Source organism: Acomys minous, assembly GCF_964271855.1.
Source record: "Acomys minous genome assembly, chromosome: 5".
In the NCBI taxonomy this organism is placed as follows: Eukaryota; Metazoa; Chordata; class Mammalia; order Rodentia; family Muridae; genus Acomys; species Acomys minous.
In genome coordinates this window covers 121,057,536-121,128,856 of record NC_140494.1, presented here as the reverse complement: position 1 = coordinate 121,128,856, position 71,321 = coordinate 121,057,536, and the positions used below count along the sequence as shown (strand labels likewise).

Sequence of the window (71,321 nt, the reverse complement as noted above, 5' to 3'; positions counted from 1 at the left end):
TGAAGGTAGCAGTGGTAAAGAGATGGATTGAGGAAAACTCAGATTGAGGAGATGCTAGCATTGGGCAAGTGTTAAGGATTTAGTTGGTGATGCTGCTGTGATAAAACACTGGGCAAAAACAGCCTGGGAAGCATAGGGCTTATTCAGCTTACAGCTGTAGTCCATCATGAAGGGAAGCCAAGGCAGGAACCTGGAGGCAGGAACTGAGGCAGAGACCATGGAGGAGTGCTGCTTACTGGCTTACTCTCCATATCTTGCTCAGCCTGCTTTCTTATCCACCCCAGGACCATTGCCCAGGGTGGCACCACCCACATTGGGCTGGGCCCTCCCATATCAAGCATCAATCAAGAAAATTCGCCTATGGGCCAATCTGATGGAGGCCATTCACCAGCTGAGTCTTGCTTCCCAGGTATTTCCAGGTTTGTGTCAAGTGGACAAAAACTGCCTGTGACCGTAGGCATGGGCTCTCGTCCATTCTATGGCTCCTGTTGGGTCCCTGTCACCTCCATTTCAAACCGTTTCACATATTTATTTCAGAGCGTGTGTGCTTGAGGCTATTAGAGCCCAGGAGTTGGAGCTACATGTAGGTTGTAAACCACCTCATGTGGGAACTGAACTCTGTGCAGGAGCTGCCTGGAGTCTCAGCTGCTCTCTGGCCAGCCTCCGGGTGGGGAGGAGATGGTGGAGGAGGATTTATGTTCCACTCTCCGCTTGTCAGAGCACTGACTTACGCTCTTACTGCACGCTCCATTAGCATTCAGCTCACAGCTCTAACTGCTAGGCACCGTTGCGAGCCCCAGTTTATGGATCAGGAATTCGAGGCACCCAGCACCCTCAGCCCCTAATGTGCTGGCCTGTGGATGTCCCCAGGGCACTGCTGTCTCAGTCTTTCATTTTTGCAGAGAAAAACAGCCCCAAGAGAGAAGGGCCCTTCGGAGGCACACAGTGGTCTTGCTACGTTAGGGCCAGGCCCGGGGTTCCGCCTGCTCTCAGGCCATGCTGCTCTCCCAGCAGCAGTGCTTCTGGGCTACAATGGCCACAGGGCTCATTACAGATGCTACAAATTGAAAGAAATAGCTGCTCAGTTACAAATTAATAACAGATTTGTTTGTCATTAAGGCAGCACTATTTAATAAAATTAGTTCAGTGGAGCATAATTACTTTCATATAAAATTCCCCCTTAAAAATTACTTTGATAAATCCAAGCCTATTAGGCGGGTGTAGAGGCTGTGGAGTGTGGGGTGGCTCTGAGCTTTGGTTGGGTCCCTGCTGGGACATCCCTAGGTCAGGACTCCAGCTCCTGAAGCATTTGATTTACCGACTTGACCACTGGAAGGCCCCGTGGGTAGCAGGGAGCCCAGTTTCTACAGACTCAGAATCAGTTCACCCTGCAGAGGCTGGCCCAGCCTGACACGCGCACACTCACGCAGCAGGGTTCCCGGTTCATCCCTTTGCTTAGAGACATGTGTGTGTGTCGTGCACGTGTGCATGCATGCACATGCTTGTGTGTGTAGGTGTATGTGCCCATGCATGTTGGATGCAGAAGTTGACACTTATGTCTTTTGTTGACAGTTCTCCACCTTACTTTATGAGAGTCTGTCATTGAGCCAGGATCTCACCAGTTCAGTGAGGCTGCTGGCTGACGAACTCCAGGGGTCTTCCTGTCTCTGCCTCCCCAGTCCTGGGATCACAGGCAAGCACCACTATGACTGACAGTTTTTTGTTTTTTTTTTTCGAGACAGGCTTTCTCTGTGTAGCCTTGGCTGTCCTGGACTCACTCTGTAGACCAGGCTGGCCTCGAACTCACAGCGATCCACCTACCTCTGCCTCCCAAGTGCTGGGATTAAAAGTGTGCGCCACCACGCCCCTGCCATGACTAACTTTTTATGTCGTTGGTTTCTGGGGATCTGAGCTCAGGCCTTCATGTTCTTGCAGCAATAACTTTGATGACTGAGCCACCGTCCCAGGCCCTGCTTCTCTGAGACAGAGTCTTGCTAGGTGGCCCAGTTGGCTTTGACAGCATGATCTTCCTGCTTCACCTCTTGAATGCAGGAATTACAAGCATGTCCCACCACGCCCGGCCCTGTAGGGCTAATCTTCATCTCAATCAAAGTCCTGCAGCTCTAGCCTGTGGCAACTTAGTGAAAACAGTTATCAAATGGGAGAGGTGGTCAAGAGACTGGGGTGTTCGGCAGATAGTGGGTGCTAGGTAGCCTCAGACCAACCACTTTATGTTCCTGCTTTCCAGTGGTTTCCTCACACAGTGGGAAACATTTCCTCTCAGATGGGAGCAAGGCTTCGAGGTCATTGTAGGCCACTGCAAGTGCCGTGGACAACCTGCTTCTGCAGTGTCTGACTCTGCCTCAGTCTTGGCTGTGCTGCTGGGACCCAGCCCTGGCTGAAATCTCCTTGCTCCTCTCTGCTCAGGGACTTGCTTTTAGGATCCATCCGCTTTCCCTCTTCTGAATCAGCCTCCCACAATGCAGTCCCTCTGTGTCTCTATAAGGCAGGATCTCAGGACTGTATCCTCAACCGAGGTGGGTGGAGTCATACCTTATGTGGCTAACTTATAAGCCTTTCTCCTGTATTTATTTACTTATTATTTTTTTAATTTTGTAATTATATTTATGTACAGAAAACTTAACAGTGTACATTTAACCCAGTTGAGTGGTGAGGTCTTTAGCTTTTTCCAGCTTGGCGATGTGAGCCACAGATTTAGGTGCCAGGATGTTGCCTCCCCAATGGTGGTGCATCTTACCATATCTGTCATTGAAATTGGTCCTAAGAGCTTCCACCAGCTTAGCCAGAGCACCCTTGTCTTCTGAGTTAACCTGGGTGAAGGCAGCAGTGATGCAAATGTTCCTGTGGACCAGCTGCCCCAGCCTGGCCTTTCCCTTCCTTGATGATGCAGTAGGAAGTCCCCCATCTTTCCACACAGGGCAGGTAGAAAGACCACCAGCTCAATGGTGTTTATGTCATGGGCAATCACCACCAGCTGAGCCTTCTTATTCTCCACCAAGGTGGTGACTGTACTGACCCCTGCTCTATGGACAGGTGGTCTTTTAGTTGGGACGTCTCTTTGCCCAGCAGCTTTCTTCTCAGCATGTGCCATTAGCCTTAGCTGCTGTTTCTTCTGCTTTGTCTCTGGCCTGCACTGTGGGCAAGCTTAAGCAACTGGGTAGCTGTTTGCTGGTCCAGGGCCTGGGTGAGCTGGTTAATGGCAGGAGGGACTTTGAGCCGCTTACAGAGGATGGCCCTTTGCCACTGCAGCCTGATGTAGCCTAATGATGCAGGGCCATTTAATGAAGTGAGTGAGGTCTCTTTTGGGCTGGATATCCTGCCTGATGTCGAAGTTCTTGGGCCTCTTCTCTAACAAAGGACTGACCACCTTTTTGGCTTCCTGTTTCTTCATGATGGCGGAGGCCAGGGCTACCTTCCTCCCCTTGGCCTTCTTTCCCGTGGGCATCTTGGTGGGCTAGAGAAGAGACTGTTTTGATTTTTAAAAAGTTCGTGTGTGTGTGTGTGTGTGTGTGTGTGTGTGTGTGTGTGTGTTCAAGGAGGTCAGAGGACCACTTCTGGGAGTTGGCAGTCACTTATACCAGCCATCTCACTAGCCTATTTTTCTTTTTTACATTGGCTTCTGGCTTTGAGATATTGCTTCTTTCCACAACTCTTCTGTGCAAAGCCTTCCTAGAAATGAAAGCTGTCTTCGTGGACTGGAACCTCAGAGATCAGCAGCCTCAGGCTCCTCATTTGCAGATAGGAACATGGGGACAGGAAATTGCTGAGTTGGCCACCTCAGGGCTGGCTTCTCCCTCTCTTCACCTCCAGGCTGGAGACTGCCCTGCCCCCAGCTCCCAGCCTATGCTTGTCCATGTTTCTGCCTTGCTGGTCTTCTGGCCTCCCAAGCCTGTCTGTCATTTCCTGAACAGCATTCTGTGTTACTAGGTTCCTGAATTTTGGCTCTGAGGACGTGGTTAAGGGGAGTTGTTGAAGTAGAAATGTGCAGGTTGGACACATAAATCTTTCCCACACAACTAGCAGGCACACGATCCCCAAATGGCCCCACAGGAAGCCAGTGGAAGCACAGTCTGCTGAGTTGGGTATAGTGCTGCAGGACTGCAGAGGCATCGCTCAGAAGCCACGTCATTGTGGGCACTGCACGGTGTACAGCCTGCACGGTGTACAGCCTGCACGGTGTACAGCCTGCACGGTGTACAGCCTGCACGGTGGACAGCCTGCACGGTGGACAGCCTGTGCAGTATATAGCCTGCACAGTGTATAGCCTGCACATCTGTGCATTGTGTCCTGTATGGGGTGTGGGAGTAAGCAGAAGTATAAGCAAAGGACCCAGCTTAAACTGCAGGAAGTTGTCTGAGCCACAGAAGGAGGCAAGGTAGTCATTCAGGCTTGTCACAAAGAACACTTAGGACCTGCAGGTGGTTCCTTGGACCTTTTCCCCCATTTTTAAAGTTGTGAAAGCAACCTGGCTTTCACCGGGCTGAGTGAGAAGAAAACACAGAGACAGGCATCCACAAAACAAGTGCCTCTGAAAGCTAGCAGTAACTGCAGCACTCAAGCAGACATCAAAGCTTGGGGTGGGGGTGGGGGTGGGATAAGGGGCCTGAGGCCAGCACCCCCTGATCCACTTCAACATGAAGCCTTTGGCTGGCAAGAAAAACCCTTAGCCTGCTAGGAACAGATCCCCTTTCTAGATGTTATGCCAATGACTGCTAAGGAGCCAGAGTTCCAAGTTCTGTGGTGGGCATGTGGCTCCTCCCATCCTGCAGAGGAGGGAAAATAGTCATTTTGGCCCTCAGTTTCTTCCTATCTTCTCATTCCCAGACTACCAGGGTGGCCTTCCTGGAGGCCTCCTGGTCACCCAGACAGAGGGCCCAGGAAGGGGGCTGGCACAGCAGTGCCCCTGCCCCCTTCAGGTCCTCTGGTTTCTTCTAAGGCCCCTTCTGAAGGGGACCTCAGAGCTCTAATGAGTTGAGGGCCTTTAGAGCAGCCCAGGCAAACCAATTAGGTTTGCTTAAAAATATTGTATTCATTAGCATGAAAATAAAGCTGAACTTTTTAGAGATAATTGCATCTTTTAAAATGCGGTAGTCTTTGTCTGGGCTTGTCTCATAAATATGCATGCTGCATAATTCTTTTGGAACCGTGGTCGCAATCATGAGTGACACACAAATGCACCCAGGGTGTTAATATTCTGACAAGAGCGGAGCCTCTTGGGCAGGCAGCTCCACTGGTGGGGCCTCTGGAGGCGTCCCTGTAGTCCCCAGCTGCAGCCTGCGCCATTCGCGGGAACAGAGCCCAGTCCAAGGTCCCCATACCAGGCATCAGCTCTGCTTCTCAATGGCGCTCTTTTGTGCTACTGCTCCCATGGAAAATTTTAGGGCCCTTCTCAAAAGGCAGGCAAGAGGGGAGTCGGACCGAGCTTAATTTACAGCCCAAGAAACTGAAGCCCAGGGATGCAAGCAGCGGAGGTTGCCAGGGTCACCTAGCAGGAATGGGACCCTGTGTGCCTAGGACCCCCATTTTCGTATAGTGGGAAAGGGGTACTTTCCAAGTTGATTAGTCTGCGGGCCCTGGGGGAGGGGCCCGCATGACTTGCCACATTCACCCCAGTGCTCCCCAGTGGCCCTCGAAACTGGTCCAAATCCCTACGTCAGCTCCTTATGCTTCTTAGAAACACCTCAGCTGCCATGGCTTCCCGTTCTGCTGGGCGTTTGCTTCTTTTGTGGGCTGGAGAGGCCTGTGCGCACTGCACAGCATGGGCCGGGAGGTCAGAGGGCAACCCGCAGGACCGGGTTCCCTCCTCCCATCAAGTGGGTTCTCACGTTGAACTCCAGTACCTGTACCCAGTGGGCTTCCCATTCCCGTGTCTCCGCTTCCTCCAGGCTCGACACTGCCCTGCGATCAATATGGGTCTCTCAGCCCAGCTTCCAGGCGAACCGCGAGGGCAGGGAAGTTTCTCCAAGCCCTTACTGCAGGGCCCCATCCTCCCTGGCAGTATGCCCGGAGAGGGGCTGGTCCTGTGAGGTCAGAAGGAAGTCTGGTGTTCTTCCTTTGGGACACACTGCCCACTGGAGTGGATGAGCTGGTTACAGAGACGCAACACGAGGAAGAGGTTTGTGTGGGGTCAAGGAGCTGCCTCCCAGCTTCTGTGTGTGGGAGGGGACAGCTTTTGTCAGAGAGACCTGGAGGTGGGGCCACAGTATAGCCTATCCTGCCCTAGATGACCCCTGAGGGCATCTGGCTTTTGCTTGCGCATGTAGACAGCTGGAAGTTGACTCTCCACCTGTTTGTTCACAGCTACTTTCCCCTGCTAATAGAAGATGCATGGCTGCCTGCCCCACGTCTCTCATAGGCAGATGCACATCTGGCCTCTTTGGCCCAATCCGTCTATCCAGCTGATGGGTCTTCTTCCAGGATTAGCAACTTTAATGAATTGATGATGATTATGAACATACATTGATATTGAGCAGAGTGAATTTTAAAGCTTTTTGTTCTAGCTTCCTCCTCCTCCTCTTCCTCCTCTTCCTCCTCCTCCTCCTCCTCCTCCTCTTCTTCTTCTTCTTCTTCTTCTTCTTCTTCTTCTCCTTCTTTGTTACTGTGATAAAACCGTGACTCAAACAAAACCAACTCGGGAAGGAAAGGGTTTCTTTGGTTTAAAGGTCACAGTCCATTATTGAAGGAAGCCAAGGCAGAAATTCAAGGCAGGAACCTGGAGGCAGGAACTGAAGCAGAGGCCATGGAGGGTGCTGTTCACTGGCTTGCTCATCATGACTTGCTCAGCCTGCTTCTTTATAGAACCCAGGACCAGCCCAGGGGTGGTACCACCCACAGTAGGCTGGGCCAGCCCATATCAACCATCAATCAAGAAAATGCCTCACAGATTTTCCCAAGGGCAATCTGATGGAGGCCATTCACCAACTGAGGTTCTTTCTTTCTGGAGACTCTAGGTTGTGTCAAGTTGACAAAAACCTAACCAGCGTACTTTCTCATTTCTCCCAGGAATTCACGTTTCAAAGTTAGACAGCCCATAAGTTAGAGATTTTTAAAGTTTCATAAGAAGATCCTATAAGAATCTGGATTGTTTTTTGTCTTATGTTCTTTTCCTTTTCTGTAACAAAACACCATGACCAAGGCAACTTACAGAAGAAAGCATTTATTTGGGAGTTTCTGGTTCCAGTGGGTTAGAGGCCATGAGCATCATGGTGGGAGGCATGGTAACAGGCAGGCAGGCATGGTGCTGAAGCAGTAGCTGAGCGCTTACATTTAACCCACAAGCAGGAGGCAGGGGGAGGGAGGGAGACACAGAGAGACAGACATAGCATAAGCTAACTGAGAAGGCAATGGGGTTTGACCCCTCAAAGCTCACCCACAGTGACATATCCCCTCCAACAAGGCTATATACACTTCCTATCCCTTCCTAAATAGTTCTGCCAAATGTGGACCAAAAAGCATCCAAATACAGGAACGTGTGAGGGTGTTCTCATGCAAACCCCCACAGAATTACACAAACCAAACAAAACTGTAGGAGTTTCTGTCTTTACATAGCAAATCTCCTCCTTACTTCCCATATGCAATCATCATTCAGTGCTCTCCCTCTTGTCCTGAGAGAGGGTTTCTTGTAGCCCAGGATAGCCTCAAACTTACAATGTAGACAAGGATGACCCTGAACTTCTGATCCTCTTGCCTCTACCTCCTGAGTGATGGGATTACAGGCAGGGGCCCCCATGCCCGACTTCTATGATGCTGCAGATGGAACCCAGGCCCTTGTGCATGCTAGGCAAGAACTCTATCAACATGAGCTGAGCCATATTCCTTAGCCCCGTATTCTACCCTCACTATGCCTTTAAGAAGAGTGTGTCCTGAACTCCTCCTACACGCACACAAGTACTTGTCTAGCCTTACGGATAGCACTGTGCAATGCAATACACACTACTCAGACATTTCAGTCAGACAAGGGCTAGACAGGAGCATCAGGATGGTCCTCAGGGAGGGGCAGAAGGTGGGCGGAGCGCAAAGATAGCAGGTGCTGAAGATGCTTCTTAGTGTGAAGAGAAGGCACCAGGTTGCAGGTAGAGAGTTTCGCCTGCTGCAAGTGCATGGCCTAGGGCAGTGTGATAGGAGAAGTGAGCCGGAGAGGATGCTGGGAGCTAGAGTGCTCAATTGAACCCAGAACCTGAACCATGCATGGCCAGCACTCTGTCGCTGAGCCTCACCCCTACTCCTGTGTGGCTGTCTGGAGTCTGGCCACTATTCCCAGAAGGACTGCTAAAGGGTCCCAGTAGAGGCCGTTCACATGGCCATGGTGTCACCTACATTTGGGGCACGGTCTGTCAAGCTAAGCAGGAAAGGGAGAGACCTTACAATTATTTTGTATAGACACTTAAGTTTAGACAACAAGCCAGTCCCAAAGTGATCAGATTTAACGGTGAAGGAAAACGGGACAGGGGCTGGGGAGGGGACTTAGTCCAAGAAAGTGTCTGCCATGAAGGTGAGAACTTCAGGTCAGGTCTGTGGCGCCCTTGGAAAAGCTGGGTGTAGGAGTGTGTGCTCCTAGGGAGATCCCTAGGGCTCCCTGGCCACACAGCCCAGATATCCAATGAGCTCCAAGTTGAGTGTGAGACCTTGCCTCAAAAAATCAGGCATCCAGTGATAAAGACATCCAACACTGAACTTTGCCTTTCACATGCATGTGTGCATATGTGTACACACCTGAAAATGGACATAGGACATGCAAGAGAAAAAAAATACAGAGTAGAAATAATTGACCTAGCATGTGCTGGGGCTCTTAAAAATACTCAAGTCATTGTATGGTTAGATGTTTTATAGTTCATAAGCCTTATGGGGCACACGTGGTTCCAACCCACAGGTGAGAGGACACCATTCAGGGCTTAGGTGACATGCCCCACCCCTACCTGGGCCTTTTAGCTGCAGGAGCTGGGACTGCACAGTAACCCTTGGTTTCCAAGTCTGAGCATCCTTCTACCCCTCTGCAGCTGCGCATCTTTATAAAAAACGAGCTCGATCCCAGCCTGGGAGGAGAGGGAAGGCTTGTTCTTGGCCAAGTTTCATTTAATTTTCCATCAGTAGGTGTCAACTGTGAAGTAGTCAGAAATGCTAAAATAACAGCTTAAAAACATAGGCACTGAAATGGAAATGTAATTTTAGCGCGCCTCGCCAGCCCCTCCTGAAGATAAGTGCAGCTTGCGGGGTATCTGTTACAGACGTGTAACACTTAAGGACGGAGCTCACAGGAGTAGCTGGCGATGTGCAATTTAGCAACTTGGGCTGTGAAAGAAGTGAGTGGGGAGGGAAAGAGCACCATGGGCAGAACACAGGAAACAAAAGGAGATGGTGGGGGAGAGAAGCCACGAGCATTCCTGCTTCTACTTGGAGCTTCCACTAATAGCTTGGAAAATGGCTTCTTAGATAAAAGAAGCTGGCCCGTGAGCGACATTATCTCAGAGATGCCTGCTTGAGGGGAAGAGAGGAGGGTTAGCCAGTCACACACGGAGCATCTGCTTTGAAACCTTAGCAAGGCCCAGAGTGGAGCTGGTCCTGTGAGTCAGGGGAGAGTGAAGTCTCTGCTGTCCCTCAATTGGGACCTGGTGGATTAGCCGGTTGCAGAAACGCAATACAAGAAACAGGGCTGTGTGGGGTCGAGGCACTTCCTTGGCTCTTGTGGGATGCTGAGGGGAGAGACTCGGAGATGAGCCATGGGGGCCACAGCTGAGGGGTGAAGACATGGGCTCTGGGCCTGTGTGGATTGTGTACTGTGTGATTCATTTCATCTTTCTCCGTCTCAAAGGCCATACACAGCAATTAGTGAAAATTTATTTATTTATCTGTGTGCATAATTTTGTGTGTACAGGTACACTGTGTGTGTGTGTATACCTATATTTGTACACATGAGGAGATCAGAGGACAAGCTTAGCTGCCCTTTGCAACAAGGCTACTCTTTAAAAGAATAAATGTATCTCTTTGGTGTATTTTATGGTGACTGTGTGGATGTGAGAGGACAACCTACAGGAACTGATTCTCTTCTTCCATGTGGGTATTGGGGATCAAACTCAGGTCATCAGGCTTGGTTACAAGCGCCTTTACCTGTGGGATCATCTTGCTAGCCCCACAGGCTTCCTCACTGGGACCTGGAGCACTCTGATTTGGCTGGACTGGGCTGACCAGCAAGCCTCAGAGAGCCTCTGCCTCCTCTGTGCTGGAATTACAATCCAGCATACTGGACTAAGCAGCAGCAGCAGCAACAACAACAACAACAACAACAACAGCTTCAATTCAGGCCCTTGAGAGTGGTTGTAAGGCAAGCACTTTACTAATGAAATAAAAAAAATTTTTTTATATGTATGGATGTTTATCTGCATGGATGTCAAATGCATGGTGCCTATGAAGGCCAGAGGAGGGCATCAGAAGCCCTAGGACTGGAGTTGACATGTGTATCCTGGGAACTGAGCCTGGGTCCTACGGAGGAGCAGCGAGTGCTCTTAAGCACTGAGCCATCCTCCAGCCCTACTGAAGTTTTAATGGAAGGTTTCTGAGGTCCCTGCAAGCTCTGATACCTATGTATTCTGTAAGTTAGAGTTGCTATTAGAGTTCAGCTCTAGCTGGCTACTGGTTTGGGGAGGCAGAAGAGGCTCGGGTGTGGCTGGGCACAGAGGTTTGTACAGAGTTCTTCAGGGAACTTTCTCTTCTTCATCTACGGCTGGCTCTGCTCTCCTCCTCCTGTGCTGGGCTGTCTTTTGTGACAGGTCCAACAGACTGGCCTCTAGGGGCTCAGCCACACCAAACCACAAAGAACGAGACTCTTCCGAAAAGCGAAGCTTCAGGCAACATCTGAAGAGGATCAACGCAGGCAGTGCTGCGGCTGATTGTGGGGCCTTGAACGGATTTCAGATCAGATGGAGCAAGGAGAGGAGGGGTGGTACGTTCCATGGAGTGGGGGTGGGGGGTGGGGGGTCAAAGTGGTGCCACTTGCCTGGCCAGAACATCTGGGAGGCCCGGGGTAAAAGTGCAAACGGAGGCCACCGTACAGATGTCTAAACACACAAAAGCCAGACCCAATAGCAGTCTGACCTGAGAAACAGGTTTATCTGCTCATCTGGACACAGAACTAAGTAATCCAGAGGGCAGCCCTCAGCCGAGGGTTTTCACAGTGCTCGGTGTTGTGTGTCAGGATGCCATGGCCCTGTGGCCACTGCTACCCTTCCTACCCCAGCTCGGCTCCTCTCCCTGTGTAAACACTTCATTGAATATGCCCCGGTTCGAAACATAGACCCATGTGTGCAGCTGGCCTAGGTGTGCATATGACCTAGTTGCCTTTGGTAGACCTAGCTTGGGGATGGGGTGGGGGGAGGCTGACCGAGTCCCAGCTGAGCTTCCAGGTGTCTGGGTTCTGGAAGGTTCTGGAGAGAGTGTGGAAGAGGGGGGCTCTGGTGGGCACACTCCTTTGACCATGTGTATGAGCTGCATGCTACAAGAAGAGGGAGAGAAAGCATAGTTGGTCAAGTGTTGCTGAACAAGGGTGAGATTTGGGTTCACTCCCACACACAAGCACACGTATACCTGTGTGTGTGTGTGTGTGTGTGTGTGTGTGTGTGTGTGTGTGTGTATGTGTGTGTGTGTGTGTGTGTGTGTGTTTAGAGCCAAGGCACAGGGCAGGGCTACTGGCTTAGCTCTGGGCTGGACATGGGTGGAGGCATGAGGAGTTGGGGCCATGAGGTAAGGAAAGGTGAATTTGGAGGGAGACTGGGTGATTCAACTGAGAAAATATGCCTGGGCCCCAATGAAGACAGCTCTCAGGGACTGTCCCAATAGGCAAAGGAGAGCCTTAGGTGGCCTGGCTGGGCCCTGGCAGGATTCCACAGGTCCAGGGTGCTCTTTACTCTTGCCCTCCAGCACTTAGCAGACGTCTATCACTCTGCACTCATTGGATTTTAGTTTTGATGTGAGAACAGGTCTTTTGGCAACTGAGAACCATCCTTGGCTCAGTCTTGTCCTTTCTGGTCCTCCTGGGCTTCCTACATCCAACAGAACATTATGTGGTCTTGTTGTGGTTGGCTTGGCAGTGGGTCCTCAAGGCAAGTCTATTCCCTCATCATGGGGACTTCTATATGTTGGTAGGAAGACAGGATAGATACACGTGCCTTGGATGAGGAAGCTGGCGTTTAGGAGGAAGGGCCCTTTACTGTATCCTCAGTAAACAGTATCATCACTGCCCTTGAGACTATATGTAGAACCCAGTCACATCTTCTGTATTTTTGTGTCCAGGCTGGGCCAACAGCTACCCTTACACTTAGCCCTTAGCTGGCCATCCCAGGCATCAGTGGCCCTTTCCCTCAGGCTATGGTTGACTGAGCAGCCTGCTAAACACTAGAGCATATCATCTGTGATAGTGGCCCTTCTCACTCAGAGTGTTTGGAGATGAAGAGGCCCCTGAAAAGGAGTTGAAGGCTTGGTTCCCAGCAGATAGGCTTACTGAGAATTGAACAGAGGTAGTGGCGAACCGGCAAGATGACTCCACAGGCAAAGGTGCTTCCTGCCAAGCCCAATGACCTGAGTCCTATCCCTGGGATTCACATGGTAGAAGAAAGGAACAGACTTCTGCAAATTGTCATCACGTGTGTGCCATGGTGCGAACACACACACACACACACACATACACACACACACACACACACACACACACACACACACACACACAAATGAAAAAGATATATAATGTAAGAAGTGACTCGGGACTGAGATAGCTCATGATGTGTCTGTTGCCTTCTCCTAGGTTAGAAAGAACAGAACCAGCCGATCTTGGACTGACACCTCTGAACCCGTGAGCCCAAACAAATCTTTCCTGTGCCTAGTTATTTCTCTTGGGTATTTTTTTCAGAGTGAGGAGAAGCCAATCAACTCAGAGTAAAGCCAGTGCTTGCCAAAATGGACAAGGTTCAGATACCCCAGAGATCTAGTGACGGTGCATATTTGATTCAGGATGCCTAACAAGGGCCCAGGAGTCTCCATTTCAGTGAGCTTCCAGGTCATGAATCTGTAAGCGGAGGGTCCCATGGGGAGGTGAGATGGCTGGCAGGGTGCCACCTCGGTGCTCTGAGTCCATTTACCCACATCTCTTTAGAGTGACTGCTGTCCTGGTTTGTTGAGCACTGTCTTTGTTTTGAAACTGGAAGTGCCACCTCCCAGAAATTCCCTCAGCTTGGATAAGCTGGAGCCATTGGCTACCAGAACTGTCCCCTTCCCTCTGCTGTACCTCCGCTCCTTCCCCAGGTCTTTCTTCCTTGTAGCTGCCTCCTTACCTACCCTGGCTTCCAACTGTCTTCTTCCTCGTTTTCTCCATAGCCCTCATCAACTCACTAGTGCATTATTTACCCTACTCTGTGTGTGTGTGCGCACGTGCATGTGTGCATGTGTGACAGGCTCTTTGTATGAATTCAAGATATTCCTCCTGCCTCCACCTTGGGAGAACCAGAATCACAGATGTGTGCCAATATGCCTACCTCCTCGACATTGTTAGAGTTCATTGTTATTTATTTATTTGTTTGTTTGTTTGTTTATTTATTTTTGTATGTGGAGGGGACAAGAACACAACACAGTTCCTATGAGGAGGTTAGAGGACAATTTCGGGGAGTTGGTTCTCTCCCTCCATTATGTGGGTACTATCCTTGGCAGCAAGTACCTTTATCCACTGAGACATCTTATAGGCCCCTCCTTTGCACCTTATCAGCCTCCCCAAATACTCAAGTCTGAGCTGGTGTGTTGGAGGTCATGTGGGGGTACTGCAGGGCTTCTGATAAACTGGAACTTTCCTCTCTTAAAGCATCTCGGGGACCCCGGGGTTACTCTGAGTGGTTGCCACGGCACCAGGCATCTAGCACAATCTTGATTGCCCAACTAGTGCTTCTTAGCTCTCTGTGTGCACCTGGGGAAACGAGCTGCAAACTTGGATTCCAGAAGTCTGGTGTGGGCCCGAGAGTCGGTGTTGCTGAAAGCTCCCAGAGGAAATTCTGGGCTTAAGGGTAGAGTGAGGGCTTCTTTGTAGAGAGAGAGGAGCAGGTGGGAGCATCCCAGGCTCTGAGAAGGGTGTTCCTCTCTGGAGTGATTGTGTGGACCACCAGCTGGCCCATCAGACTGACTGACTCCAAGATGACAGTGGCCCAGACCACACTTACCCTGCTCTGTGGCTTTCAGAAAGAACTCCCCCCTCTCACTTCACTACACTGTCTCTACAGCTGGCTCCAGCAAGCAAAAGATTTCTCTCCAGAGCCGGGCTCTGTTTGTCTTTGCACCTGCTCTAGCAGCTGTTGCCCACGCTCCCGTTAATGGCACAAACGAAGTCTCTAATGGTGGGGCGTAAGCCCTGGTTGGCAGCGGGGCTGGGGATGTGGGATATGCAGACAGATGGGAACTCCGCCAACTGCTGGGATCCAGGCTGCACTGCCAGCCAGACGGCTAGCCAGACAGTGGGTCAGCTGGCCGGATAACTGACTCGGAAGCATTCACCCTCCCAGGCATATTTGGGACACTCAAAAGATGTGTGGATAGGCTCTCAGGCTTTTCTGGAACACCCGTCTTGGCTGAGACAGGAAGACCTGGACATAGAGGAGACTTCAGGAATGAGACAAGGGTCGGGAAGGTGGTAGGCAAAGTGCTTACGGCGCAGTGTGAGGACCTGAGCTCAGTTCTTCAGTATCCACATAGGAGCCAGGTGTGGTGGCACCTGTGTGTAACCTCAGTGCTGAGGTGAGGCATGGAAACAGGTGGGCAGCCACTGTAGCCCAAATGGTGAGCTCTGGGTTCAATAAGAGACTCCATCTCATAAAATAAGGTGGAGAACAACAGAGGAAGACACAGATGTTGACCTCCAGCCTCCACATGTGCTCTTACACACACACACACACACACACACACACACACACACACACACACACACACAAACTCCAGAATGACCAGACCAGGTCCCACGCTGGTGTGTGCGTGCAGGACCACCTAGGAGTCCTCCAGGACTTCCAGTGGACTGGACTATTTCTTCTTCTCCCAAAGATTCTGATTGGTTTAAATAGTGTCTTAAATTTGAGACAGTTGCTCGGATGCCAAACGTTGTACTTATTCATGAAAGAGTTGTGAAAAAGATGGGCGTAGTGGCACACACCTTTGGCCCCAGCACTTGGGAGGCAGAGGCAGGCAGGTCTTTGTGGGCTTGAGATGGCCCTGGTCAACACAGTGAGTGCCAGGACAGCCAGAGCTATACAGTAAAACAATTGTTTCATGAAGCTTTCCAATGTATGAAAACAAAACAAAATTATGTGTGGCCTGGACCGCAGGACCTGCCTTTGGCAAGAATTCTTGAGGACTGTCAGAGCTCACATTTACTGAGGCTCCTGAAGTTTAGAATTTCCAGTGTTTAAAGACAAACAATATGGGGCTAGAGAGATGGCTCAGAGGTTAAGAGCACCACTTGCTCTTCCAGAGGTCCTGAGTTCAATTCCTGGCAACTGCATGGTGGCTCACAACCATCTATAATGTGATCTGATGGTCTCTTCTGGCATACAGGCCCACATGCAGGCAGAAAACTGTATAATAAATAAATAAACAAATAAATAAATACCCCCCTGCCCCAAATCCACCATTGCTGTGCTCATATCAGCAGTCAGCACATGCACTGAGGCCATTCTTTGGGTTAGGGATGACATTTGACTGTGCCCCATGACTTGGTGGTGATTGTCACCCATGGAGCCACCGGGTTGCCCATCCCCTTCGTGTTCATCAGCTCTGATTTCTCTTGGCAGGAGTGCCCCAGTCTGCTCTGTTTTTGGAGCCAGGGTTTCTCTGTGTAACAGCGCTAGCTGCCCTGGAACTCTCTCTGTAGACCAGGCTGGCCTCAAACGTACAGAGATCTTGCTGCCTCTGTCTCCTGAGTGCTGGGATTAAAGGCATGCACCACTGCCCGGCTTATTTATTTATTTATTTATTTATTTATTTATTTATTTATTATGTATACAGTGCTCTGCCTGCTTGTACACCTGCAGGCCAGAAGAGGGCACCAGATCACATTATAGATGGTTGTGAGCCACCACATGGTTGCTGGGGATTGAACTCAGGACCTCCAGAAGAACAATCAGTGCCCTCTTAACCTCTGAGCCATCTCTCTAGGGCCTGCCCAACTCTTAGGTTTTGTGACTCCACCCACTGTCCAGAGCAACGATGTGGGATTCAGACCTTGCCAAACAGAGATTTCCCTGGGCCAAGGTGGTTGGTTCTGGGATGGTCACATGACCCAAGGAGACCCAGTCAAGTTTTGGAACAAGATCTCTTTCTCCATGAAGGATGGGAAGTTGAGGAGGTACAGAACTGACAGAATGAGCAGATCGTACAGAAGGCCAAAGCTGTCTGCCTGTTAGCTGCTCAATTCGTGATGCTGCGCTGCATGCCTCAGTCCTCATCTGGCCTGGACTGGAGGATCCCTGGGGAGCCACTGGTTTTCTGTCCACACTGGAAGACCCAGTAAACCTGGGTTCCGACATCAGCAAAGGGTGCTAAGAGGACAAGGTGGATGCACTCCTCAACAGGAAGCAAGGCAGGCGAAAGAGCATCAGTGCTCTCCCTCCGACTTCTTTATATCCCAGCACCACTCCACTCTAAGAACATCTTTTCTCCCTTCAGTCAGTCCTTCCCAGAAGTGCTGTCACAGACCCACCTAGAGACCTGACCCTGATCCTACCAAGCTGGCCATCACAGAGGGCGTAACCCCAGAAGTGACCACTAGAGGACACCGTGTAAGAGAGGTTGGGTGGGAACCAAAGTGGGCAGGAGCTGAGCCTGGAGTTAGAAAACTAGCTTGTTCGGGCATCTGATGGTTTTTTTTTTTTTTATATTTTAGTGTCTTTGAGCTGTTTGTGTGCTGTTATGTGCTCCTTGAAGAGTCATAGTGGACAAAAGAGCAAGTGTCCTTCATATTCGTGCTTGGCAGACAAGAGGGCTTGATCTGTGGCCACTGGAGGGCCGCACAGATCTAGGGCAGAGAAAGCAGCAGAGAGCTGCCATTGGTTGGCTGAGCGTTGGTGGGTTTTCCTGGGGGGTGGGGTGGGGACAGTCTAGCGCCGAACAGCAGATCTGGAAAGGAAGGTGATGGTCTCAGTCTGAACCACACAGGAGGAGTGAGTCTGGAGGGGGGGGGGAGGGACGGAGGGAGGGATGGAAGGGCAAGCTGAAGATGAGTGTGGATACCAGCACCAACCACCAGCAGCTACAAATCAGTCACCCTGAAGGAAGCTTTCCTCAAAAGCCATAGTGCAGTAGGTGGTGTCACCCACGCGACCCAGGTGGAAAAGGGGGCCGCTTCCTGTCACTCCAGGAGTAGAGGGTTGAGTTAATTTCCTGCACAAGACTCTCTGGTTTCTGTGAGGCCCTGTGTTTTGTTATTCACTTATTGCCATTAATCTCTTCTCTTCCCGTTCCCCCTTCACGGCTCCAGCAGCCGTTCTGATAGGCTTTCTTATTAAACTGCTCCGCACACACTCTTACAGAATGGTTTTGTGTTTTATGCTCTTGCGTCTTCAGCGGGTATCAATCAGAGTTTGTGTGCTTCCTCCCACTGTGGATTTAAAATCTCACATGTACATGCCTAACATGTGTACTACAGAACAGGCATCCTCCACGTCCCCTTCTGTGCTCAGAGCTTCCCTGCCCTGCAGGCTGACTTCTGCCGCATCCAACAACCTCGCACAGGTCAGCTGGAGAGCCTGGTGAGCATTACTATGGCTACAGCTTGTGGTCATCTCCAAGGGGCCTGACCTATGAGGGCAGCGTGACACACCAGAGAGGACAGATGTTTTCTCCAAGGCTGTCTGGCAGCTTATGGGGACCCACAGAATTGGAGCCGATGGCCATGACTTACTGTCTGAAGCCATAAATTCTGAGTGACTGTCTTAAGTGGACACGGCTGACTACACAGCCCACAGTGAGACGTTGCCAGGTGATGGAGTGTTCCTGGACCATTTGTGATTTTGTGCAGTTTGGAGAATTCATCTGTGTTTGTATATGTGCAGACACCACATATACATATGCGTGCAGGTTCATTAGACAACCTCAGCCGACATTCCCTGGTGCTTCTCACTTAAAAAAAAAGATGTACTTATTTCTGTTTGATATGTATGACTGCTTTTGTCGCATATATATGTGTGTGGCCCTGGTACCTGTGAAGGACAGAAGGGCTGCTGGAACCTCTGAAACTGGAGTTCCAGGTGGCTGTGACTTGCTAATGTGGACGCTGGGAACCAGACCCCAGCCCTCTGTGTGAGCAGCAAGTGCAGTTAACCCTGCACTTCTAGCCTCTACCTTTATCCTTAGCCTTACACTTTGTTTTCTGAGTCAGAGCCTCTTACTGGCGGATGAGCTTTGAGGATCAGCTTTGCAAGAACAACCGGAGCCCAGACAATGATGATGGGCAGCAGCATCCCTTGACCATGCCTCATTTAAACCTTAGCCTCATGTCAGGACTGTAAGATGGACTCGGTGGAAGAGAGGTCCCTGGACCACTTTGTTCCTTTTCCCAGTGTGACAACACTAAGTCAGCCTTTTTTTCTTTTGTTTCTCACTGGGTCTGTACTTGCCCTATTGAGGAGAAGTGGCCCCAGCCCAGCCTCTTATGGCTGCAGGGGCTGAGCTGTGATGGTGACAATGCCAATAACATGCCTGCCCTGAGCAGGACGAATAGTCTTGAAAGAACCTTGATCCCTGCCAGCTTCCATCTCTCCCCACCTGCTCATCATCCTGCAAAGTACATAGATCCCCTCCCCTGCAGAAGAGTAGAGCCTGGGAAAGGATTATGTGACCCGGAGCTAGCATGTCACAGGCAAGAGATCCTGTGGCTGACTGAGTAAGTGAGTACTTGAATGGACTCTCCCACCAAGTCAGAAGGAGGTGACAACACAGGACACCGACACTCTGTCCCAAATCCCCAACAAGGGTTGGCCAAGGGCCTTTTTGGCTAGCACAAACCTGGGAGTTATCACAGCTCAAGCCAAATTCTCAGACTTAGAACAAAAATGCATATCCCCCTCTCCTCTCTGCCTCCCCTCCCCAAAAGAGCGAGTCTGTGAGGACAGATGGCCCTGTGTCAGCGTCCCTGTGTGATATTGATGTGAACAGCGAGGGAAAGCGAGTGTCTCGTGGCTGTAAAAATAGACGTGCATGAAGTCAGCCTCCCCCTCCGGCCAGGCGCTATTCTAAACCCAGTGCTCATGGCTTTGGTATCCAAACCACCCGGCAAGGCAGAGCACTGGGCTGTAGCTTGACATTTAAAGAGTTTGAAAGAAGTAGAAGAAAGCACAGAGATTTCTTTTTTTAAGTTAGGCTGGTTATTTCTGAATGGGACATGCCAGCGCAGCACGAGAGCAAATTCACGCCGTCTCTGAAGCACGGCATCTGAGCCATGGTGTGTGTGTGGGGGGGAAGGGGGGCTGTTCTGTCCAGTGCCCTCCTCGCCACAGGGACTCGCTTCATAGAGCCTCTGATAGCTGGTGTCTTCTTGGGTGCCTCTAGGGATGGGGAGCTCTCTACCTCCAGCGGTGGGAGTCTCACGCTTGGGCACTGCGGGATGGCTCAGATAAGGACTGCTAAATGCTTTTTGGAGAAGTAGCTGTTTCTCTGGAACAATCTTTCACAGATTGTGGGGTGTAGGGTCATTTTATGTTCTTGAACTTTATAGCCATTGGTTTTTCTCTTTTTCTTCTTTCTTTCTTTCTTTCTTTCTTTCCTTTTAAACCAGGCTCCCTCTATGAACTCATCCCTGCATGAGGAAAGTTGTGGAAGCTAAAAGAGAAGACGGTTTCAAAAGCCAGCTAACACGCAATCTGGGCAGATAATGAACATGTGTGGAATAATGAGATGGCACTCGGAGACAGGATATTATCAACTCCGACACTGTGTGAGGCAGCCTGTTTCCTCCTCAGTCAAAATCAGCTGCCTTTTTTTTTTTTTAATCATTCTCATGTGGGTTCAGGACACCTACATTTTAGAACTCTCTCTAGCTTCCGGACTCAGAGAGTGACCCTGGCTTTTTCGTCTTGCATCTTGTGAAGGGGCTGCTTGCAAGCGTCTCACCCTGCCCCTCTGTGTCACATTTTGTGCAGCTTGGGACGCAGAGCGTTAACCTGGAGCTCATCACGTATGCTGATTGGCCAATGAGCACCAAGAGTCTTCCTCAGGCCTTCATGCTTTTGTGCAATCAATTTACCGACTGAACGGCTCCCTTTTATTCACATGTCCTCTCTGTTCCGGGAAGGGCTTCCCCCGTCACCTGGACTTTCCTAGTCTGCTGCCCACAACGCCTTCCCTTTTACCTAGGCTTCAGCCTCGAGCTCTGCTTCCTGGCTTCCCCACTGCTCCGAGCGCCATTGCTTCTCCATGGTCTGGGTCAGCTTGCCTTCCCTGTGGTCCTGTAAGTAACTGTGCACTTCCTGTATTTCCTGCAGTTATGTACTGACTGCCCTAGGGACCCTGTTTTGGCTCTGAAGCCTTCCAGCCCCATGTGACAGAAAAAAAATAATGGGTTCAGGTTCAAATCCTGACTCTGACATTTATTAGCTGTGTTCTCAGGCAAACCACTGATTCGCAATGGCCTTTACTTTCTACACCTGCCGTGTGGTTTCCTTGGCTACTGGTAGAGGCAACGAATGCAGCTAGACTTTGCCAAGTACAAAATGCCTCTGGGCACTCGTTATTAGTGTTGTGCCTTCTTTTAAAAGAGGAGGAAGTGGGGCTTAGACTCAGTTTGGTGGTGCCTTTGCAGTCTTCAGCGCAGGCAGTTGTTAGGTTTACCTGTGGCTTGTCTAGCCCTGTGCAGTGCATCGAGGGGTTAAAAGGGAAGGTGTGGTTTGCAGCCAAGCAAGCTCCCGCACAGACCTGAGCCTGTGGGATCAGGTATCATTAAATGTGGGGCCATCTGAGCCTGCCTGAAAGCAGGAGAGAGATTCTGAGCCTGGGATAGGGATAGTAGGGGACAGCAAGGGGGTGGGGGGATGGGAGAAGCCTGGAGCCAGAGCTTGTGGGATGGGGCAAGTTCTGGGAAGGTGGAGAAGATATGGTCTAGCAGGGAACTTCCTCCACACATTGCTGAGCCCAATGAGATGGCACCCCTTTGAGCAAGTGATGAACTGAGGACCCGTGTTCCCTAGCACAGCTCAGGGCTCCGAGCTGAAGGCTGATTATGATCGTAGCCGTTGTTCTTTTGTAGAGGAGAAAATGGTAGCTTGCAGAGTCTTAGGCACTTACCCAAGGTACCTCAGCCCCCAAGAGGCAGAGAGATTTTTCTCAACAAGCCAGTGAAGATCTTCCCAGGTCTTCTCCGGCTCACTCTGGAGCGCCAGGGATGCGAGCAAGGCAGGGAACTTGACCTGTGGGCATCAACTCTGATTGGAGCAGTGACTTGGCATAAGGCCTGGAATGCAAGGCGGGGCCTGAGTAGATCCAGCTCTGTGTGAATTAGGATGAGAGAGGCAGGGTGGATGATGCAGGAGGGTCAGAATCCAAAGTACCTCAGGGGAGGGCCAAAGCTGGGGGTCAGCTTGTACAAGTTGAAGCTGGAGACTCCAGAGACCACGAAACAGCAGAAGGAGCTCTCTAGCCTTCGCGGGAAGGAGGTGAGGTCAGAGACAGTGTGGGAGGCCACGAAGGGAAGTGCTGTCTTCTGGTCAAACTCCATGAGGATCCTGACCGTGAATGGATGTCCCCAACCCCTACCTTCCAGGGTGTTCTTCCTGCCCAAGAGTCCCAGAGTCAGACCCTCTGCGTTCTATGGTGGGAGGAGCCGCTGAAGACTCAGCACAGGCTGGGTGCAATAGTAGGGGGAGGGGCCCTGTAGGCCATGATGTTTAATCAATCTTGTCAGCTCAAGGGGGGATTTAGAATCACCATGGAAACACACATCTGGGTGTATCTATGAGGGTGTTTCCAGAACGGTTGACCTGAGGAGGGAAGACCAACCCTGAATGTGGGTGGTACCATCCCATGAGATGGGGCCTGAGACTGAATAAAAAAGAGAAATGGAGGACTGCCGATGTGGCTCAGTAGTTAAGGGTGGTGGGTGCTCTTCCTGAGGACCGAGGTTTCGTTCTTAGCACCCACCTGGCTTACAACTGCCTGCAACTCCTGTTATTAAGGTTCCAATGCCCTCTTCTGGCCTCTGTGGGCACCGGGCATACATGTGGCTCACAGATATACATGAAGGCAAAATACTCATACATAGAAATTAAAGTAGAAATAATAACATTTTTTCCTAGAAAGCTAGTTTTATTTCTAAGGCCCTGCCATAAACTTTTAGTGGGCGTGGATAGTTCCCCTGCCAAACTCGCACCAGGTTGTGAGTCCACCAGCAGACTCTAGTATGGTCATCAGCAGACCACGCCTGAGAGGTACACTGGGGCGGCTCTGCCTTGCTTCTGGTGTGGTAGCCTCTTGTTTCAGTTTATCTATAGTGATTTTTTTCCCTCCTAGTCCCACATCTTGATACTGGGGGCCAGTGACAGCACAGAGCTCGTAGTGGTTGGGGCTGACACACAAGGCATTGATGAGCTCCTGCCATCTAGAGAATGCATCATGTGGTTGCCTTTGTTGAGATCCCACACCGTAGCCTGGCCATCCTTGCCTCCAGAAGCACAGAGGGATCCGTCCGGAAAGACCATCACTGTGTTGAGATAACCATGTGGCCAATGGTCATCAGCTTGCAGTTAACCACATTCCATACCTTGACCAGCTTGTCCCACGCACAGGAGAGGAGGACAAGGTTGCTGATGTTTGGGGAGAAAGGGACTCCAGACATCTATTCTGAATCCCAGTCATGACTGTAGCTGATGTGTCACCACAGAGATGAGGATGACACTTAGGGATCCAAGCACTGTGGTGGCTGTCACTGAGACCCTATGGAGAAAAAGTATATAATAATATATGTATGTATATATAGTTGGTTTTTCGAGACAGGGTTTCTCTGTGTAGCTTTGGCTGTCCTGGACTCACTTGTAGACCAGGCTGTCTTCGAACTCACAAAGATCCACCTGCTTCTGCCTCCCAAGTGCTGGGATTAAAGATGTGCGCCACCGCCACCACACCCAGCTATATGATAATATCTTAAAATGACAAAGTGAACTGAGAACCAGCATTCATCTGTCACTATTTCCTTACTGTGGATGCAGCGTGAGCAACTGCTGTAACTTCCTGCATGGTGGATTATGTTCCCTTGAACTGTAAGATGAAACAGACTCTTTCTCCTGGAGGCTGTTTCTTTTCATGTATTTTTATCGCAGCAGTGAGAAAAGAAGGTCCTCCCTGGAACAGGCCAGGCTGTCCCAGAAGACTAAGTTAGCTCCCTCAGGCTCCCCAACCTCCTAGCATCTTCCACTCCAAGCATTCATTAAACACATCTTCTTCAGCTTTCTGAGGAAAAAGAGAGTGGCTAGGGTGTGAGCTTTAGGCGAGGCACATGCTGACCTCTAGCTTGGCTACTTGTTTTCAAAATGGCTTAGTGTGATGGTTTGCAGGAGATGCCCCCCTGTAAGTCTTGGACATTCTAATACTTGGTGCCCAGTTGGTGGCTGTTTTAGGACACTTAGGAGGTATAGCCTCGGTGAAAGAAGTGTGCCACTAGGGGGTGGGCTTTGAGATTTCAAGTATGATGTACTTCTTGCTTGCAGATGGAGATGTGGGCTGTAAGCTGCTATGAATACCTGCCACCTCTGCTCTGCCGTCATCGACCGTTTGTCCCTCTTGAACCGTAAGCCCCTAATCAAGTCTTCTATGAATTGCCTTGGTCATGTGCTTTATTGTAGAAACAGAAAAACAATCAACACACCTGGTGGAAGCATTTCTTATCTGCAGCCATGGTGGTTCCATAGTTAAGGAGTGTGGGCAATGAGGGTGACATAGGCCTGACACGGAAGGAGCCCAGAGTCCCAGGAGCCTTCTCCAATGGGCATGCTACCAACCGAGCCAGCAGCAAGACGCCTTCTGTTCCTTCCTATTGTCGCTTCAGGTGTGGGCTCCAAAGGGTCTTTATGAGGAGGTCAGGTGAATGCCAGTCCTTGGGCTTTTAAGCCTTCCAGGATGAGAAGCCAGCCCAGGAGCAGCCAGCACCAGGAGTCCCCAAACTCTGCCTCTATGCCCTTCCTGCTTCCCCTGGTGTCCAATGGCTCTAGTCTGCCCCACTCCCCATAACTCAGCACCTCGTGAAAGGAAGCTTTGAAGGCCTGAGGGGATAGTTCAGTGGATAAGTGTTTGTCTCACAAGTGAGAGGACCCAGATCTCAGGTAAAAACCTGGCATGGCGACATGTGTGTCTAATCTCAGCGTGGGGCTTGGGAGGGAGATACCAGTGCCTTCTGGAACTTTGCTGGACATTTGCTGGCTACCCTACTCGAAAGTCACTGTTGTGGACAAAAGACGCCTGAGGAAAAGCATCTGACAAACACACGTGACTATGCCCACTCACTTGTCCACGACCCCACATCCTCTTTATAGACAGCCTCCCTGGGTGTTGGGCCTGTCAACTCAAAAACTCTCTCTGGTGGCGGGCAGTGAAGGAAATCTTCAGTTCCCACCCTACCTTCTCCTCGTCTTCCCTGGCCATCTTGCTTGTCTTCAGTTGGCTTCTCAGGTCAGCCTTATTTGACAGGATTCCGACTTCATATCTGGTTCTGCAGGTGAGATCGCAGCACCCCTCAATTCACCAGGACCTGGGAGTGATACGAGGACACCAGGCCTTGGATCCCTTAGCCGCTGAAGAAGAGGAGTTGGTAAGAAAAGCCATCGTAAGACTGTAACAAGCCAACCAAGAACCGTGCCGGCATGCACTCACACCCCTCCTCCAGGGAGAACTTGCTCCGCTGGGCAGCAGCACAGACTTGTTTCTCTTGATCCAGTCCTGGACTAGCACTTCCCAGAATGCACCAGTCCAGCCTCCCGCCCCCTACACCCCCCCCCCCCCCATCTATAGTAATTCTATTTGTCTGCCTCCTTAGATCAGGGTCCAGACAACTGCAGGCCAAGTAGTTTGTGTCAGTAATTTTTTTTATATGCAGTGTGCATGTGTGTATATGTGGGCCCACATGCTGCAGTGTACACATGGAGATCAGAAGACTTGTAGGAGTCAGTTCTCCATTTTCACCATGAGTCCTACAGCTCAAATTCAGGCTGTCAGTGTTGGCAGGAGGTACCTTTACCCACTGAGCCATCTCACTGTTGTTGTTGTTGTTTTTTTTTTTTTAAATTACAGGGTCTCATGTATCCCAGGCTGGCCTTGAACTCCCTATATAGCTGAGATTAACCTTGAACTCCTGATCTTCCTGCCTCTACCTCTTGAGACATGAGATTACAGATGTGTCACCATGCCTGGATTATGGCATACTGGGGACCGAACCTAGGCCTGCACACTAGGCAAGGACTTGACCCTCTGAGCTGCAGCCTCAGCCCTGGCACTGAGGTTTCACCAAGGCATGGCTGCACTGGGGGCTTGTACACCATCTGAAGATGTTTTGTCCACAGGTGGCCAGAGCTGGGTTATTGCATCAAAGATGCTAAGTTGGAAGTAGTGACTTGTTCTTTTGAAGCAAAAGTTTGCTGGCCCCTGGTTAGTAAATGCGCAGGTAGAGGGGCAGGGACCGGCTCGTATTCACACCTCAGTCTCTGGACACAGCCCTTTGCAGAGGAGAAGATGGACTTCCATAGACGCTCAATTACGGGGGAAGTGTCCAAGCTGGAGAGAATCAGTGAAGAGCATCCAGAGGAGACAGTTAAATTACTCAAGAGCAAAAGCAGGTTTCAAGGACTTTAAAAGCCTTCATTTACATACACGGACTTGATAAGCTAATTACACAACAATCTTGTCCTAACCAGGAAAGCTGCCCCCTAAGGCCTTGTTAGATAACACCTTGTTAACCTGGCTGTCTTGACAATAATCAGAGTTCAATTTCCTGTAATCCGCACTTGACTCTCTCACCTCTCCCATCTCTCTTTAGTCTGAATTAGACTTTAAGCAGATAGTCCTGTTGGATGGGAGGGAAGGGCTGAGCGAATGGGCATCCTGACACAGTGAAGGTGCCCTTCCTTCCTCATACAGCAGGTGCTGGCTGAGGGCAGCCCCTGTTCATCTGGCAAGCACTGCGGGCTCACCACCCAAGAGCCACAGTTCTCTAGGGCCTGGGAAAAGAATTGTGGCTCAGAAGAAGTTTAGAACACATTGCTTTCAAAATGAATATTTCTTGCAACTCACCATACCCAATATGAAAGAATGTTTAGTTAAAAGTCTACTGTAGGCAGAGGCTGGGCGTGGTGGCGCACACCTTTAATCCCAGAGACAGAGGCAGGCGGATTGCTGTGAGTTGGAGGCCAGCCTGATCTACAAATTGAGTCTAGGATAGCCAAGGCTACACAAAGAAATCCTGTCTCAAAAAACCAAAACCAACCCCCTCGCAAAAAAAAGTCTACTAGGCAAATGGCATTATGCTGATTGCAACCTACCTCCTAGGTTATTCATAAATTATATTAAATGAGGGATGTGGTTGCGTTTAAGGATGTTTGCCATGGTTTAGGGGCAAGTCCACAGGAAGAGCAGGAAGACTTATTAAGCACTGAGCTATCTCTCCAGCCCTTGAAATCCAGATTATCGACCTGTTGACAGAAGGGTGCAGAAGGTGACATACACTTTTTTGGGGAGAGGGGTCAGTTATGGACTTAGGGACTTTCTTTAAGAACCAAGACACAGCTGTATCTTATTTTTGCAGATTTTACACACACATGACATTTTTCTTTACTTATTTTGTGTCTGTGCCTGTGTGTCAGAGGACACTTGAGGGAGTCGATTCTCTTTTCCCACCATGTGGTTGTACTAGGAATGGGACCCAGGTTGGCAGGCTTGGTCGCAGGCACCTGTGTCTGCTGAGCCATCTTGCTGGGCCACACAAACCCATGAGCTGTGAACGCTCTGTCAGGGGCCTTCTAGAGGTTTGTAATGACAGATGTGGAGGAGGAACTCTGAAATCCATTTTTCATATTGTTGCTTTTTTCTTTTTAAAAACATTTATTAATTCATATATTTTATGTTTATGAGCGCTGTGTCTTTGTGCTTATTAGAAGAGGGAATCAGATCCCATTACAGATGGTTCTGGGCCACAGTGTGGTTGCTGGGAATTGAACTCAGGACCACTGGAAGAGCAGCCAGTGCTCTTAGCCACCGAGCCATCTCTCTAACCTGAGATCCAGGTTTTTTTTTTTTTTAATTATTTTGATTTATGTATCTGTGTGTGTATTCCATACATGTGCTGGTGCCCTTGGAGGCCAGAAGGGGGTGCTGGATCCTCCAGAGTTGATGTTAAAGGTTGCTGGGAGTAGCTTGACGTGGGTGCTGGAACTCAAAGAGCATCCTCTGGAAAAGCAGAAAGTCCCCTCTCAGCCACTGAGCCATCTTCCCATCCCTGAAGTCCAGTTACCAGCCTGATGACAAATCCTCCCGGACAGCATCAACCATAGCAGAATGAGCTCAGAAAGTGCCACTGGACGGTCCCGGGCCACAAGCCCTGTAGTTCAGGAGATAGCTTTCAAAATGCTGTTTGCTATGAACACACACTTTGGTTTGCATGTGTCCCCAAAGTCTGTGTGTGGGAAACTATCCCTAATTGATATATTAATGGTAAGGGGAGGCGAGGCATCTGGGAGGTAACTGGGTTAGATGAGCTCATGATGCTGGGGCCTCTGTGACGACATTAGTCCCCATTTGACTGAGCTCTCTCCCCAGCCCTCAGAAGAACCTTCTAGTGTAACACACAAGCCAAATCCCACATTACAGACTCGGTTTAGCTTAGAATTGTACAATGGTGGCCATTTTAACTCATACGAAACACAGGAGGGGTCAGAACGGACACCCTTGCTCGGCCTTACTCCAGCAAGAAGGTCCTTGGGCAGCTGCTAAGCAGCTGCATGTTGACGTCATGCCCCTGGACATCCTAGTCCCAGAACCATGAGCCAAATACCCTATCACTTACAAATCACCCTGTCTCGGGCATGTTGTTATAGCAACAGACGTTGGACTATAAGACATTTTCTTGGTGAACAGCTTTGAACAACTGAGAAACAAGCAGGGCCAGGCTGACTTAGTTCCTCCTGGGCCCAGACCCTCATATCCTCTCTCGTTTTACAGTGGAGGAAACCAATAAGAACTTGGGCTGTCTCTGTCAGGAAAGACGAGGGCTGTCCTGTTATTTCAGCGTCTGGGTGCAGAGGCATCTGGTGAGAAGGGCGTTTCCTATCAGACTGTGGTTAGGGAAGAGAGGGGCTGCCTTAGGCTTCTACTTACAAAGTTGTGTGTGTGTTTGTGTGTGTGTGTGTGTGTGTGTGTGTGTGTGTGTGTGTGTGCGCGCGCGCATGTGTAGGTGCATGTGTGTCAGAAACAGGAAGTCAACCACAGGGGTCATTCTTTAGGAATTGTCTACCTCCTTGCCTCAAAACAGGGTCTTTCCATTTTACCCAGAGCCCCAGGATTTGGCTCTTCTCTCCAGTGAGCCCCAGAATACATCCGTCTCTGACTCCCCGCTGCTGGGATTGCATGAGTGTACTGCCACCCCTGGCTTTTTTATGTGGGTGCTGGGGATTTGAACTCAGGTTCTCATGCTTGCACAGCAAGCGCTTTACTGACTGAGCCGTCATCTCCCCAGGCCCTCATGGAGACTTCTAATGCAACGAAACTCTTTCTCACAAACAAACAAGCCAATTTCCACAACTCAGAATTCAGTTTAGTTCAGCATTATAAAGTGAATGGCCATTTTAACCCAAATGAGGGCCAAGGGGACGTGGTGTATGAATTCCTATCTCTGCTTCTAACAGCGCCATCGCATTTTGTCTTTAACAGTTTGGCACAAGACTGGTGATGCCATTTACAGATCCCTTGGCAAAATGAAAATGTTGGGGCTTCTGTTCAAAAGTTAGTCTGAGTTCCAAGAGAAGAGTAGGAGAACATTAGGCCCAGCAGGATCCCTGAACCAGCAGGACACACACACACACACACACACACACACACACACACGCAAAGCTGGTACAGGCTGTGGCTTACTTTGTTTGCTTGATTTCAAGGCCACTTCATATATATATATATATATACACATACATACATATATACCTACATATATACATATATATGTATATATATATATTTTTTAACAAATGATTTAATTATTTTTATGTGTATCTGTGCTTTGCCCACATGCATTTGTGTGCACTATGCTCATGCCTGCTGTCCTCAGAGCCATAAGAGGGTGTCAGATTACCTGGAACTGGAGCTAAAGATGATGATGTGGGTGCTGGGAATCAAATCTGCGTCTTTGGACTAGCAGCCAGTACTCTTAGCCACTGCGCTGTCTCTCCAGCCCCATAAACAAACACACACACACACACACACACACACACACACACACACACACACACACACATTTTGAGATAGGATCTCACTACATAGCCCTACCTGGCCTGAAACTGTTTATGCAATGAAGGTCGGTCTCGCACTTTCAGAGATCCACTGGCCTCCACCTCCTTAATGCTGACATTAAAGGTGTGGACTACCATGTCTGCCTGGTTTTGAAGATATTAAAGTGAATATGAAGTCCAATGGCTGAAGAATGCCTGTGATTTTCATTATGGGCCAGACCTGGGCTACTGCAGAAAAGCATTTTTTTTTTTTAAACAAAAAGAAAATTTTGTTCCTTTTCCCGTGTGACTGTGTATTTGCATGTGAAGCATGTGTGAACACATGTGTGCCTGTGTGTGTGGAAGGCCAACATTGATGTCAGGAACCATCCTCCATTGTTTTTCCACCTCCTTCAGTGAGGCAGGGCTGTCAGATGAACCCAGAGCCCAGTGTCACTAGCCACTAGCAGTTGGCCTCTCTAGCCAGCTTGCTCCACGATCTCCTGCCTCTGCCTTCTGAAGTTGACCTCTGAAGTCGCAGGCTTCCAAGTCCATCCAGCTCTGCTGGACTGTGGGAATCCAAACACTTGCATGACAAGCACTTAGCCGCTGAGCCACCTCCCCAGCCCCAGGATTGTACTGTGCAGAGTGACTCACTAATTGAGCATTCCCGGGCGAGCGCCACTCAGCCTTTTCAGTGACTCAACAGCCCTTATCGGTCTTGTTAGCTGACGCATCCCAAGAGAAACACCGCTCTAACCTGGGTGTTTTAAACCAGTGCTGGCTACTACACATTCAGGCAGAGGAGCTTTCCTGCCTTGTAACAGCTAGCGCATCCCATCAGGGCATGCAGTGATCAGCTTTCCAGTCAGCAACCTTGAGGGTGACATGGGCTGAGAATGTGGAGACTGGGGTGGGGGTGAGTGGGGGTTGGGTGGGGGGGATGGGGTGGGGTGGTGGTGATAGGAACAGCTTTCCCTACATTTTTTTCTAAAGCAGGAGTACGGCACACACTGGGGCACAGTGGGGCAGTGGAATCAGGTCTGGTCTAGTCATTGCCTGTGACTTGGGCTACTGAATTGGGCATGTGTGGGTGAGGCACATCCTTTGGGGGGCATTTCTGGGATGCGCTGCTCCACGTGTTGGGGGGTTGAGATTCTCTACTCCTATCTTAGGCTACTATGAGGCCAAATATAAGCTCATCAGACTTCCAGCAGCCAGATCCCTTTCCTCCTATAAACCAGAAGAAGCCTCTCAGGTTTGCCTAAAAGGGATCTTTGTGCAACTAAGGGGAGACTGAGCAAGGAGGGTCCCACGGTGCTGGCAGACCCCATTTTCATTTGTTTCTGCAGTGGGCCCTTCCTTGGCCTTGAACATAGCAGTGATTTTATTTTAGTTTTAAGGACTGGAAAGGTGGCTCTTGGGTTAAGCGTTGCTGTTCTTGCCGAGGACTCCGGTTTGGTCCCTGAACCTGCACAGCAGTTCACAAGCACCTGCCACTCCAGCTCCAGAGGACGTTAGTCGCCTTGCTGGAGAGAGTGCCACACGGGCAGTTAAGCCACTAGCCTTTTCCCACTGCACTCGGTAGGTGTAGATAATACATTTCTTCCTGTGGGCTCGAACTGCTCTGCCACTTTGCTGACCTTCATGTGTCCTCACACAGCCCACATTCCACCCTTTTAGGTGTGTGTGGACAGAACAGTGTCTGTCTCAGCTCTTGGGAATGAGGGCACGACCGATCTTCCTCGAGTGCGAGGAGGTGCATTGATTTGCCCTTCCCAGTTCCTGCCTGGGTCAGAGGCCACAGAGGATACGGCTCCCAGGATGCCTGCCTACTTTTTATTTCTAATCACTGTAGATGTTAAAGTCATCTGGAGAGATGGCTCAGTGGTTGAACGCACTTGTTACTCTTCCAGAGGACCCAAGCTCGGTTGCCAGCACCCACACTGAGTGGCTCATGACTGCCTGTAATTCCAGCTTTAGAGGATCTGACACCATGCTCGTGTACAACGCATACACACACACACATACACACACACACACACACACACTCAAATATACTTTTTTAAAATTTAAAAAGAATATTCTTAAATAATAAGGCTTTGATGAGAAGAAATGGTTGAATCACCATTGCCTCCACTCTGCATGTGTGCCCATGTGCACATGTGCCTCTGTGTGTGTGTCCATGTGCACATGTGCTTCTGTGTGTGTGCCCATGTGCACATGTGCCTCTGTGTGTGTGTCCATGTGCACATGTGCTTCTGTGTGTGTGCCCATGTGCACATGTGCCTCTGTGTGTGTGTCCATGTGCACATGTGCCTCTGTGTGTGTGTCCATGTGCACATGTGCCTCTGTGTGTGTGTGTCCATGTGCACATGTGCTTCTGTGTGTGTGCCCATGTGCACATGTGCTTCTGTATGTGTGTCCACCATGTGCACATGTGCTTCTGTGTGTGTGTCCATGTGCACATGTGCTTCTGTGTGTGTGTCCATGTGCCTCTGTGTGTGTGTCCATGTGCCTCTGTGTGTGTGTCCATGTGCACATGTGCTTCTGTGTGTGTGTCCATGTGCACATGTGCTTCTGTGTGTGTGTCCATGTGCACATGTGCCTCTGTGTGTGTCCATATGCACATGTGCCTCTGCGTGTGTGTCCATGTGCACATGTGCTTCTGTGTGTGTGTCCATGTGCACATGTGCCTCTGTGTGTGTGTCCATGTGCACATGTGCCTCTGTGTGTGTGTCCATGTGCACATGTGCCTCTGTGTGTGTGTGTCCATGTGCACATGTGCTTCTGTGTGTGTGTCCATGTGCACATGTGCCTCTGTGTGTGTGTCCATGTGCACATGTGCCTCTGTTGTGTGTCCATGTGCACATGTGCTTCTGTGTGTGTGTCCATGTGCACATGTGCCTCTGTGTGTGTATATTATTATTATTATTATTATTTTTAGCCCAGTTCCCATTTCTCTCAGACAGCCTGCTTTGGTCTTGCTTTAGGAGCCCCAGCCCCATCACTTCTGTGTTGGCACAAATCACTTGTGTAACTGGTGTCCTCTTCTGTGATCTTGGGACAGACTCTTCCTAGCTCTGAGCTCCCAATGATCCAGTCTGTATATAGGTCCAAACACCAGCCTCTCTCTAATTGGGGAAGTAGTCCAAGAACCAGGAGAGCCATAGTTCAGGAGGAGGCAGTGTCAGGGTGGTCAGTCACGGAGGAAGCTTTTAGGATGTCTGGAACAGTGTTTGCTGGCTAGGTCCAGTGCTTTTGTCTTGGTCAGGGTGTGTGTGGCCTGAGCTCCAGTGTCCCCGTAGGGAAATGCTCTATTTTCTAAACAGAGGCTGAGGCTCGGAGAGGTCAGGTTCAGTTAGCCAGAGCCCAGAGCTCTCAAAGCCTATTCAGCCAAGGGGTTGAGGGGATGGCTCTGGGTAACGTGCATGCTGAGCAGGCATGAAGACAAGAGTTCAGACATCCAGAAATCATGGGAAAAGACAGGCATGGTAGTGCACACCTGTAATCAAGCCCTGGGAGGTGGAGACAGGAGGAGATCTGTGGATAGCTGCTTTAGCCGATCGGTGAGCTCCAGGTTCAGTGAGAGACCCTGCTCCGAAAAACAAGGAGCAGAATGATTGAAGAAAATGCCCAGATGTCAACATCTGGCCTCCATGTGTGTGCAGGTACATATGCAAACACACACACACACACACACACACACACACACACACACACACAGAGTGGGGAGATGGGGGCAGATGAGGGGGAAGAGAGAGAGAGAGAGAGGCAGGGGGTGGGGTGGGGGTGGGAGTGGGGGTGGGGGGAAGGGGAAGGGGGAGAGGGAGCCAGCATATGTGTGTGTGTGTGTGTGTGTGTGTGAGAGAGAGAGAGAGAGAGAGAGAGAGAGAGAGAGAGAGAGAGAGTTCTTTCCCCTTTTCCTGAAGCCTGGGAATTCAGAAACTGCCACCTAAACATTTCCCATTGGAGTCTGTTGCCTCCAGGAAAAACCCCACAGTGGGCTTCTGAGGAAAGAAGTCAGTCCCAAGCCCCCATCTCTCAGGAAAGTTGTTATTAAATTCTATGCTGGGCCCTGACCTGGATTTAAAGATTTGCAAGAAGACAAATGCCAAACAGATGCCCATTAGGGTCCTGACAGCCGAAGCTTAAAGATAACATTTACATTCTGCCCGGGTCTGTATCTCTCTGTTCCCCGCTCGGCCCTTCTCCTGCCTCCAGTGGGATCAATACCTCGGCTGAGGTTACATGGAGGTGGTCACATTCTTTTAAGCTGTTTGCTCAGCGCTCGGTTTGCTGTGCTAACATGCTGGCTACTTCTTCCAACAGGCCTGTTTGCCCAGCATTAGGGCTGTTTGCCGAAACACCTAGTCCAATCCGAGGGGGCTCAGCTTTCTAAACAGTTGGTCCCTGAATCTGTCAATCAATAACACCAATTGGGTTCCTGACATGGACAGTGAGTGTGGCCAAGTCTAATATTTGCCCAAACACTGCCCGTCCCTATTTTCCCAGCACCTGACAGTCCCCAGCTTGACAAGAAGGACATTCGCCAAGCGCACAGGCTGCTGGGAAGACACGATGTTGTCAAATAGGGACCGATTCCAGAAGAGAAAGGCACACAATAAATATGACGGGCCTCTTTTATGAGAGGTAATTTACTGAAACGCACAGCCACTTACCTGCTCATCTGGCCTGGTGTCATTAAAAATGGCAGACACAGGCTCTGGCATTTGTTGGGCTGGCAAAGTAGCCAGGGTTGGGCCTCATAAAGCTTGAGGTTGGATCTGGGGATTGGTTAGGAGTCATCGGTGACCAAGGGATGGTAAGAGTCTACTAGGACCAAGGACCAAAAGAGCAAGATGCTATTCCTGAAAAGGGGACAGTGGAGGTTGGTGAGATGGTTCAGTGGCTAAAGACACTTGCTGCTATGCCTGATAATCTGAGTTTGATCCCTGGGACCAACATAAAGGAAGAAGAGAAGCTACATCCCCTAGTTATCCTCTGACAGCCCATGTGAGTGCACGTACTCACAGGCAGGCACACACACACACACACACACACACACACACACACACACACACACACCACATTAAATAAACACAATAAAAAATTTAAGAGTGATGGTTTAATGGGACCGGCTTTTCCTTGGTCCTTGGGGATGAGAAAAATCTTTTGGAATCTGATAGAGGCGTTGGCTGGGCAGCATTGTGAACGCACTAAAAGTTGCTAAATTATTCACCACAGAGGCTCATTTTGTGTTCTGTGCATCTGAGAGGCTCTCATGCCTCGCTCAGGCTTTGGCTCAGAGCACATGCTTAATAAATGTTTATTGAAAGAACGACCTAACATTTACACAGCCCACAAAGCCCTTTGTTATACATTGGCTCATTTTATCCTTAAAGAACCCTCTGCAGTGGGTAGAGGTGAGTGTTAGAATTCTCTTGTTGTGAAGCAAAGCTAAGGCTTAGAGATCTGGGTACACTGCATAGTCTCCCACAGTGAGGAGAGGCAGTGCTGGGACTGGAACTACAAAAGCATGTGGTCCCATCTGTGCGTGTAGAGCACTGCTCTTTGCAGAATGGGATGAATTAAAGTCTTAGAACTATTTCTGCCCCTCCTTTCAGGACACTTGTTTAATTTTAAGCCTTTTAATCCGCATGTATTGATTATAGTACACCGTGGTTCCATGATGGGACTTTTATACATGTAAGTAATTTATTTTGATGCTGTTCATCCCATTTCCTTCTTGGGCCCCTTCAGCCTCCACTGACCCACTTATTCACTACTAGCTCCCATCTACTTCCATGTGTGAGTACGCATGTGAGTGCTAGTGTGTGCAAGTGAGAGTGTGCGCGTGGGTATGCATGTGTGCATGTGTGTATGTATACATGTATGCATGTGTACATGTACATGTATTCCAATGAGTTTTATTAGGCTATTCTAAGAGTATGGATGAGAGGTTTTTTTCCAGGGATGAGGGCAACTTACCTTGGCTACACCACTGTAGAAAATGCCTCTCCTTTTCCCAGTCACCAATAACTGCCTATAGATTCTCAGGGAGTAATGTGGGGGGATGGAGTTCATGAACCCTTCCCCCACCTATGATAGAATGTCAACAGGCCCAACCTTATACATATTTTGTGTAGGTGACCATAGCTGCATTGAGTTCAAGAGTGTAACAGCCATACAATACTCAGAAGACAGCATTCTGCAACACCCCAGCCCTTTCTCTGGCTCTTACACTCTTCTCCATCTTCTGTGATGTTCCCTGAGCCTTGTGTGTGTGTGTGTGTGTGGGGGGGGTGATAAAGATGCCTTTTAAGGGTATTTATTGCTAAAAATAACTAAAAGTGGTTGTCGCTGGGTGTGGTGGCACACACCTTTAATCTCAGCACTTGGGAGGCAGAGGCAGGAGGATCACAATGAGTTCGAAGCCAGCCTGGTCTATCTACAAAGTGAGCCCAGGACAGCCAACCCTGTCTTGAAAAACAAAACAAAAACAAAAACAAACAACAACAAAGAAAAAAAAAAGAAAGAAAAAGAAAACCAAAACAAAAGGTGATTGTCAAGACAGGCCTTTGGTGTCCCCGAGTCCCTAGCACGTAGCTGGCTAGGTCTTTACTTACTGAGCTAAAGGCACACAGACCTCTCCGTTGGGGGACCCATGCATCTTGGAGCACCAGGAAAATCTGAAGACTGGTCACACAGGGTCTTTAAAGAGGAGCCAGTGCTGCAGTGAAGACTTTTTAGGACACAAGGGGCCCTCTCCGTGGCCTGGGTACCACAAGAGGGAGCCTGCCTGATGGTGGCTGGGCCATCTTGCCCTTGACACCTGTCAGGCTCAGTGTGTCTGCGGCTGTTAAGAATCCTGGATTTCCATCACTCCTATATCGTGTTTCTTTTTCTGTTTCTTCTGCCTGTGACATCTTGATATATCTCTAAGTAAATATTTCTAGTCTATAAGATGGAGCAACATCACTTATGTCCCAGGACCATGCTGGCCAGGGGAGCAAGAGGGGTTGGAAGCACTCAGCACAGTGCTTGGTGCCAGGGAGCAAAGATACCCAGTAGTCTCTACAATACCATCTTGGCTTCATTAGGGACCTGGACCTGTGTGCTAAGGTGGGCTGTAGGGAGGGCTTTCCCTAGTGCAGGCCACAGGTAGGATTTATATTCAAGAAAAAAATCTGGACTGGGAGAGATGGCTCAGTGTTGAAAACATGTACTGTTTGCAGAGGACCTGAGTTCCATTCCCAGCACCCATGTCAAGTGGCCCACAGCTGCCTGCCAGTTCCATGGGCATCCAGTGCCTCTGACCACTTAGGGCACCTGCACTCATGGGCACCTACCCAGCCCCACTCCAAAATACACATAATTAAAAGCAATACAAACAAACCGTACAGCAAACATTTGGCTAAAATTTGTCTGTTTTCATTGCCAGTAGACATGGTAGTTTTAAAAGTCTGGGGGAAAAAAAAGACTCTCTTCCCCTCCAAAAAAGAGGGAACATGCTGTGGGGCTGAGGAACTTCCCAGGACTCAAGCTACTGCCAATGTGAGCCTCAGGACAGGACAGTTTCCTGCAGGCCATCTGGCTAGTGTCCATAGTGAATGTCGTCTTCAGACAGGACGCAAAGCTGCAGCCATGTTTCCATGCCTCCTCCTTCCCTCTCTCCCTGTCTTCCTTTCTTTGGCCTCCATACTCATGCATGCACATGCAAACACCCCTCACAAACCTCTCTCACACAATACTTAGATATAAATTAAGGAAATAAGGCAGAACATGATAGAAGAAGACATGTAATGTTGACCTCTGGCCTATACACACACACACACACACACACACACACACACACACACACATATATGTATATACATATATGGCCTTTACACACATATATGTATATACATATATATGGCTATATATATGTGTGTACATACTTGCACATAGATGTGAACACACACACATTCATCCAGGTCTGGTGATACATGCCTGCAATCTCACCTACTAAGAAGGATGGTAAGACTTAAAATTCAAGACGTGCCTTGGCTACAGAGAGCCTTCAAGGCCAATCTCAAATAAAAAAGTAAAAATAAACAAAAGGATTGGGAATGCAACCCGTAGTCGGGAATTTAAGTAGTAGATTCAATCCCAGCACACAGACACAGACACACACACAGACACACACACACACACACACACACACACACACACACACACACAGTTTCAAAATAAAGACTCATAGCAGGGACTATCAAGCAATGCCAGGCACCAGGAAGTCATTTTGGGTGACCACCGGAGTTCACTTTTGTTTAAAACTTGATTGGCTGGGTATGGTGGCACACACCTTTAGTCTTGACACTCAAGAGGCAAAGACAGATGGATCTCTATGAGTTCAAGTCCAGCTGGAGTTATATAATGAGACTCTGTCTCAAAAAACCAAGCTAACCAACAACCAAATAAAAGCTTAAACTAAATTTGCACAGACTGTTACTTCATATGTTTGTAATTATAATTTAATTTTGCTTTTTATCCTAGGCCTCAGGAGGTAGAGGCAGGCAGCTCACTATGAGTTCAAGGCCAGTGAATTCCAGGTCAGGTATAGCAAGATTACCTCTCTCTATATATCTGTCTGTCTGTCTGTCTTAGTTAAGGTTTCATTGCTGTAAAGAGATCATGTTCATGGCAACTTTTATAAAGGAAAGCATTTAACTGGGGCTGACTTGTCAGTCCCTTCTCATAATGGTGGGCAGCATGGCGGCATGCAGGCCGACATGGTGCTGGAGAGGGAGGAAGGTGAGGGTTCAACATCTGCATCTGCAGGCAGCGGGGAAGAGACAGCAGGCCACTAGGCCTGGCTTGAGCTTCTGAAACTTCAAAGCCAACCCCCAGTGACACACTTCCTCTCACAGGGCCACACCTACTCCAAAAAGGCCACACTTCCAATAATACAAGTCTCCGAATCTATGGGTGCCATTTTCATTCAGATCAGCACACTATCTGCACGCACACACACACACACACACACACACACACACACACACACACACACCCCTAAAATCACAAGTCATTGACGGACATTCAGAGATCTATGCCACAGGGCATACATATCCAAGGTACCTGAACAATCGTTATTCATTTATTTCATGATTTTTATAGGAAACCATTTTGCCAGAGGGGAGGGAGTTGGGCTAAAGCAAGCACCATGGGGCTGGTAGATGGGTCTTGGGCAGGGTTGCGCTGTCACCATGGCATCCTCAGCTCCTGAGGAGGGGGTATCTATGTAGGTGCTTACTGCAAGCAGCAGAAACCTGTTTAGGCTGGTTAATAGTCTCAGGTTGACAGCATCCAGAATGACCACTGGGCTTGTCTGGCATATATATATATATATATATATATATATATATATATATATATATATATATATATGGTTAATTAAGCTGGGAGACCTGCCTTTACTGTGAGCAGGGCCAGCCCATGGGGTCCTGGGCTACATTCAAAAGGAAAAACCAAGCCGAGCACCAGCCTTCATCTCTTTCTGCTTTGACTGTAGATACAATGGAGCCAGCTGCCTCAAGCTCCTGCCACCACGACCCCTGCCCACCCCCCGCCATGATGGACTCTCAAACTGTGAGCAAAACAAACCTCCATTCCTTGTACTGCTCCGTCAAGCGACTTATACAGCGCTCCAAGTGAACTCACTCAACAGCTGAAGGGCCGGGTCCTCCGTCCTGCCTCACCCTTTCTGGAGCGGGACATAGAGGCTTCCTGGAGGACTTGACAATGTCACCAGTCCTTAGGGCTGTCCCCTTAAGCACAACTCTTCTGCCCCATTTAAGTGACTGTTTACAGAGAAGTCATCTAGCTGAGGTAAGTGGTCGCCATGGATCTTCCAAGGCCCTGTGGGAGATTCGTATTTACGCAGTCTGTGCTGTGCGTTCTGTGCTTTGCTGGAACCAGGGATCCTGGGCTTCAGCACAGGCCAGCTGACCAGACTCTGAGTGGGCTGCGTTGGGAAAGGGCATCTCTTAGAGTCTGACACGCCATGCTTACCCCAGCTTCATGAACTTGAGCAAGTCCCCTGCCTTTTGGGACTTAGCTCCCTTCCTTTGAGAACCTGGAACTGGGGTGCTACCGTAGGGTCCCCCCAAGCTGGATGTCCCAAGGATGCCCAGGAGATGGTACAGCCCAGCCCCAGCCGGTGCTAACTGCTCAGTAAGAGATGGCTGATGCCAAGGGCTGCGGCGATAGCCCAGGAAGGAAAGTGTTTGTCAGGCAAGCATGAGGACCTGAGTTCGGATCCGCAGACCATCTAAAAATCTGGGTGTGCACACCTGTAATTCTAGCACTTGGGAAACAGAGACAGGAAGCTATCTGGGGCTTGCTGGGCTACCTGTGTTCAGTGAGAGATCTTGTCTCAAACAACTAACAAATAAATAAGACAGAAATGCGCTAGAAGAGGACACCTGATATTGACCTTTGGCCTCTACATGTGCTGGCACACCCACACCCACACCCACAAACAGGTATACCTGAACAACACACCGTTGAGACCATGAGGGAAAAAGAAAGACAGAGAGAGCAAGTCACATCCTAGCCTCTCTCAGGCAGCCTCCTTCATCAGGGGGGCTCTCTCCCACCTTAATCCAGAATTTACCACAAACCTTGCCTCAGGGATGGCCTTTTCACAGGGCTGGGCTTCTTCTAGGCTCACGTTTCTCTGATGAGCAAACTACCCTGAACTGGAATGCCTGGAGGAAGAGGCGGACTCTGTCTGCCCCCCCTACCCTCATGAAGACTTCCTCAAATACAAGTGGTCTCAGACGAGAGGGAGTCTGGCGGTTCTTGTAAAAAAGCAAATTGCTGTTTTCATTGTTAATGACCACAGGAAGTAATTTCTGGACTCCTGTCTTGAAATCCTAGTCTATCTGTAGACTCGAACTTTCTTTCCATCATTCACCCAAGGTCTGGGCCAGCACCCAATAGGACCAGGTCTTGCTTTCTTGGCTCTTGTTTAACAAGGCCCCTGCTCTCCTTCAGGGCTGCTGGCTAGGCCAGAGATTTCAGGCACTTTAGATATATTGTCTCTTACGATTCTACAGAAACCTCTTGAGGGAGGTTTCCACTTTACTGTACATCAGAGAAGGTAAGCAGCTAGTCCAAGATCACACAGCTTGCAAAAGCCCCAGCTGGAATTTGAGCTTGGCACTAGCTACATTCAGAACCTCAGCTGTAGTTTCTTCATTCTCTGAGGGAAACAGGCACTGTTCTGGGAGCTACAGGTCAAGATGACCACACTGCAACACACTGGCATGTAAGAGAGAGAGAAAAACAAACAAACAAAACCAAACACACGTGAAGCGTAGACCTAAATCAGCAAGGCACCTTATTGGCACTCTGACGATGTCAAGAGTCTGATCCGGCTGCTGCTGAAGAGGCCTGGAGTGTTCTCACGTGAGAAGGGGTGGTTGACTGAATAAGGTGGATTACGGAGAGGGCTGGAGAGATGGCTTCACAGTTAAGAACACTGTTGATTTGCAGATGAGCAGGTTCAGGTCCCCCCACTCATATGAGGTGGCTTACAACTGCCTGCAACATCAAATCCGGAGCCGATGTCCTCTTCTGGCCACTTCAGATTCCTGCATGCAAGTGATGCATGTGTGTGTGCTTGTGCGCGCACACACACAGACACACACATAGACACACACACACACACACACACACACACACACACACACACACACACACATAAATAAACCTTTAAAGAATTGCATTTACAATGTTTATAGGAGAAGCCCTTAATCCACAGAGGAAAATACAGTTTGAATGTATTTTCAAGCTGAGACAACCTTTTCCACACTAATAATTGATAGACTGCTCTCAAATTGTTCTTATTTGTTCATTAACGTAAGTCCCCCGAGGGCTCACTAGGCAACACTTTATTAGCCCGGATGAAGTAATATATTTTAAAGTAATAAAATGACATTATTTTAAAATTATTTTTTAATGTGGACTTTCCAGTCACTGACTGCCCCCCTCTCATAGGTCTGAATTAGTGAGTTTTAATTGTGTGTAAAAAAGCAATAAAATCATCATTACAAAAATGATGGGGTGCTTCACTCACAGCAGGCACCATGCAGCTCTTCCACTCTGCCTCGCTGAGCCCACACAGTGGGCACTGCGCACCCTGGCTGCAGGGCCAATGGGCTTGGCTGGGGGGTCCTTATCCAGAGCCCACGCTTGTGAGCGTTGTAGTGAGGGTAAAGGTTGGGTTTAGCATCTCTGAGATCACAGTCTGCTGTACCCATTGGATCGAGCCAGACATGAACAGAAGGTGTCGATGAGTGTGATTTTTTTCTTTCATGTATAAGTATATGTAATATACATGTCAGGCATGTATACATGTGTTTCCAATGTGTGTAGGTACATGTGTATGTGTGGTACATGTACATACACGTGTGTGGCTGGTGGGCCTGTCCATTGAACCCAGAGCTCTCTGACTGGGCTTTTTGTTGTTGTTGTTGTTGTTGTTGTGGTTGTTGCTATCTGGCTTGCTCTGTGATCCCCCCGCCTTACAAGTGCTGGAATTGCAGGGTGGGGCTGCCATGTCTGCCCGGCTTTCACATGGGCATGTGAGATGCTTTATCCAGTGAGCCACATCCCTAGTCCTGATGGTTCATATTGATTGTCAACTTGCAGGATCTACAGTCACCTAGGAGACAAGCTTCTGGGCAAAGCCTGGGATGATCTAGACAAGGTCCTTTACGGGGCAAAGATTCCCCTTAAGTAGGGCTGCATCACTTCAGGGCCTGGAGGCCGAGACTAAAGAAACACAGGAGATGAGCTGAACAGTAGCATCGCAGGACATCTGTCCCCTGACTACTGCGGGCACGGTGTGACCGTGCATGCCTTCCCTGACACGGTGGGCTGGACCCAGAACAAACCCTTTCCCCCTTAAGTTGCTCTTGTCAGGTATGCACGCATAGCAGCAAGATAAGTAATCAACACAGCTGCTAAGGCTGACTCTTTGGGCCCTGTAGACCGGGGTTAACAAAGACAGCCGACTATGAAAGAATAGAGACACGCGTGAGACAAACGCAGCTTTCCGTGGTCTAGGACAGAGTCGACACCTTGGGCCAAGTGGTTGCAGATGTGTGCTTGGTGGGCACACAAGGCCGATGAAAAGGAGTGTGGTGGCCAGTTTCATGTGTTGACTTGCACACACTACGAGGACCGGTGGCTTTAGTCAGACACCAGCCCAGATGTTGCAGTCGGAGTATTTCATGACCAAGATTGACATTTAAATCAATCGAGCCCATTGCTTGTTTCTTTGTAGGAGGGTCTCACCCAACGGCTGAAGGCCTTCAGAGTGAGTCTGAGGTTTCTTAAAGAAGAGAGAATCCTCTGGTCCCCAGCATAGACATGCAGTGTGTTTCCAGGCTGACACTGGGAAGTTGACCTAGAGATCGTGATCTCCAGCAGGGGCACCTTACCCTTTGCCTTCTCTGTGGCATAATGGCTGATGAAGAGTTGTCTCGAGCTACACTTAAGTGCAGGGACATCCTACCCATGGCCCAGGCCTTGCTAGACCGTGGCTGTGCTTATTTTGCACGGCAGCAGGCACATCATCTGCTGTAGACATCATCTACAAAGTTCGTGCTTGAGAATCATGCACCCAAGTTATAAAAATTGCAACAGAGCCCACTTCATACTATTTTAAGTAAGTTTAAAGTTTCATCCTGGCCCGCATGAGCTGTTAGGCTGGTTGGACACTCGTGTCTACATTGTCTTCCCAAAACCTTTAGGCAGTGGCCTGCTCTGCCGACACCGTGTGGAGCCAGTTCACGACTGTCTCCCCTTTTACATTTTGGCCCCCTTCTTTCTCTGCATATGTAAATCTGTGCACATGCTCACACACTTCCACATAGGCACGAACACACACACACACACACACACACACACACACACACACACACACACACACACGCATGTGCCTTTCATCTCTAACTGTTTTACTTCGTCTGGGTTCTGAGTAGGGCTGGCCTAGGGAGGCTATTTTTCTTGTGAGTAGTTCTGACTTTGAGCTCTAAGTTGGGGATGCTGGAAGCAGCTTCTGCAGTGAGACCCATGACGCAGAGAAGCCTGTCTAACCAGCAGCTCTTTTCTGAGACAGGGGTCTCACTAGGCAGTCCAGATTGGCTGGAACTTTAAATCCTCCTGCCTCAGCCTCTTGAGCGTGGGATCACAGATGTGCGCTACCATGCTGGCTCGCTAGCAGGCTTTTGTTGCTGTAAGCCGTTCCTCTAGGTTGTCTGTCAACAAGATATACTCTACTGTATTTTGATCTCCCTGAGGCAGAGGAATCATGCTATTTTTTTTTTTTTTTTGATTCTCTTGGAAAATGAATGGAGGGGCTGTTATAAAACTGGAGCAACCCAATGGGGGAATAGGTGAGATGCCCCAATTCTCCTCCCAGTCTAGGTGCCATCCTCACACTATGGCCCTGGAATGCCAAACAGTAGAGGGCACCAGAGGCCTGTTTCTGTCATGACAGCTTGTTTTGGTGGCATCAGGCATGTGTGTGGGCGAAGGTGGTGCTGCTGCTGTAGGAGGTGGCACTCAGTCATAAACAGGGAGCGCTCAGGCCTGCTGTTGTGTTGTCACCATAGTTTCGGGCAAGTGACTGTATGAGTCTGACTTACCACCAGTGTGCTCCAGAGAACACCTAGGACCAGGATCTGGAGGTGTGGGTCACCATGGCTTCTCAAGAGCGGGTTTTAGATGAATAGTTGCTTTCTCTCCTAGACAACTATGTATTTCACTGCCATACATCAAGCCTGGGAGGACAAGCTAGGAGCCTCAACAGAGCGGGGCGCAGTGGACCACAAGCCAGGGCGCCTGGCACAGCGATGAGGCTGTCTTCCAAGGCTTCTTCTTTCCAGGACCTTGAGTTTCATCATCTCATTTCTGCCCACTTACTGCCTTGCTTCCACCTCTGCACAATGTCCTGGTTTGGGCAGGAAGGAAAGGATGGATTTTAGAGAGGGCGGCAAGAGGCAGTAACAGTTTTCATGGACAGATGCTGCTGAGGGTGGGGCGATGCAGGGGTGGGGCGATGCAGGGGTGGGGCGATGCAGTGGTGGGGCGATGCAGGGGTGGGGCGATGCAGGGGTGGGGCGATGCAGGGGTGGGGCGATGCAGGGGTGGGGCGATGCAGGGGTGGGGCGATGCAGGGGTGGGGCGATGCAGGGGTGGGGCGATGGTGTGGGATTGAGAGCTTTATCTGTGCTCCGCTTTGAACAGGCACTCTTGGCAGCTATGTGTGATCTGCTGAGCTTTGCCCCCTGCCCCCAAGAGCTTCAATATCTCTCTGCAAAAAGGGGCTCAAGGTCAGATGAGCCTGGACTCCTTTCTAGTTCTTACACCTCTGGGTCCTTGTGTTGAGGGTCAGGAGCAGGGAAAAGGGTAAGCCAGGGGACTTACGCCAGCTGTGCTGTTGTGCCAGGAGTCGGTCCAGGCCCTGCACCTGTTTAATTTTCTTTTACCTTTGGCATGTGCTTCTCCACATCACTCAGGGTCAAGGTCAAGTGAAATCTGACTTGGCTTTCTAGTAAGAGAGGTTGTCAATGGCACCACGTTTCCCCTACTCCCCCTTTCTGCCTTCTGTTGGTCGCCCACCGTCATTTACCTCCTGGCTGTGGCCCGCCTCACAGGAGCAGGAGGTCTCTCTTCCACAATGTCAGGCGTGATCTGTGGGCAGTCACCTGGGGACGGATGGGGATGGGCTGTGCAGTGGGGTGGGGGGTGCTTCTGTATGGAGTAACCTTGTCATCCTTCCTCCAGGGTGGCCAACTCCTGAGGCTCCAACCTCTTTGTAAGGCCACTCCTGGGGGAAATGGCTGGAGAGGTCTCCTCAGGCCTTCAGTCTGTCTTCCTTGGCTCATGGCCCCGGATGCTTGGGGGTTGTAGTAGAGAGGGAGACCACTTCTCTGATGTCTCCAGCACTCGCAGAATTTCACCCTTGTGGTCTAGAGTTCTGCAGCAGACACAGAGCTAACCCCCCCCCCCCCCCCCACTGAATGACTCTCAGATGCCTGCAACCTCCTTAGGGCCCCTGAGACAGGGTGCTGGTGTTTTCCTCCTATTGCCTCATTGGAACCATCCTTCAGTCCTTGTGGAGTGTCTTGTTACACCATCAGGCCCACCCTGCGTCTGGTTATTTATATAGGCTCAGCGGGACGCAAGGCCACCAAGGATGAGACATATGGAGATGAACTGAATGTGGTCCCTGCGGGGCTGGGAATTGGTGGGCATAAAACCAGGAAGTAAGTGGCTTGCCCTGGCTCTGCGGGAGCTTCTGGAAAGAGCCTGGCCCTGCCTGGGAGTGAGACAGGGGTTGGGGCTGGGAGGTTGGAATCTGGCCTCTTTGAGTTAAAGCTGAGACACCCAGAGAAGAGGACCTTCTGAGGCGGGCCAGGTCATAAGTGGGCAGGTATGGGGACAGTGGCCTATCTGTGGCTGCACGTGCTTGGCATGGCTGGAGTGAAGGCACCAGAGTGGGGATGAGGCTGGAGACTAGACGGGCTTTGGGTGGAGGGAGTAAAGCAAGCCTGGGGGAGGTGTGGGGACAGAGAGGAGCTGCTGCATTGGTCCAGGGAAAGAGGGGGATGTCAGGAAGATGGGGAGTCATGGAGATGTCCCAGGAGGGTGAATGTGAGATGGTGACAGGGAGGAGGGAGGCCATGAGGAGGACTTCTTGTCCCTACCTCTTATAGCTGGTTGCTTGAAGCTGCTTGAAGCCGCTTGTCATAACAGGAGAGGGTAGGGATAGGCAAGTACTCAGTGCTCAGCAAAGCTTTATCTAGTGGCCAGCTGCAGGGGCTGTAGTGAGAAGTGTTCCTTGTGGAGGACCAAGCAATGTCCTCTGCGTCCTTCTAAAGTCCCTGTGATAAACCAAAATTTGAGTCTATTGAAGTTTGCGGGGGAACCAGTGAGTTTACTAGGCTCACTTACAGAGCATGGGTGGGGTTGACTGACAGGATCGTGGGTGGCCCCAAAGCAGCTGCGCTGAAGTCTTCACCCAGCATGGATGATGGCATTCCCCAAAGCTGCGTGTGTGGAATACCTCTTCCTCAACCTTAAGCTCCAACTTAACTCCAGACCCCAAGAGTAAGTGCAAACGGGGCAGAACCACATACAACTGGTGGGAAGAGTTGGGGCACACTCAGGAGAGGGGCCCATGACCCCCTATTCACTCTTACGAAGGACTGTCTAGACTAAACAAAGCCAGCCATGATGTTCTTTAGCAAGCAGGCCCAGCTGATCTCCTGAGGTTGGTGGCTGTTTGACTCAGAGGATAGTGCTTTTCAATGGAGCTGAAGGAGTCAATGAAAAAAAAAATCACGTTTATTTATTGTAGATGTGCACGTGCACATGCACACACGTGTGAGCCACAGGGCCCATGCAGAGGTCGGAGGACAACTTTTGAGAGTCAGTTCTTCCATCATGAGGGTTCTGGGGATTGCTATCAGGTTTTTCAGGCTTGGTGGCAGGCCCCTTTGCTCACCGAGCCATCTCTCTGACCTGAAACTTGATTTTAAAGGTGATTTGTGCCTCACCTCTACCATCTCTCTCCACGCAACAAGTGAGTAAAAATGAGAGAAGCAATGGATGGGAGTTTCCAGTTCTTCTTGTGAATCTGGAAATTATGACCCAACCTGGGAAAGGTGTGAGAGTCATTTGGAGCGGCATGGATTCTCACTGGATGGTGGGGGGGCTCCTTCCCCCCCCCCCACCCGAGAGGTTTTCCCGAACTCCCAGCCTCACTAGTAAGCCTCTAGGCTCAGAGTAGGCACCTAGGGAGCACTCTATGTTGCTATGCTAAGGAAGCAAATGCCCCTGCTTTCAGGGCTGGGCAGCTTTGCACTCCAGGCGAAGGCAGTGGCCACGGGGCGGGAGGGTGGAATCTCTCTATCTGCAAAGCAAGGTTTCCAATTTAACAATCACAGAGGTGTCACAGGGATCCTGTGGGATGATGGATCCAAAGGCAGTGTGAAGACAAGGAAGCAGGAAGTGCTGTGTGGATGGGATTTTCCTGGTCCATTCATTCACTCCTGCGTTCCTTTGACAGCGAGTGGCAAAGCATCTCCCCAGGTCCTGTGGTCACATCTTGTGGAGTATAGAGCGATAATAGAAAGGCTTTAGAAAAAGAGCCTGCCTTTAACTTGCTCCTGCCTCACCACAGGGGAAGAGGACAGACTCAGGTGGGTTGGCAGGCAGTGTCGTGTTGGGAGGGTGCTACCTGAACTGAGGTTAGACTCAGGGATGCCTGGGATTTCCCCTTCTGTTTTGGGGCAAGGAGTGCAGAGGCAGTGAGTGTCCTCTGTTACCTGGCAGCAAGGGTGCATTGGTTGTTGACTTAGGCAAATGTCAGAGTCCTCAGAAGTGCAGAAGCGGACATAGAGCAACTGTGGCAAACTGTCTTTGACAGGATAGCTCGGAGAGCCCTGTTTATGGATACACAGGACCTGGGTTTATCTCAGTGCATGAACTTAATTTCAATGAGACTCAGCTTTCCCGTTTGTGATGTGAGGCTCACTGCTTGCTGGCATTCTTGGAGAAGGCAAAGTGGGCGCTGTGGGTGGGCATTTCCCCCCCCCCCCCCCCCGCTGTCCCCACAGCCTCGTGCTGGGTCTGACATAGTTGATGAGGTCTAGCAGGTGTGCCAGCTGCCTTAGCCTTCCCCAGTCCTCTGCAACTGAGTACTAGGCTAGCCCCCAAGGCTCCCATCCTCTCCAAACACGGCCACCAGACAGAACCAGGAAGGGTGTCTGCGCTAGGCTTTGCTTTTGAAGTAGTCAGAAGGCAGCACCAGTGGACATGGAGAGAGGGAGGAGCCTAGGAGTCAGCTTCACCCCCACTTCCTGCTGGTGTCTCTGAGCTTTTTATTCCTTCCCAGAAAGCCCTGGGGCTTTAGTGTAGTTCCCTCAATAACCGTCTCCCCACTCATTCTGATGGCTGTGGTGGGCTCCTCTGGCCCTGAGCCTGGTTGGGGAATGGACACTAGCCTTGCCCTATGTATCACAGGAAAACTAGCCCTCTGGCCCTTTGTACTGGGGGCTTCATCACCCATCAAGGAACATGAACACACAGGCAGTGACATACCAACCAGCAAGGAAGGGAAGGGTTAAGCCTTAGGCTCTCTGCTGCCTTAGGCTCTAACACTTAGATGCCCTTCTGGACCCTGCTTCAGCCATGCTTTTTTTGTTTTTGTTTTATTTATTTTTTTGTCTTTTTTGTTTTTGTTTTTGTATTTTTTTAATCTGTTCTTGTCTCAGCCTCTGTAGCTTCAGGGGAATTCTGGGTAGGTTGGTTACTTTCTTAGTCACCTGTAACATGATACGTGACAGAAACACCTTCAGGGAAGAATTTATTTAGGCTAATGTTTCCAGGAGCGAGTCCCAGCGGCTCCACATATCTCAGTGGTCAGAAAGCAGAGAGGTCAGGAAAGAACCAGAGTGGATAGCACCTTCAAGGCTGCTCTCCAGAAAGCTACTTCTTCCAGCTAGGCCCTGCCTCCTAAAGCTGCCACACCTCCTCCACTTGGTGCCACCAACGGGGGACCAAGTATTTAGACAAATTACCGGTGGGGGACATTTCACATTAAAACTATGATGAGCTAAAAAGTCTCTCCTGATTCTGGGCCCTTTGACCCCTCATGATCATCTGCTTTTCTACCTTTCTGCTTGACTGTGGGCTCTCTGAAGGGAGGGAGGACTACATGTCCATGCTGCCTGTGTCCTCAAGGCTATCATAGGCCTGGTTTGTAGGAAGGGCACAGAGAGTCTTAGCTGCAGGCCAGAGGAGCAGTCTTCTGGGTGACTGGCTCTCAGCATCTCCCACGTTGTGTCTGTGGTGTCCATTGGTTACCTCATATAGCTAACGTTGTTCATTTAAGACTTCCTGATCTTCCTCTTAAAACACCTTGGGATATATTTACACACTGTGTCCCCTAGTCTTCCCCTTTCAGATTTAAATGAGGATGGTTAGCCAGTGAAAATGGACAGATTTTTTTTTTATCCTGTCACATCTCATGGAGGGAGTACCCAGAGGATTCTGGGTCTCAGACTTGTAAAACATTGAAGTAAGAGGAGGCCTGGCAAGTGTATCCAGTCTGATAGGCCGTAGGGTTACACAGCTGTTCCAATGGTGGCCCTGTTGAGTGATTTCAACAGCTTTGGGCACTAAGAGAATCTGGAGGAGCAAGGTGGGCACTGTTCAAGTGCAGGGTCCCACACAGATGCACCCCATCTACCAACAGGCATTTCTAGAGAAGTTCAGATTCGTGAGGCAAAGGCTGTAGGCCAGTGGTTCTCAGCCTGTGGGTCTCAACCTCTGTGGGGTCAAATGACCCTTTCACAGGGGTCACCTAAGGCTATTAGGAAATACAGATGTTTACATTGCAATTCATAATAGGAACAAAATTATAGTTATGAAGTAGCAATGAAAATAATTTTACGGTTGTGGGGTAGGGTCACCGCAATACGAGGGACTGTATTAAAGGGCCTCAGTATTATGAGGGTTGAGAACCACTGGTCCAGGTGCTATACAGTCACTGGTTTTACAGATTGAACTTGGCAAATTTAACAGCTCAGGAATGATTTCAGGGTCCATCTCTTGCTGCCATTTGTAAATTGGCTGAGGTCAAACAATTCTTGAAGCTTAAGATTTCTGGTGTGTGTGTGTATGTGTGTGTGTGTGTGTGTGTGTGTGTGTGTGTGTGTGTGTGTGTGATGTGAGTGAGGAGAACAGCTAAACTAAAAATAGAAACTTGGAGTTGCTTAAAGTGATTAGCTGTGTTTGGTTGGATTGGATGGCAAACCTCGTCTGCTCCATTAGCACACTGAGGGATCCACAAAACTCTTGAGACCAATTCTTTGGAACTACTTACATGATGCAAACCCCCCCAAAACAACTAAAATATCCTTTAATAGGATTATGTATACCATAAGCACCATAATGATGCTATATATATTAAAAATAATTACTAATGATAATGTGTGCTAATGTATTGTGTTTTGTGGTGGTTGTTGGAAAAAGCATAATTTAATAAGTAAAAAATACAGAGTGCAGAGTTGTTTTAGTGCAAATTCATTTATGTAAGTTTTTTAAAAAAGCTTCTGCACACAGCGGGGCTATAGCTCAGTTGGTGCAGTGCTTGCCCAGTGGAACAAAGCCTTGGGTTCCATAGTCAACACTTCATAAGCTGTGTGTGGTGGCACGTGTCTGTCAACGCAGAAGTCAGTGAGTGGAGGAGGAAGACCACAGGTTTTAAGGTCATCCTTGGCTGTTATGAGTTTAAGGCCACTCTAGGCTATAGGGGACCCTGTCTGAAATGACAACAACAACAAAAGGCTTTTGTGTGTATGTCTCTCACAGAGGGAGGGTGCCTAGAAACCTGTTAGTGGGGCTCACTCACAATCTGCACCCCTGGGCCTCAGGTTCCTCACCCACACAGTGAGTCCCATAACCTGTGTCCTTCACATAGTGATGCCCCTTTGGGACCTCCTAAGGGCAGGGCGCTGGCTAGGCCAGAGAGCCCACAGGAGAGCGAGTTATGGACTCTACTTGTCAGGTAAGAGGAGCGTGGTCTATCACGTCTGAGCTCCAGCTTTCTGCAAGTTTGCAGCAGCGGAGACCTCAGCACAGTCCCTGACTCCATCTCCTGAAGTTAGACCCTAGGACTCTGACAGCTGACTAGGCATGGGCAGGAGCCTTGCAGGGACCAAGGGCTCTCTAGACTTCTCAGGCTTCCTGGCTCCTGCTCCTGCTGCCTAAGTCCAGATGTCTTTCCAGGGAGGTAGCAGGAGAGGCCCGCTTCCCTGGAGGGCCTCTCTCTTCCGGCCTCTGCACACTCTATTGACTGTTGAATTGCCTTCCGGGAGTGAGGCCTAGACACCCCAAATCAATTTGCTAAAAGCCAATTTCCCAAATGATCAATTCGTTGAATGACTAATTTGCCATGGGTTGAGGGTTCTTTTTTTTTAACGCTGCAGTTTCCCAGCGACCACACACAGATGCTCTGGCAGGGGGATTCTGCATGAGTGTCATTCCACATTCCATATTTCAGATTGTACAAGCAAGTGTGCCCCAGCCCAGGATGCCTGGCTCTGCCTCTGCTCAGGCTGTGAGGAGAGGTTGCCTTCAAATTCACTTTCTGCTGTCTATGTTTTCTTACACGTTTGGCCCCATGTTGGTCTTTAGCTATTAGCAGTGATTGTAGATTTTTGATGGGGTGAAGGCACAGGCCTAACTAGTGTCAGGGCTCAAGACTGTGCATAGGGTCCATAGAAGGAATGAAAAACGATACATCCTCAGTAGCTGGGTTTATAATCTAGGCCATATACATGTATATATATATATGTATATACACATATAATTGTTTGAGATAAGGTATGTATATATGTACATCTATGTGTATACATCTATGTGTATGTATATGATGTGTGTGTGTGTGTGTGTGTGTGTGTGTGTGTGTGTGTGTGTGTGTGTTGGTCCAAATGAAAATGACCACCATAAGCTCATATGTTTGAATGCTTGGTGCATGGTTGGTGAAACTGTTTGGGAAGGGTTAGGAGGCGTGGCCTTGTTGGAGAAGGGTGTGTCACTGGGGTTGGGCTTTGAGGTTCAAAAACTTGTGCCATTCCCAATTAGCTCTCTCTCTTTGTTTCCTGCTTGTGGATCAGATGTAGCTGTCAGTTACTGTTTCAGTGTCATGCCCGCCTGTTGCTATGCTCCCTGCCATGATGATCATGGGCGTTAGCCTTCTGGAACCATGAACCTCTAAATTAAATGCTTTCTTTTATAAGTTGCCTCAGTTATAGTGTTTTGTCATATGAATATAAAAGTAACTAAGATTACATATACATATCTCATATACATGTATATATGTATATGCATGCATATATTTTTTTGAGATAAGGTCTCATGTAGCTCAGGCTAGCCTCAAACTTGATATGTTGCTGAGATGGCCTTGAACCATGTCTGGCTGTTTTAGTGTGGTGTTGTGGGGAACGGTTCTATGCCGGGGCTTTGTGCACGCTAGGCAATCACTCTACCAAGTGAGCTACATCTTTTAGCCTTTGTGGTCATATTCTTATTTATTATCACTTAAACTTAACTTGTGATGGAAACTGAGATACCAAACACTTTTAACTGAGAGATCTGTGTTAACTAGCAGTCTGTTACGGTAATACAGTCAACTTGCTGGGTAAAAAGTTTATTTGGCTCATGATCTTATAGGTTTCTTTCTATAACTGGTAGGTCAGATTGAGCCTGTGTTGAAATAGGATGTCATGTGGACAGCAGGTGTCAGAGCTTTCTGTTCACCTCACACCATCCAGGAAGCAACAAGGAAGAGAGAGGAGGAGACCAGCATCCCACAAATATCTTGGAAGCTGCTTACTCAGTGACTAATTTCCATCCACTTAGACCCACCACTCGAAGACTCTGCCACCTCCCAGTAGAGTGATAGGCTGGGGACCTTTGGGGACATTCATACAGAGCAGAGCAAGAGTAAACCTTTTATTCAATTACCTACTGAGTGTCAGACTCTGAGATTAGTCAGAGCCACCTGTAGTGACTCAAAGCCATCAGCTTAAATCTTGCACAGTGCAAGAAGATCAATTATTGTAGCCACCGATTTTCCTGTGTCTGTTGTTTATTGCTCTCTCTACACCTTCATCTCTCGCAGGCAGCTCAGGAAAAGCAGACACGTCCCACATGGCTCTGTGATGACATGTTCTTTTGTCATCAGCTTCTCCTTCTTAGTTACTCTCAAATCTAGTTGTAGCTGTCTACGCTACGTCTCTTTTGAAGGCTACCTCACCATCTTCCTTGTCTTTTTATGTAACCACAGTGGAGTCTTGAACAGAAAACTGTGTAGATGAGTTTTGAGCAAGTTAGGTGTGTGTGTGTGTGTGTGTGTGTGTGTGTGTGTGTGTGTGTGTGTGTGTACAAATATGTATAGGTACCCACGGAAAAGCTAGCCAGGTGTCTTCCTTTACTGCTCTCCACCTTATTTTTTTTCTTTAAGATTTATTTATTATTTATACAGTATTCTGCCCACACGTGTGCCTGCCCACCACAGAAGGCACCAGATCTCATTACAAGTGGTTGTGAGCCACCATGTGGTTGCTGGGAATTGAACTCAGGACCTTCAGGAGAGCAAATGGTGCTCTTAACCTCTAAGCCATCTCTCCTGGCCCCCTCCGGACCTTATTTTTTGAGGCAGGCTCTCTCATGGACTCTGGAGCTCACTGTTGAGCTAGACTGGCTGGCCAGAAAGCTCCAAGGTTCCCCTTGACTCTGCTTCCACGGTGTTGATGACGGGCAAGCGCTTCTGCACTGCTTGTTTGTTTGTTTGCCTAAGGTGGGTCCTGAGGGTTGAACTCAGGTCCTCACACTTGTATGGTGTGTACTTTGCTCACTGAGCCATCTTCCCAAGTTAGCTCATTTTGCTCAGCCTCAGTATCTTCCTCTGCAGAGCATGGCTGAAGACACATACCCAGTGTGCCTTCCGTGGGTGTGAAAGGAGACTCTGAGAGGGAGAATGTCACAGTTCCTCACAGAATGGTAGAAACGGAGGGTAAATCTGACTTGAATCTGCTCTATGGGCTTGCAAGAGCTTGTCTCAGTGTGCATCTTCACTCACAAGAGAGACAGCCTTGGCCAAGGTTCTAGAACAGAGACCTCCTTTGTGGAGGAGACTCTCCTCAGGTTCTCTACCTGACGGGTCATCCTGGCCGGAAGCCCTGCTTCTCCTGCAACCTCACCCCAGGCTCCTCTAACCTGTAGGACTCTAAGCTCCAACCACACTATTTCCAGACTTCTGGAATGTTCCACATTACTTCCCATCTCGGGACAGGCTGTTCCTACTTTTGTTATCTCCCTGCTACAGGCCATTTCTAGGTCCCCAGGGGAAAAAAATTGTTTTCCTGTAAGCTTACATGTCTTTTCCACAGGCAAACAGCACCCCCCCCCCGCAGCCCTGAGTCTGTAGAGATAATGCTATTTTTAAACTTATGTGTTTATTTGTTTATTTTGCTCATACGTGCGTAGGCATGCTCGTGCCACAGTGTTTATGTGGAGGTCAGGGTGTGGTGCTAGTTCTCTCCTTCCGCCTTCCTGGGGGCAGAGCTCAGGTTCTCTGGGGTGAAGTGTCTTTACGTGCTGAGCCATCTTCGCAGCCCCCCCATAAATCAATTGCAACAATAATTAACTTGTGCTTGGTCAAGGTCTTCCCTTTTCCTCTTGTGGGGTCATTCTCATGCAGAGGCTATGTCTGTCCTGTTTGCCGTGGCACGCCGGCATTTAGCATCGTGCCCATAATGCAGCGGGGCCTCAGTAGCCACCTGCGAGTGAGTAACTAGTGGCTGATAGTGGCCGAGGGTCCACTTTGGCGCAACAGTTGTTTCTCTCCTTGGCTCATTGATTCATCTCTCAGATCAGGCCTCTGCCTCTGCTCTAGGGGCTGCACTCAGTCAATCTGTAGACGCCTGTGCGGTTTGCAGAGAGCAGCCTGAGCGACAGAACGTAAGGTCTGTAAATTCTTGGAGCAGGGAGACAGCTCTGTGGTGGAGTAACTTGTTGGGGGAGGGGGCAGCGCGTACCAACGGCAGAGGAAGACCAGCCCTGTTCAGCCATTAGTCCTACGAGGACCTTGGCTATCCCTCTGCGCTCAAGGTTGTGGGTGCCTTAGGACCCGGCACCTCAACCCCAGCTAACTCCTGTTGAGAAAGGGTGGCGACTGCCAGGGTGCCTCAGGGTTGGTCTTGGGCCCCACTTGCCTGGCTAGGCAAGGGGTGAGGGCGTACTGGGCTGGCATGGACTGCAGCCCTGCGGCTTCAGCGTCTCACGGGACCCTGTCCTCTTCAGCCCTTGCCTGCCTGGCCTATGCTTCCTGAGGGGGCACCTCGGCACACCAGCTTTGCATTGCAGGTGTGTGGAAGCAGTGTTGGTTCCTTTCCTCAAGGCTTTTTCTGTCATAGAGCACAGCGCATAGACTGGACATTTACCTCTGCCCCGGAAGTGTTTTACACGGCCGGAGAACACGGGCGATAATGGCAAGCCGGTTCAATGCGGCCTTTGCAAGACGGGGGCTGAGGCCAGAGGTAAGTATCGATGCCCCTGACTTCAGTTTGGGATGTTGAACGTCAGTGTCACAAGCCATGTCTATTTATCCAGTGTGAGAGTCTGTGACAAACAGCTGACAGCTGGGCCCCAGGGGACTAGGAATCAGGACAGAAGCCTGAGGCGGGAAAGCTTGAGCAGGCTGGGAGCTATTTCTCTCCTACTACACTGGCCTCTGATGAGCTATCTGTGCCTCAGGGTTTCCTGGGGTATTGCAGCCTGTTCTTGGATACTACTGGCTGGGAGAGCTGTAAGGGCCCTACCACAAGACAGGGGTGGGGATGCCTGTGGGTAGGGTGTTCGTGTGGTCCTCAAATTTGTAGGCCACAGTCCTCAGCCCCGCTGCAACTGATTTTGGAGATGGGGATGACAAAGAAATAATTAAAATTAAGTGACGTCATCAGGATGGGGCTGGTCTGATGGATTAGGCTCCTTATAAGAGAGACACAAGAGATTGATCAGTCAACCAATTTCTGCTCCCTTTCGATCAACCAATCTATTTCCACCCCCCTCTGTCTCTCTCTCTCTCCCTCTCTCTCTCCCTCCCTCCCTCCCTCCCTCTCTCTCTCTCTCTTTCTCTCTCTCTCTCTCTCTCTCTCTCTTTCTCTGAGTTCTTTATTTTTGTGTATATGCAGGTGTGATTTTGTGTGTGTGTGTGTGTGTGTGTGTGTGTGTGTGTGGTGCGCGCACACACACTGAGGCCAGTCTCTAGTCCCTCAGATGCCATCTATCTTGTATTTTTGAGACAAAGTCTCTCACTGGCCTGGAATTCACCAATGCAGTAGGCTGGCTGGCCAGTGAACCCTAGGGATCTACCTTTCTCGGGGGCTGAGATTATAAATGTATGTCAAAAAATGTGTGTGTGTGTGTATGTGTGTGTGTGTGTGTGCATGCCCATGCATACATGTGCATATGTGTATACACATGTGTGTGTGTACATGTGTATGTGCATGCATGTGTATGCATCACACATGATGTGTGTGTGTGTGTGTGTGTGTGTGTGTGTATATCTGTGTCTGTGTGTGTGTGTACATGTTATTTCTGGGGACTGAGCCCAGAATCTTGCCTTGACACCACCTCATGTCTCAGCCCTCTCCATATGCTCTTGCACAGAGGGACCTGAAGATAGAGAAAGAAGGCCGCCCTTTACCAACCATCAGCAGAATGTGCTGGAATTTTGATCTTGGATTTCCAGCCTCCAAGACTGTGAAGAAACCAACTTTTTTTGCTTAAAGCACCCAGCCTATAGTATTTTGCCATAGTTGCTTGCACCAACTAAAGTAGAAAGCCTGGCTTATAAAGTCACTCTGTAATTGTAAGGGTGTGTGCTAGCACATGCCAACTTGGCACAAATTAGAGTCATTTGGGTAGAGAGAAGCTCAGTTGAGAAAATGCCACCATCAGATTGGCCTGTGGGCAAGCCACTGGGGCATTTTCTTGATTGATGATTGATGTGGGAGGGCCCAGCTCACCGTGGACAATGCCACCCCTTGAAGGAGGTCCTGGGGGCTACAAGAAAGCAGGCTCAGCAGGTCAGGAGATATAAGCCAATTAACAGATGCCTCCATGGCCACTGCTTCAGTTCCTGTATCTGGGTTCCTGTCATGCCTTCCCTTAGTGATGGAGTGTGATCTGAGCACTGTAAGATTAATGAACGCTTTTCTCCCCAGTTTGCTTTGGGCCCTGGTGTTTTATCACAGGAGTAGAAATACTAACTAAGACAGGGTGCCTGTCTTGGAGGTTGGATTGGAGCAAGAGGCTCTTCACAAGGCAAAACTGGAAGGGAAGGCTGCAGAGGTCTTTCAGGGCCACTTCATCTGATGGCTTGTTCTGGGCTCTCCCTGAGGGCAACCGCCTCCCTAAGGCAGTCTGGCTGCCACCGAGTCCGTCTTATTCCAGCCCTATATGGCTGACACCATTTCTAGATTCTTGATTAAGAGCCCATAGGGAAGAAACAGACAGAGCAGAAACACTCTGTGAGATAGAAAGCCTTGCATTTCCTCTCACAGTTTATGGAGAGCTACTTACTCACCCCAGCATTTTGAGATCTTGTGTCCTCTGCATTCCAGAAATCCTGCCTTTGCCAGGCTAACCAATGGCCCTTGACAGGAGAGCACCATGCCGCCTTGACATTGCTGAGACAGCCACTTTATCCCTTGCCTAGTGCAGCTCAGTGAGTACCCTATGTACCTGAGCAGGCATGACCTCTGACCCAGCTCAGACCCTTCCATTGAATGGACCTGGCTCCCTTTTCCTCCCTGACGATGCGTGTTGGGCCATCCTGTCCCCTCCTATTCAATAACCCTTCTTTCTCTCCTCTGATTTCCTTGCATAGAGGCAAGTGAGACTATTAGTGGGTGGGCGGTAGGGATGGGATGGTGAGAGAGGCGATGAGCTGGGACAGGCAGGGTGTCCCTCCTGGAGAAGGAGGCATTCCCAGGCTGGGCTTTAAGGAAGGTGCAGGCCTTTGGGTAAAGCCTGAGAGGACAGGCTAAGCTGTGGAGTCGAAGATGGGTATGTGAACTCGGATGAAGCCTTGTACAGGCTGTGGGATGGGATGGGCGTATACCCATGAAACTGGTCCAGAGGCCAAAGCCCAGCCCTCCCCCCCCCCCCCCCCCCCGCCGCCCAGCCCCAAGAATCCAGTGGTCTCTCAGGCTGTGGTCGTCTCGGCTAAATAAAGCAGTCACTGTGATTTTGAAACCACGGCGGGCTTGTTCCTCTGTGATGGCAACTAATTATGGACTGTAATTGTCTAAACACAGGGAAGTGTTTTGACCTGAATAGTAATAATGAGACCTGCCTTCTGTGCTGCCAGCCACCAGCCATGGACACGTCCCCACACGCCCTGTCCTGTTCTACAGGCCTGGCGTGGACAGAGGTGAAGGCGAGGGCAGTGTTTATTCCAGAACAGACTGGTCTTGTCTGCATGGTGAGAGGCCGAACCTCACCTGTGAGGCAGAGTTCCCATCAACTCAGGGCAGTCGTGGGAAACACATCCACACATGGTGGACATAGGATGCGGACAGCTACTCTCCTTGGAGCTCAGCTATGGGGATTTCAGTTTTTGAATCTTAATTAATTAATTAATTAATTAATAATTGTATGAATGTTCTGTCTGCATGTACACCTGCATGCCAGAAGAAGGCATCAGATCCCATTATAGATGATTGTGAGCAACCATGTGGTTGCTGGGAATTGAACTCAGGACCTCTGGAAGAGAAGCCAGTGCTCTCTAACTGCTGAGCCCATCATCTAACCAGCCCCTGGCGACCTCATTTTACAGGTGGAGAGATAGAATCCCACAGAGTCACAGGTGGATACAACTTCACAGCCACTGGGACCCACTCATCTCTGCACACACGGTGTGTCACCTTACTGCTGCACTTGTGACACTGGAATGACAAGCCGCTCACTGACATAGCAATGCTGAGGCGTAGGGGTGAGTCAGTAACTGTGACCTGGGCAATCTCTGAGCCCCAGCCTGTGCCTTAGCAACGGCCATTGTCCCCTCCCTCCACTGCCACCCAGCACCATGTGGCTCTACGGAAATCCTTCAGAGCTGCTGCCCACTGTCACCTCTGCCCCTGTAGGGAGAGCTGTTGGCCTAGAAGTGGAATGAACCAGGGTCACTAGGAGGCCAGGACTGGTGCCTGCTGGCTGCATCTCACCCTGCAGATGTGACCTCTGACCCCTCCACAGGCTCACTTTCTGGGCCTGACCCCTTCTTACCTTACAGTTCTCGAATGGTGTGTGTTTCCTGCCTGTCTTGTCCACCAGCCGTCAGAGAATGGGGCTATGAAAAAGCTACCCTGGCCTTCCCGTGCCCCAACCTTGCCCGGCAGAGGTTCGCATTCATATTTCATGGGGTCTGAGTGCACAGTGCTCACTTTACAGCCAGAGGCTCCAAGGAGGTCCTTCTTCCTGAAGTCAAGACTTGAAGACAGGTCTCTGCCTCCTCAGGGTCTGCCCCCCCCCACACCTTGGGCTTGCCCTGGGTTAGGTCCTCCGGCTCTTCAAGCCTTCCTGTTCTCCCCTGAGGTAGAGCCCACAGGTCCTTTGGCTTTTGTTCCATCCAGTGATGCTCCAGGCCTAGCCTGACTGCTGCCTCCACCCAGTTGAAAGCCCTTAGATGATGCTCCACATCATCTGGGGCCGAGACTGCACATTCCTTCCTGTCATCCGTGATCCACACTTCTCTCTTTCCTTCTGTCCTTCTCTTTCTTCCTCTCCTCCTTCCATCATTTCCTTGCCCCCTTTCCTTCCTTCTCCCACTTTTTTTTTTAAAGTAACAAAATCTGATTTAACATGGATGCATAGGTAGAGTTGAAAACCGTCTCAGCAGCTAGGAAGTTCTTTCTCTCTCTTTAAGCACAGCTGTGATGTCTGGTGCTCCAGCACCTACTTTTGGGGGGTCCTACGTTAAGGATGTCACAGTAGAAGTGTAGCAAAACCTGGGCCTCTGGGGGACCCAGTGGCTCTTGTTCTAGCCCCTGGGCTGTCCGCTTGCAGACTTGCTTTCTGCAGGAGCTCAAATCTTCAGTGTTACTATTGACCAAAGTCAGGCTTGGCCGTCCCATAGCTCTTAGTGTACTGTGGTGGTGATTGTGTGCAGGGCTGCTGGGTGCCTATTTACCAGGAAAGAGAGGCTGTAATGGTGGCTTCTAATGGCTGGATGAAGCCCTTTAGTGGCCAGGGTGCTTGGAACTACTTTCCATTCCCAGGGACAGAGCTCCTTAACATTATCATCTAAAAATAGAATTTTAATTTTTTTTTCCCCAGTCTGCAAGGCTGATTGAAGCCCTACCTGTAATCTTCCTACTCAGAACTGCCCCCTTAGAATACACTAGGACCAGCACACAGAAGGCCCAGGCCTCCCCTTCCTGTCCTGGCCTTCCACGCAGCTTCTAAGCACTGCATCCTGTGCTCATTTCTTCCCACAGTGTTGTAGAGTCTGCTGTGTGCTCTGTTTTATGTCCTTGAGAAGCTCAGAGTGCTGTGGGGGACCTGGGGAGGCAGTGGTAGGTGACCAGAAGCATGGCTGATGGCTGGTGGCTGCACTTCCTACCTGACTCCTTGGTGGGCCCTGTAGGCACCTGTGAGGTAGCAGCTTCCAGAGGGAGGCTGGAGAGAGTGTGGAAGAGCAAACCAGTGCTCCGAGGGGTGGTGGTGTACGTGTGGATACATATGTGTGTGCACTCATGTATGTGTGGGTGCACGTTTGTGGAGGCCAGAGGTCAACCTTGGCTGTCATTCCTCAGGTGCCATCCGCCTGGTTTTTTTTTTTTTAAGGCAGGGCCTCACTGGCCTGGAGCTTGCAGGCTGGCCTAGGTTATGGGCTGTTGAGCCCCTGAGATTTACCTGTTTCTATCTTCCTAGGCACCTGGATTTGCAAGGTGCATACCACATTCACTTTTTTATGGGGTTCCGGGGACTGAGCTCAGGTTTACTGGCCGAGTTATCTCCTTAATCCCTCCAATCAGTCTTAACTGGGTAGAGAGCTTCATATGGCGTTGGAAGTGATGGGAGGTCTGGGAGATGCTGCTTACATAGGAGACCCTGGCGAGAAAGATCAAACAGCAAACTGTAACCTCATGCGTGTGCTGGGGTCAAGCCTATGTGACCACTCCACCTGTGGCAGGTAATATGGGGTGGGAGGAGAAGAGGATGGTGAGGGTTAGAGGGTGAAATGATTTGTTTATGGTGTAAAAATTCTCATCTCATTGTATGATAGTTGCACAATCCCACCATTTCAGTAGTGCTAACAGGGCAAGGCATCGATAACTGTGCAGATGGAGATGGGGAATGTCTCCTGGAGATTTCCTTTTGGATAGCCAATGGGCACGTAGGACATTTAATGTTAATTGTCAACTTGGCCCAACCTAGAATCATCTAAAAAGAGAATCCTAATGAGGGATTGTCTGGATCTAATTTGCCTGTTGGAGTTTATCTTGAGGTTAATTGGGGTGAGGACCCATCCACTGTGGGTGGTGCCATTCCCTAGGAATCGGCAGTGTAGACACTGCATTGTGTTAAAGTGGAGGAAGCACACTAGGCCCCAGCATGCATGCATCCATTACTTGTTCTCCGATCCTGACTGGATGTAATTGGGCAGCTTCCTTAACTTTCCCACACGATGGACTATAGTCTGGAACTATAAGTCAAATTAGACCTTTCTCCCTTAAATCGCAACAAGAAACAGAACAAAACTGAGAAACAAAGCAGGGCATGACTGATTCTGCTGGATCTGCCTTGCTCAGGCCAGCAGCCCAAACTCTTCCTCACTTCTTTTGAGCTTGTACTGGTTTCTCTCCTTTTACCTCTCAAAGAATCTTTTTTTTTTTTTTCCTGAGACTAGATCTCCTATAATCCAGGCAGGCCTTGAAACTGCTAAGTAGTTGAGGCTGACTCTGAACTTCTGATCTTCTGGCTAGTGTTGGGCTTAGGAGTACAGGTGTGCACCACCATGCCAGATTTATGTGGTGCTGAGGATTGAACCTGGTGCTCCCCACATGCTAGAGCAGCACTCTACCAACTGAGCCACATCTCTGGTTCTGACACCTCTGTCTCAGAGTGGGTTGTTGTAGCTGGTGACACCTGGTTGCATGAGAGCTGAAAGCATATCAGAAACCCTCCTTGTTGGTGCCAGAAAAAAATAGAACAGTATGCTCATGTTTGTCCGGCGGTATCTCAAAGTTTTTTTTTTCTTTTCCTTCCTTTACAGATTTTTAAAAAGACTCATTTTGGTTTTATTTATATGTGCAGGTGCACACATGTGTTTCCTTGTGTGCATGCGCGCAGAGGCCAGAAGGGGGCGTGTGGGATGCCCTGAGGGTAGAATGACAGGTGGGTGTGACCACCTGATGTGGGCACTGGGAACCAAACTGGGAGAGTCTCCAAAAGCAATATGCGGTTTTAACTGCTGAGCCATCTCCCCAAATGCCCCAAAGCTTTGTTTTCTTAATGTATCTATGCTGGGGTTGGGTTATAGTTTAATGAATGTTTGTGGAATGACTAATTATTGACCGATAGGCTAACAGCCTTCACTGAAGCAGGCTGAGCAAACAAACTGCTGAGTGGGACATGGTGTCTAGGTTACACAGTGCACTTACCAATGTACATGCATGGCTACTTCTCTGTGGGACACCACAGCAAAGGCAGCTTACTTATGGAAGAGAAACAAGAGGCAGAGAAGGCCCCAAATGAGACCACGGCCATGCAAGAAGAATGTGAGCCACCAAGCACTGCTAAGTACAATCTGGAAGTAGGTGAAGTCTCACTAGGTGTGCTGGTCCTGAAACATCTGGTTTCAAAAAAACAGAATTGGTGTACTGAAGGAGAGATAAACTTGTTTTCGTTACGATCCCAAGAGTGGGATAGGAATGGTCTTGTGAGAGAACAGGTGATGTTAATCCACTAGAAGACCAACCACCTCGTGCGGGAGCATGATTGTTGCCAGCTGAAAAGATCTCACGAGCAGGCTCTGGGAGGAGATATATAAATGAGCCCAGAACTGGAGGCGGGGCTTTTTGGAGACTTCAGATGGTTTTGGCGGTTCATCGCTCCACTTTGAGATGCTCCTGGAGAGAACTGCTCGAAGGTAGGCTTCAGAGCTCTGGGTCCTGCTGAGGTTCTGGGTTCTGGTTACTTCAGGTTCCAGAAGAAGAAATCCTGCTAATTATTCCAGGAGAATTGTTTCTTGGAACTGATATCCTTACAGTTTTGTTATTGTGTCTGTTAATCCTCATTTCCTATGTTTTTGGATAGTCGGGTTACAAGTGACATACGCTCAGTTAATAAGTTGTAATAAAATATATTGGTTTAAAAAATTGAGCTTACAGTGTACGGTTCAGTTTCTAGACCCTTTCTAGACAGGTCTCACATAGTCTCAAACTCACTGTGTAGCTGAGGATGACATTTGAACTTCTGATCAATCTGCCTCCCCTTCCTGAGTCCTGGGCTTATAGGTGTGTCCCATCATGCCAGGTTTCTGCAGGGCTGGGGATGGAACCCAGGACTTCTAGCATCCTAGGCAAGCACTCCACCAACTGAGCCACATCCCCCTTCTTCCTTAACTGAGCTTTAGGTGATGGTGAGCTTGTTAGATAGTTTAGGGAATTTCATTGCACTCAGAGGTGGGATGACAGCCCGTCCTGCAGAGACGCTCCATCAGAAACCCTCCCAGATGGCAGGCATGTCCCCTGCTTCTTCCCTAAGTCTTTCATCTAAGCTTATTTCAGTAGGTTTGTGCGTTGTCTCTGCAGCCTGGCTTTCTTTGTTCTGTCTTTTCTAGGTCCAAAATACTCAGTTCGATCTCAACATGGCCTCTAGGGTGATACCTTCAAATTTTTAGGGAAAAAAAAAAGAATCTGATTGGCCCACAGCTAACCAATGGGGTGCCTTCCCTTAGTTAAGGTCTCTATCTGTGCCAATCAACTTTCTGTTACCGTGTTAATACCATAGGCAATCAGCTTATGCAGAAGAAAAGTTTGCTTCAGCTCTCAGCTTTGGAGGCTTTAACTCGACTTCTGCTCGTCCTGCAGCTTTAGGCTTGTGTTGAGGCAGCATACTGTGGCAGGCAGGGCAGAGCACATCAGGATTATTCACCGCATGGTCAGGGTGCTGGGAAGGGAAAGTGGGAGGAGGCCAGACTGCACCCAAAGGGCCTAAAGACCCGAGTAGGCTGCACTTCTATAGGCTCAGAACCCCCAAGACCAAGTTCTCAGCACAAAGGGGGTTTATTTATCCCAGAGGGACAGAGGGCAGGGAATAAGAGACAAAGACCGGAGAGAGAGGGCAAGGGAGAAGGGAAGGGGATGTTTGTCCTGGGGAACAAAGAACTGCCTCTGGGTAGAGCAGGGACATAGGAGACCCTTAGACAAATGGCAGTTTATAAAAGTAAAAAGGGGAAACCGTGTGTTAGGACGAGGTGTTCAATGTTAACTGTCCATGTTAATCAGGTGAGCCGAAGGGGGCCTTTTGGTTGCTGGACTTCAATATTTGATAGCTGGACCTTGGTAGTCAGCCACAGGAGACGGGAGTGGCTAAATAAGGGACTAGACCTTGATGGCTAGCTTTAGGACTGTGATCTAATGGTTGCTTTTAGCAGGGCAGAAAGAATGGGGGTGGGGGGGGAGTGGGGTGGGGAGGAGTGGGGTGGGGGGAAGCGCAAGGCCTGCCAGATCCATATTTGCCAGGCTGGGTTGGCCAGGGCCCCTTCAGCACTTCCTGAAGGTTCCACAGTCTCTTCATATATAATCCTGGGGAGCAAGCCCTTACCACACGGGCTTATAGGGAATGCTTAAGACAGAGCCAAGGCAGCATCTCTGTTTCAACAGCTGTGGCCAAGAATGATTGAGGGAGGAGAGGTGTTCCCCAGAGAAGAGGGCCCTCCCATGTGGTGGGCATGCTTGCTACAGTGTCTAATGAGAGGGAAACCAAGATGGCTTCGTTCTTAAATGAAGCAGTCACATACTGAAGATGCCCTCTTTGTATTTTTAACAACAACAACAACAACAACAACAACAACAACAACAACAACAACAATGAACTTTCCAAGCTTGGAGTCCAGGCTGTCACAAGGGCCTGCATAATAGCTGATTTCTGAAGCATTTCCCCCTCATTTACCAAGTCTTCAGAGAGAGCAGTTAGTAAAAAATGTTAATGGCCAATTTTAGCAAATGACCATTTTGGTGCTTCCAGGCCACTGGGGCAGGCTGAAGCTAATTTCTAGAATGTCCCCTTGACGATGCTGGCAATCTCTTTAATACTGACCTAGAGAGATGCCATGGGTCCTGATCCAAAAGTGCAGCTAAGCCTGAATTTGCTTTACTCATGGGCAGTGAAAAGCCACCTTAGTTACCCACATGTGAATGCCTTGTCTCTGGGCATCCTATGGCTGTCAAGTCTCGGTGGGGAGCAGTTAGTTGGCTGTGGTCTGGGAGGCTGGACACAACCTTATGTGAAATGGCCATCTTCAATCTTCAAGACACTTATTTAACATTCTACTGGAACATTGATTCCAATGATGGCTTTGTGAGCTTCCGGGCTCTACCTTGGGATTGGAAGCTGGTTTTGTGACACTGAAATATGTGATCTCACCCCCACCCCCACCCCCAGCCCCTGCCTTTCCTCTGAGACATGGTCTCATGTGTTCCACATTGGCCTTGGATTTACTATGTAGTCAAGGATGACCTCGAACTTCTGATTTTCCTGCCTGTGCCTCTGGAGGGTCAGGATTTACAGGTGAGCACCACCTTTTTTTCTTTTTTTCTTTCTGTGGTGTTGGGTCAGCACTCTACCCGCTGAGCCACATTTCCACTTGAGAGGAATCCTTCCTTTGTATCTTCCAGGATACCCCCACAGGCTGGTCACTGTAGTTTCTCCTCTGACCTCTAAGTAGGCTCTCAGAGTGACCCTGCCATTTATCCCTATATCCAAATATTAATGAAAGCCACTGTAGCCCCTCTTCTGGAATGATCGTTGAGAATACCCTATGGCGCCATATTCGATGTTAGAGCTGTGGAAAGCATTCTTTCCAGAAGAGCAAGTTATTCTTAAATATGTGCTTGCAGCCCATAAAGGTCCACAGTGAGGGCTCTTCCTACACCTTCAACTTTAAAACACGGTTGGTGGCATGGGTCTGTCCACAGGCCCCTCCCAGTAAGCCACGGTGATTGTGATTGACACCTAGTAGACCTTCCTCTGTCATGCTTGGCATGACATCAGGGATTCACTGAGTCTCTGCTTAGTCACTTGAGGCCCATGAATACCTGTCCCCACAGGCCTTTCCCACAGATGCCAACTACAGGGTATGGCCAATAGCTGGAGGCTGGAGTCTTTTTTTTTTTTTTTAACTCACTTTACATCCCAATTGTAGCCTCCCACCTCCCATTGGAATCTTCTTTACCTTCATTTTTCACTGGCCCCACCCTAAAGGGCTACCTCCCCTAGTAACCTTTCCAGTTGCTGCGACTCCTCTGAAGTGTTGACTGAGCCAGAGAGCACGCTCCCTCTCTCCCCTCTGGTGTTTGCTCAGTGGAGGAAGCAGCCTTAGTCTTTACAGGAGTGTCTCACAGGGGAGACGTGGGGGGGGGGGAGGACTGGGGAGCAAGGAGGGGGGAAGTGGGGGGAGGCACAGCGGCTTCCTGCTCTGCTGTTGGTTATCACAGGCTCTGCTAATGCTGCTCAAACAATATCCAGAAGAACCCAGCTCAATAGCACCAGTGTTAGGCCACAGAGTCAATATTGGCTGAGCAAACAGCAGAGAAGAAGGAGTTGCTATTTGCGTAGCTAGGAGAGCTTGTGTGCTGTGGCTGCCTTGTCAGGGGCCTTTGCAAATGGAGGAAGGGGGAGGGTTTGGAGGTGGAGGGCTCAGGTGAGAAGGACTAACAGGGACTCCTACCTAAGGTAGGGGGTGTCAACAGTCAGTCAGCCTCTGGATTCCTTGCTGTACATCTTAACACATCTAGCAACCTACCCTCACTCCTCTGTGTTTTCCACCCAGAATGTTACAGACATTGCCAGATGTCCACTGGAGAAGAAGGGAAGGAAAGCCTCCCCTGCTGGCCTCCCCTGCTGAGACCCAACTGGCAGGTTGCTGTATTGGACTGAGGAGCTCAGGGTCAGAGCTGGGAGAAGACCCCTTTCCCCTGTCTCTTGGGCCTCCAACTCCCCCCTTTCTCCTCTGTGTCCACACTGGCAGCCCCCTTAAGAGGAAAATGCAATGTGGGAGTGCTTTTGCAGCCCGAAGGTCGTTCAGCAGCCAGCCAGGCAGCTGTGGCCACCTTCTGACTGGCCAAATCTTGGATGTCATTCCCATTCTCCAGCCAAAAAGTGAGGTCCTCTATTGTCTCTAGCAGACTCTCCGGCAGGCTCAATCAGACGTACCTATTTGTAACAGTTTGTCCTTTGGCATTGCTTCTTCTTTTTCACCAGCAAGGATGGGCCTGGGTGATCTTGAACTCTGAAAGTAGCCAAGGCTGGGTTTGGGGGAAGGCATGTGGCTGGCTGGTAGGGGAACAGGCTGCTGTGTCTTGGTTCTCCCTGGAACTCTGCACAGTCAATCTAGGTTTACCTTTGTGTTAGTGGTGTGTGTGTGTGTGTGTGTGTGTGTGTGTGTGTGTGTGTGTGTGTGTGTGTGTGTAGAGTATTTGTAGACTAGGGAAGGCTCAAGGCTTGGGCTTCCAGTGCCACAGCCACCAACCAGTCCTGGGCACCAGATCTGAGCTGGGACAGGAAGGAAGCCCAAGCCTATACCCAACAGCTGTGGCCATGGCCTAGTGTCCTAACCCTGGAGTCTTTGCCACTGGTGGCTCTTGCCATGCCCAGACAGGGGTGATTTCAGGAAACCAGAGAATGAGGCATTATACAAAGCTTTAGATACAGTCCTGGCTCTGAAAGCTGGAGCACAGGGAGAGTCCACCCTTGGGCAGTTTTGAGAGAGAGAGAGAGAGAGAGAGTGTTTGTGTTTGTGTGTGTGTGTTTGTGTGTGTGTGTGTGTGTGTGTGTGTGTGTGTGTGTGTGTGTGTGTGTGTGCCCGACTACTGGCTTTGGCTCTAAAACATGATGTTTTGTCAAGGAGGGAGGGAAAGCTCATTTGTGTCACCTATGGTAAAGGATGGAGTTGCGTTTATGTGTTACGAAGAAAGGAAAGGGGATGTTGGAGCAAGGCCAGGCAGCACCCATGTTTAGGCAGCTGTAGGCAGGCATGGCACCCTGGTTCTACAAGATCAGCTCCACCTGCCCTCCCTCTAGCCCACCCATCGCCCATCTCACCTCTGTCCCTTGGCCCTGGAGGAATAAGGACACCCAAAGCAGGTGACTGCCTATGTGGTTTCTCAGAGCTGCTGGCTTCCTTCCTTGTCCCCAAACCACACCTCAGATCTGCTGCTGATTTCTTTATGGTCTTGGTTGTGGGTGTTTGGTCTACGTAGACCCAAGGACCAAAGATAGAAGTATTTCCTAGATGCGCACCCCATTTGTGAGGCCATGTGTGAAAATGGGGACCTATCCCCTCCAAAGGCTGATTATGTGAGAAGGGGTCTCTGGGAAGCCTTTTAGGACATAGCCCAGCCCAGTCAGAGTCTCTCACTGTAGCCTTGTCCTGGGCTCTCTGCTCCAGGCTCTCTGCAGGGATCTTTTCCTTTTTGTTAGAAAGTGGGCGATAAGACTCATGGTGTCACAGAAGAGCCACAGGGGCACAGTGGTGACAGGGAGGGCAGCCACAGGCTCTGCAGACAGGCTTCAGGCAGCTGACCTCTTTGTTTCCTGGCCTCCTGAACCATGTGGCGTGTTTATGAAGGAAGAAGAGGATCCAGTTGAAAGCAGTTTGGCGTTCAAGCTAGGCACTGAGTTCAGATTTGCATCCTACCACTTCATAGCTAGCGGGAGCTTTAGCTATCCTATCTGGCAATGGGAACCCTTGGGCTGCTACTAGGGTGGGAACAGGCAGCACACATGTGTGGTCATAGACATACCACAGTCTAGCTACCGAACTGCACTGTTCACGGAAAGGACTAGACGCGCTACACTGTGGTGACAGTTGGGGTCTGGGAGTGTCGTGGAGAAGGGAGAAACCTGCTCCCCAGGTTTTCCTTCTTGCCTGTGGTGCTGACTTGTGTGGCAAGAATGGGGGCCTTGAGGCTTAGCATCAAGGAATGGAGGGACACAGAAACACATGTCCCCATGAGGGCAGTTTCCCATGTCACTGGACAGCTCTGCCAGGACACATGGGGACCCTCTGTTGACAAACTGTCCAGGGTGGGTGAATCGTCTTTGGAGCACCTTGAAACTCATATTTTTGGTCTGTTTTTCTCCCCTCATTTTGTAGAGCTCTCTCTCTCTCTCTCTCTCTCTCTCTCTCTCTCTCTCTCTCTCTCTCTCTCTCTCTCTCTCTGTGTTGCACGCACATGTGTGCCTGTTTGTGTAGCCATCAAAATGACAGAGATTCCGTGGTCTACATTCTCCATAAATTGCAAATATTGTGAGCTGTGTTCACACTCTGGGCCAAGACAAATGTAATTTTGGATTATCAAGTCCACATGACAAACGAGTGCCTATTAATTTGTATTTATCTTGAGTGGGTTAACAGGAACTAGCAGTGGGGGAGAAAGAGCTGTCTTTCTGTTCCTCAGCAGAGAGGAGATGATTTAGGGATGGCCCTGGGAAATGGTGATTCACCGCCATCAAATGCTGGAGCTGAAAAAAATGTGTTTGCTTTTGTTCAACACGAATGCATGGAGCACGTTCTAGCTCCTGGGCACTCAACACGTGTGCATGGCATGCCTTCTAGCTCCTGGGCACTCAACGCATGTGCATGGTATGCCTTCTAGCTCCTGGGCACTCAACACGTGTGTGTGACATGCCTTCTAGGTCCTGGGCACTCAACGCATGTGCATGGTGTGCCTTCTAGGTCCTGGGCACTCAACACGTGTGCATGGCATGTCTTCTAGCTCCTGGGCACTCAACATGTGTGCGTGGCATGCCTTCTAGGTCCTGGGCACTCAACGCATGTGCATGGTGTGCCTTCTAGCTCCTAGGCACTCAACCCCTGGGCATGGCGTGCCTCTTAGGTCCTCCATCACTCAAAAGTGAACGAGAACCTGCTGTCATTGTCAGGAGCTCACATCTCAGTAGGGGCAATGATGGGAATCCAATGGAAGAATGAAGGTGAGGTGAGGTCTGGGGCGAGCTGTCACAGCTCCTGGAGGAAGAAAAGAGGGCTGTAGCTGGCCTCCCAGGGGAAGTGACATCGGCATTGCATTTTGCTGTTGAAGTAGGAGTTCCCAGGGGAAAAAGCTGGGGACAGGTATGATTATCATAGAAAAGAGTGTGGGTCTGTTCAGCCATGAGGCGGGTTTATAAATCTGGCTGTGTGACGCTATAAAGCGGAGGGGTGAGGGGAGAGAGTGAGCTCGGGTCAAACCTGCAGGCTGAGCATAGGATGGGGAGCCAGCCTCAGGTGAGAAGCTAGCACCAGGAGACTTGGGTCTTCATGGGCGTGCTCCCAAGAAGGCCACTCTGAGGACCAGTGAGCGGCCCTGAGGATGCAGGTAAAGCCGGGCAAAGGGGACAGGGAAGGAGGTAAGGCAATGGTTTACATCCATTTCCTTGCAGCTGTGGCGACAAGTTACTGATAGTTTAGCAGCCTGGAAACAATATACTTTTCATTTCTCTCCTCCTCTGGAGGTTGGAGGTTCAAAGCCAGTGGCACGGGGCTCACGGCAGACATAAGCAGGGCTGGTTCTGTCTGGAGGTGCAAGAGTGAACTTTACTCCCTAGCTTCGGAGGCCACCCGCATCCCTTGGCTCACTGCCCTCTCCTTTCAACCTGCATCCCTTCCCTTCTGCATCCTTCATCCCAGTACCTTCTGTCCTGATACCTGGTACCTCAAGTCCTTTGCTCACCATAGCTGCAAACTAGCCTTGTTGTGCAAGTTCCAATTTCCCGGCTCTAGGGGTTGGGGTGTGAACACATCAAGAGGGCCATTAGTCAGTTGACATCCACAGAGGAAGGCTGCTCATTAGCTATAGTCAGATGTGACTACCTTTTTTTTTCTTTTTTTAATTTCATTCCTTGTTTTCCTCTGCCTGCTGCCCTTCAATCCTTAATTCCTGGATACCTTTCTCAGTTGTCCTCTATGCACTC

The 71,321-nt window shown here is 49.7% G+C and overlaps 1 protein-coding gene and 1 long non-coding RNA gene across 2 annotated transcripts; one reads left to right on the top strand and one right to left on the bottom strand.

The window, feature by feature from the left end:
* Nucleotides 1–2,654: 2,654 nt before the first annotated feature.
* Nucleotides 2,655–3,466, bottom strand: LOC311598455 (large ribosomal subunit protein eL8-like; the record flags this gene model as incomplete). The annotated part of the gene is made up of 3 exons (XM_084783493.1): nt 2,655–2,831; nt 2,957–3,044; nt 3,246–3,466. The coding sequence occupies 3 exons, from the start codon at nt 3,464–3,466 to the stop codon at nt 2,655–2,657; spliced, it is 486 nt and encodes a 161-aa protein (XP_084639619.1).
* A 16,345-nt stretch (nt 3,467–19,811) lies between these two features.
* Nucleotides 19,812–55,947, top strand: LOC311597103. The gene is made up of 6 exons (XR_014779091.1): nt 19,812–20,479; nt 23,727–23,806; nt 24,731–24,823; nt 38,022–38,077; nt 39,037–39,353; nt 55,532–55,947. It is a non-coding gene; the product is annotated as an uncharacterized lncRNA (long non-coding RNA).
* Nucleotides 55,948–71,321: the final 15,374 nt, after the last annotated feature.